The 72,089-nt window shown below is 36.9% G+C and overlaps 2 protein-coding genes and 1 pseudogene across 2 annotated transcripts; all 3 read left to right on the plus strand.

Annotated features, from left to right (window-relative positions):
• Positions 1–8,563: 8,563 nt before the first annotated feature.
• On the plus strand, positions 8,564–9,043 carry LOC148550843 (uncharacterized). The gene has a single exon (XM_088494637.1). The coding sequence runs from the start codon at positions 8,564–8,566 to the stop codon at positions 9,041–9,043; it is 480 nt and encodes a 159-aa protein (XP_088350763.1).
• A 41,184-nt stretch (positions 9,044–50,227) lies between these two features.
• LOC148550844 (uncharacterized) lies at positions 50,228–52,528 on the plus strand (annotated as a pseudogene).
• A 1,518-nt stretch (positions 52,529–54,046) lies between these two features.
• LOC148550845 (uncharacterized) lies at positions 54,047–56,540 on the plus strand. Its single transcript, XM_088492498.1, has 3 exons — positions 54,047–54,205; positions 56,167–56,260; positions 56,363–56,540. The coding sequence occupies exons 1-3, from the start codon at positions 54,047–54,049 to the stop codon at positions 56,482–56,484; spliced, it is 375 nt and encodes a 124-aa protein (XP_088348624.1). The 3' UTR covers positions 56,485–56,540.
• The last annotated feature ends 15,549 nt before the right edge of the window (positions 56,541–72,089 follow it).

Consider the following 72,089-nt stretch of genomic DNA (forward strand, 5'->3'; position numbering starts at 1 on the left):
GTTTCTACACCCGTCTTCAAGTGGATCATGATGATTCCATTTGGGTGGTGAATAGTCAGAATTCTCACGGAGACATCCAAACAATTTCCTAGACCCATTCAGTTGAACTTTACACCAACCTTTGCATTTAAACTTTGAGCTTTCCACCATATTGAATCCTGTATGACAACTCCTACCACTAGCCATCTCCCTCTTACTCTTAAAGCCACAAAGAGCTCTGAGTTGCCCATCTGTCTCAAGCAAAGCATATTCAAGTGAGCTAATTAAGTTTAGAGATGAAAGATTTACCCACTTGAATGAAGGAATGGATGGTGATGGTTTTGAGAGAGAGGTCTCCAACAGCTTTGGCAAGGTGATTTCCAGCTCCATTCCCTTGGACTCTTCTTTGACAACTTCCACCTCTTTGCGAGCTTCTTCAATATCAACCTCTTCCTCTTAGTAGCTTTCTTCCAATTCGATCTCTTCTTCATTGTTCACCAAGGGCTTGGAAGGTTGTGCTTCTTCTTCTTTAATATCCATGTCAAGTTCAATAGGAGAGGATTCAATTGCAGATAAGAATTCATCAATGATTGAATCCATCTCTTGATCAACCTCTTCAAAGTCTTCAACCATGATATGCCTTGGAGGTTGTACACCCTCCTCAACATCAATTTCAAGCTTCTTGGAGGGAGGTTCTATGACTGGAGGTTCCCATGGAGGTTCCGCATCTCCTAAGTCTTCGACCACTTCTTCCTCTTCAATGATTACGGCTTCCTCCAATTGTTCCAATACAAAGTCATGCTCCTTACTGTCCACCGGAGTTTCTAGTGTCTTCTTCATGCTACGTTCTTCATTAGATTTTCCACATGAAGCCATGGGGGTTCCTTGAGTGTCCGAACGTCGGGAAGGTAATCGATTTATTGCTTGATTCAATTGGTGAAGGGTTGCATGAAATTTTTCCATTGTTTCCTTGAGACGATCCTTTGATTCTTGTTGCGCTCAGCTATCATAAGTAGAATCATAGTGCTCTTGGATTGAAGGATATGGAGATGGTGTATATTGAGGTGGTAGTTCATGGGAGTAATTGGGGTGGTTCTATATATGGTTCATATGGCTCATAAGGTGGTTGGTATGGTGGATGAGGGTTAGGGTCATATAGGGGTGTTTGGTGGTAAGGGGCTTGTGAGTTCGGTTGTTCAAAGGAATATTGTGGAGGTGGTTCATAAGCATAGAGTGGGACTTGTTGGTGACTACAAGGAGGTCCACTGTATCTATCATCTTGGTACACACCTCGGAATGGCTCTTGACTATAGTAATTTGGTGGAGGTTGGTTGTCACAAAAGGGTCCACCAGTACTATTGTTTCGGCATGCATTCTGGAATGGTCCTTGTCCATGGTACTTTGGAAGGTGTTGTTGCCTAAAGGGTTAATCAGATCCTGGTGGCTCCTTCCATCTGTGATTGTTTCGACCTTGATGCATGTTCTTGTTATAATTTCCATTCCTTACAGCAACATTGGAACCAAACTCAAAACGAGAGGGGTGAGAATTCATAGTAGCTAATAAAAATTAAAAACAGAAAAGGTTTTAAAAAAAAGAATTAATTTTAAGATTAGAAAAGATAAGATAAGTTAGGTAAGAGAAGATAAGTTTTTAAATTAAAAGGTTTTAAAATTTAAATTTTAAATTTTGAATTTTGAATTTTGAAAAAGTCAACAATATAAGATAAAGATTTGAAAAAGATTTAAATTTTGAAAAGGTTTGATTTTTAAAATTTTTAAATTTAAATTATGAAATTTGAAATTTGATTTTTGAAATAAGATAAGATAAGATTTTGAAAAAGATATGATTTTTGAAAAAGATTTTGAATTTTGAAATTTAAAACTAAGATAAGATAAGATAAAAATTTTAAAATAAAAATCTGATTTTTTTTTAAATAAAAACAAATAAACAAGCAAAAAGCAAATATTTACAATAACTAATAATAAGGCACACGTTTGCAATTCCCCGGCAACGGCGCCATTTTTGATGAACGGAAGATTGATGGTTTAGAATTCACAATAAATTCTCGTTGCAAGTATAGTTTCTAAACCAAGCAATAATCCTTTCATACAAAAACTTGTTTGTCACTAAAGCAAACCCAATAAAAAGTAAAAACCGAAGTATTTAAACCTCGGGTCGTCTTCTCAAGAAATTGCAGGGAGGTATGATTTATTATTAGTTATGTAAAAAGATATATTTTTGGGTTTTTGAAATAAGGAACAAGTAATTTAAATTACGAGAAAAATAAATTAATAATAATAAAAGCTTTTGGCAAGGTATAAGAAATTGAGGTCCTATCCTAGCTATCCTTATCAGGTGTGATGAGAATTGGATCCTGCTCCCACTTTAATTAACCATTGCTAAACAAAGGAAAGTTAAGTGGATAAATTAATTTGATCCTCAAGTCCTAGTCAATTCCTATGGAAAGACTAGAGTTATTGGAGTACAAATTAACCAGCAAGGAATTCGAATCTCAATCAATAGCTGAGTTTGATACTCAAGTGTTATTAATCACTTAACCAAAACCAAAAAGGGAAAATACCTTAAATTAAATTAAAAGCATAAATAAAATAAAGCAAAATCAAATCTGAAATACCTCAAATAATATTAAATAGAATATTCAAATCTTGACATAAAAAGGTTCGTAAGCCAAATTGGAACATTAACAAGTAAAAGCATTGGAATAAATAAAAATAGAAGAGAAATATTAATTAAAGGAAAATATTGAACTTGGTATTGGAGTAATAAAAATAAAAGGAATCCTAATCCTAAAACCTAAGAGAGAGGAGAGAACCACTCTCTCTAAAACTACATCTAAAACCTAAAAATTATGTGAATATCCAAGTCCTCCCTTGAATGAATGGATTCCCCTGCTTTATAGCCTCTAATCTGTGTTTTCTGGGCCGAAAACTGGGCCAGAAACAGCCCAGAAATCGCTCCCAGCGATTTTTGGTTCGTACAGGTTGCTGCAAAGTCACGCGGAAGCGTCGTCCATGCGTTCGCGCGGATTGAGGTTTTGCCAGGTCACGTGTCCGAGTGATCCATGCATTTGCGTCACATGGCATCGAGGCAGCTATGACAAATTATATATCATTGCGAATTCCTGGACGTTAGCTTTCCAATGCAACTGGAACCGCGTCATTTGGATCTCTGTAGCTCGAGTTATGGTCGATTTAGTACCAAGAGGTCAGGCGGGACAGCTTTAGCAGTTCCTTCAGTTTCTTGTATTCCTTCCACTTTTGCATGCTTCCTTTCCATCCTCTAAGCCATTCCTGCCCTGTAATCTCTAAAAACACTTAACACACATATCAAGGCATCGAATGGTAATAAGAGAGAATTAATATTAGCAAATTAAAGGCCAAAGAAACATGTTTTCAATTATAGCACAAAATCAGGAAGGAAAATGTAAAAAATGCATTTTGTATGAATAAGTGAGCAGAGAGTTGATAAAAATCACTCAATTGAGCACAAGATAAACCATAAAATAGTGGTTTATCAATGACAATGACAAAATCTACCACATCTCAACCAGTCAATAAAGACAGGCCGGAGATCTCATTCGTCCCCAAAGACTATAAACCAAATGATCGAAACTTAGATGACCCGGTTGTCATCACAGCACAAGTCGGAGAACCATTGGTAAAGAAGATCCTAATGGACCCAGGAAGCAGCGCCGATGTACTTTTCTACTCAACTTTCCAAAAGATGAAACTCAGCGACAAGAACTTCCAACCATCCTTCGGAGAACTGGTAGGTTTCTCAGGTGAGCGTGTCTCCATTCGAGGTTATATTTGGTTACAAACCACTTTCGGGGAATACCCCAACAGTAAGACAATAGATATACAGTATCTTGTGGTAGATTGCAGAAGTCCATATAACATCATTTTAGGCAGACCATCTTTGAACTTATTCAATGCTATTGTTTCTACTGTGCATTTGTGTGTTAAGTTTCTTTCACAGGACAACAAAGTCGTTACTATCCACGGAGACCAGAAAGAAGCTAGACAGTGCTATAACGCCAGTCTAAAAAATGAACAGCCAAAACAAACCGAGCAGGAATACGTCCAAGCAGTATACAACTCAGATCAATTGCCTGCCTTGGCTGACCTGGACCCCAGAACCAACCATAATGAGCGTCCAATGCCACAGACAATCTAACCAAGATGCAACTAACAAAGAACGACGAATCCAAATACACATACCTCGACAACGCGCTTAAGGAAGAAGAGCGGGACCAACTAACCGAGCTCCTGAGACACAATGCTGACCTGTTTGCATGGACTCCAGCAGACATGCCAGGAATAGATCCTAACGTCATTTGCCATAAGTTGGCCATCAATTCGACAGTCCGACCTACAGCACAAAAGAAACAACATCTCGGCACAGATAAGAGAACAGCCTCCTTAGAAGAGACTCAAAAGCTACTCAACGTTGGCTTCATCAAAGAACTTAGATACTCCACTTGGTTAGCCAACGTGGTAATGGTAAGAAAGAACAACGGTAAGTGGAGGATGTGTGTGGACTATACAGACCTCAACAAGGCCTGTCCAAAGGACGCATACCCCCTCCCATGCATTGATAAGCTTGTTGATAATTCTTCTGGTTTTCAATGTCTAAGTTTTATGGATGTCTATTCTGGCTATAATCAAATCCTTATGCATAAAGCTGATCAAGATAAAACTGCCTTTATTACTGACAATGAAAATTTCTGTTATAAGGTCATGCCATTTGGACTAAAAAATGCAGGTACTACCTACCAACGACTAATGGACAAAATTTTCACAAGTCAAATCGGACGAAACATAGAAGTCTATGTCGATGATATGGTAGCAAAATCAACACACACAACAAACCGAAGTATTTAAACCTCGGGTCGTCTTCTCAAGAAATTGCAGGGAGGTATGATTTATTATTGGTTATGTAAAAAGATATATTTTTGGGTTTTTGAAATAAGGAACAAGTAATTTAAATTACGAGAAAAATAAATTAATAATAATAAAAGCTTTTGGCAAGGTATAAGAAATTGAGGTCCTATCCTAGCTATCCTTATCAGGTGTGATGAGAATTGGATCCTGCTCCCACTTTAATTAACCATTGCTAAACAAAGGAAAGTTAAGTGGATAAATTAATTTGATCCTCAAGTCCTAGTCAATTCCTATGGAAAGACTAGAGTTATTGGAGTACAAATTAACCAGCAAGGAATTCGAATCTCAATCAATAGCTGAGTTTGATACTCAAGTGTTATTAATCACTTAACCAAAACCAAAAAGGGAAAATACCTTAAATTAAATTAAAAGCATAAATAAAATAAAGCAAAATCAAATCTGAAATACCTCAAATAATATTAAATAGAATATTCAAATCTTGACATAAAAAGGTTCGTAAGCCAAATTGGAACATTAACAAGTAAAAGCATTGGAATAAATAAAAATAGAAGAGAAATATTAATTAAAGGAAAATATTGAACTTGGTATTGGAGTAATAAAAATAAAAGGAATCCTAATCCTAAAACCTAAGAGAGAGGAGAGAACCACTCTCTCTAAAACTACATCTAAAACCTAAAAATTATGTGAATATCCAAGTCCTCCCTTGAATGAATGGATTCCCCTGCTTTATAGCCTCTAATCTGTGTTTTCTGGGCCGAAAACTGGGCCAGAAACAGCCCAGAAATCGCTCCCAGCGATTTTTGGTTCGTACAGGTTGCTGCAAAGTCACGCGGAAGCGTCGTCCATGCGTTCGCGCGGATTGAGGTTTTGCCAGGTCACGTGTCCAAGTGATCCATGCATTTGCGTCACATGGCATCGAGGCAGCTATGACAAATTATATATCATTGCGAATTCCTGGACGTTAGCTTTCCAATGCAACTGGAACCGCGTCATTTGGATCTCTGTAGCTCGAGTTATGGTCGATTTAGTACCAAGAGGTCAGGCGGGACAGCTTTAGCAGTTCCTTCAGTTTCTTGTATTCCTTCCACTTTTGCATGCTTCCTTTCCATCCTCTAAGCCATTCCTGCCCTGTAATCTCTAAAAACACTTAACACACATATCAAGGCATCGAATGGTAATAAGAGAGAATTAATATTAGCAAATTAAAGGCCAAAGAAACATGTTTTCAATCATAGCACAAAATCAGGAAGGAAAATGTAAAAAATGCATTTTGTATGAATAAGTGAGCAGAGAGTTGATAAAAATCACTCAATTGAGCACAAGATAAACCATAAAATAGTGGTTTATCAATGACAATGACAAAATCTACCACATCTCAACCAGTCAATAAAGACAGGCCGGAGATCTCATTCATCCCCAAAGACTATAAACCAAATGATCGAAACTTAGATGACCCGGTTGTCATCACAGCACAAGTCGGAGAACCATTGGTAAAGAAGATCCTAATGGACCCAGGAAGCAGCGCCGATGTACTTTTCTACTCAACTTTCCAAAAGATGAAACTCAGCGACAAGAACTTCCAACCATCCTTCGGAGAACTGGTAGGTTTCTCAGGTGAGCGTGTCTCCATTCGAGGTTATATTTGGTTACAAACCACTTTCGGGGAATACCCCAACAGTAAGACAATAGATATACAGTATCTTGTGGTAGATTGCAGAAGTCCATATAACATCATTTTAGGCAGACTATCTTTGAACTTATTCAATGCTATTGTTTCTACTGTGCATTTGTGTGTTAAGTTTCTTTCACAGGACAACAAAGTCGTTACTATCCACGGAGACCAGAAAGAAGCTAGACAGTGCTATAACGCCAGTCTGAAAAATGAACAGCCAAAACAAACCGAGCAGGAATACGTCCAAGCAGTATACAACTCAGATCAACTGCCTGCCTTGGCTGACCTGGACCCCAGAACCAACCATAATGAGCGTCCAATGCCACAGACAATCTAACCAAGATGCAACTAACCAAGAACGACGAATCCAAATACACATACCTCGACAACGCGCTTAAGGAAGAAGAGCGGGACCAACTAACCGAGCTCCTGAGACACAATGCTGACCTGTTTGCATGGACTCCAGCAGACATGCCAGGAATAGATCCTAACGTCATTTGCCATAAGTTGGCCATCAATCCGACAGTCCGACCTACAGCACAAAAGAAACAACATCTCGGCACAGATAAGAGAACAGCCTCCTTAGAAGAGACTCAAAAGCTACTCAACGTTGGCTTCATCAAAGAACTTAGATACTCCACTTGGTTAGCCAACGTGGTAATGGTAAGAAAGAACAACGGTAAGTGGAGGATGTGTGTGGACTATACAGACCTCAACAAGGCCTGTCTAAAGGACGCATACCCCCTCCCATGCATTGATAAGCTTGTTGATAATTCTTTTGGTTTTCAATGTCTAAGTTTTATGGATGTCTATTCTGGCTATAATCAAATCCTTATGCATAAAGCTGATCAAGATAAAACTGCCTTTATTACTGACAATGAAAATTTCTGTTATAAGGTCATGCCATTTGGACTAAAAAATGCAGGTACTACCTACCAACGACTAATGGACAAAATTTTCACAAGTCAAATCGGACGAAACATAGAAGTCTATGTCGATGATATGGTAGCAAAATCAACACACACAACAAACCATGTTAAAGATCTCACAGAGATATTCCAACAACTCCGAAAATACAATATGAAGCTTAACCCTAATAAATGTGCTTTCGGAGTACAAAGTGGCAAGTTCCTCGGCTTCATGCTCACTTGCCAAGGTATAGAGGCAAATCCAGAGAAGTGTCAGACAGTCTTGAATATGTGAAGCCCAAAGACAGTCAAGGAGGTCCAACAACTAACCGGCCGACTTGCAGCCTTAGCCAGATTTCTTCCTCGGATAGCCCACAGATCACACCATTTTTTCAAAAATCTAATGAAACAACAGGAGTTTCACTGGACCGAGGAATGCGAAAAAGCTTTCACCGAACTCAAGGCCATACTTTCAGCTCCCCCAATCCTCCAAACTCCAGAAGTTGGTAAACCACTCTATCTATATTTATCTATTACTGACCATGCTATCAGTTCCGTCTTGGTAACAGGGGCAGAAAAGCAGCAACACCCAGTATACTTTGTCAGCAAATCACTACAAAACGCAGAGACCCATTACCCAAAAATAGAGAAACTGGCTCTAGCCCTGGTCACAACAGTCAGACGCCTACGACACTACTTCCAAAGCCACACCATCGTGGTCCGAACAAAACAACCCTTAAGACAAATACTGACGAAGCCCGAACTAGCAGGAAGGCTAATCAAATGGTCGATCGAGCTGTCAGAATACGACATCCAGTACCAATCCAGAGGAGCTATCAAATCCCAAGCACTAGCCAACTTCATTGCAGAACTCACTACAGAAGAACAAGATTTTGAAAACAACATATAGACACTATATGTTGATGGCGCCTCAAACAGCAAAGGTTCCGGAGCAGGAATACTCCTCGAAGACAAACACGGAGCACAATTCGAGCAATCCCTGAAATTTATTTTTCATGCAAGCAACAACCAAGCAGAGTACGAAGCTCTAATAGCAGGACTCCGACTGGCTCAAACAATGGGAATAGCACATTTAAACGTCAAGTGCGACTTCCTGCTGGTGGTACAACAGGTAACAGGTATTTTTCAGGAGGATGACTGGAGATCGCCCTTCATTACTTACTTACAAACAGGGAACATCCCCAGCAACATCCAAAATCAACGAAAGTTCAAACGAAGAGCGAGCTTCTACACAATGCTCGGAGCCGACTTATACAAAAGAGGATTCACAAGACCCCTGCTAAGATGCCTAAACACAGCAGAGGCCAAATTGACAATAGATGAAGTCCGTGAAGGAGTCTGTGGCACACACATTGGTGGCCGAAGTCTAGCTGCCAAAATCCTCCGAGCTGGTTACTACTGGCCGACGTTACAACAAGACTGCATGAATAAAGTCAAACATTGCGACCACTGCCAACGCCATGCACCAATCATTCATAACCCGGCTGAGCAATTACACAATCTGAGATATGCTGGCCATTCAACAAATGGGGGCTAGATATCCTCGGACCATTTCCACCCGCTCCAGGACAGGTTAAATTTTTAATTGTCGCCATAGATTACTTCACAAAATGGATAGAGGCTACACCATTGGCAAAAATCACCTATGAAAAAATGATTTATTTCGTATGGAAAAACATACTATGCCATTTTGGTATTCCTCAATCCATCATCACCGACAATGGTAGACAATTTATAGATCAAAAGTTTACAAACTTTCTACAAAATTTCAAAATAGTTCAACAATTCTCTTCTGTCGAACATCCACAAACTAATGGCTTAGCTGAAGCCGCCAATAAGATCATTTTGCAGGGACTAAAAAAAAAGCTCGATAACTCAAAAGGAGAATGGGCCGAGCTTATTCCCGAAGTACTATGGAGCTATAACACAACTGAGCAATCAACAACAAAGGAAACACTATTCAGGCTAGTCTACGGAAGTGACTGATAAACCACTATTTTATGGTTTATCTTGTGCTCAATTGAGTGATTTTTATCAACTCTTTACCCACTTATTCATACTATTTGCATGGTTTTACGTTTTCTTTCCTAATTTTGTGCTATGATTGAAAACATGTTTTCTGGGCCTTTAAATTGGTAATATTAATCCTCTCTTATTACCATTAGATGCCTTGATATGTCTGTTAAGTGATTTCAGAGTTTATAGGGCAGGAATGGCTTAGAGGATGGAAAGGAAGCTTGCAAAAATGGAAGGAATACAAGAAGTTGAAGGAACTGCAAAGCTGTCAGCCTGACCTCTTCGCACTCAAACGGCTATAACTTTAGCTACAGAGGTCTCAATGATGCGGTTTTAGTTGCGTTGGAAAGCTAACGTCTGGGGCTTCGATTTGATATATAGTTTGTCATAGTTTCCCTGACGATAAGTGACGCGAACGCGTGATCTACGCAGACGTGTCGCAGTGGCAAAAAAAACCAGCGTGTTTGAATTCGAAACCAGCGAATTCTGGGTTGTTTCTGACCCAGTTCTCGACCTAGAAAACACAGATTAGAGGCTATAAAATGGAAGAATGCATCCATTCACAATAATAAGCTCATAATTCATAATTTTAGGATTAGATGTAGTTTTTAGAGAGAGAGGTCCTCTCCTCTCTCTTAGGATTAGGATTTAGGATTTTTATTATGTTTAAGCTATGATCTCTTCAATCACAGGTTCAATATTCCTTTAATTTAAATTCTCTTTTACTTTTATTTGTTCTAGTGCCTTGACCTGTCTATTTCTCTGTTTAAGTATTTATGTTGCCAAATTGGCTTATAAATCTTTTCATATTAGGATCTTCTTTATTTAATATAATTTGAGGTATTTCAGACTTATGATTGCTCTCTTTAATTTATTAATGCTCTCGATTTATCCAAATTATTTTCATTCAAGTAGAATTTCTTCCTTTTTGGCTTTGGTTAAGTAATTGGTAATATTTGAGTTGTCAAATAAAGCAGTGGTTGAAATTGGGAGTTGCTAATTGAATTAAATTCCAATAACTCTAGTCCTTTCTTAGGAATTGACTAGGACCTGAGAATCAAATTAATTAGTCTACTTGACTTTCTTTTGCTTTAGTAAAGGTTAACTAAGTGGGATTAAAACTCAATTCTCATCACATCTGATAAGGATAACTAAGATAGGACTTCCAGTTCTTATACCTTGCCAAGAGTTTTATTATTTATTTAAATTAATTCCTTACAATTTACTTTCTTGCCATTTACTATTCTTGCTTTTTATCTTATACATTAAAACCCCAAAAAATATATCTTTTGCCATAACCAATAATAAATCATACTCCCCTGCAATTTCTTGAGAAGACGACCTGAGGTTTAATACTTCGGTTATCAATTTTAAAGGGGTTTGTTACTTGTGACAACCAAAACATTTGTAAGAAAGGACTTTTGTTGGTTTAGAAGCTATACCTGCAACGAGGATTTATCTGCGAATTTCTAGACCACGCAAAAGTTCTCTCTTCAAACGTTTATAAGAAAGGACTTTTCGATCTCGATGGGTTAGTTACTCTTCTATCTCAACACCAATGGTTTATTTTCCTTGTTAATTGTTGCATTTGCATATTTGATTGCATGATTATTTGATTTTGTGCATATTTTACCACTTGGTTGAAGTAATATTTTCTTTTTTCAAGAAACCTTTTAGAGCATTTCACTAATTTGAATAAAATTTAATGTTACACTTGTTTGAAGAAATATTATACTGGAACATGGTTTAGAGCTCGAACACACAAAACCTGTGAGATTTTTGAGCCTATTTGAATTGGTTGCATTTTACCAACCAATATTTTATTTTTAGTGTGTGTTTTTCTCTCTAAAATTGTGATGTTTGTCTTGCTTAATTCTATATTTCCATTATTTGATGTATGCATACACGCACATGATTGAGGCCATTATTTGTTTAGCTCACCTATCCAAATTAAGCCTACCCTTTCAATTACCTTTGTTAGCCACTTTGAGCTTTTAAAACCCATTTGTTCTTTATTTTACCACATCACTAGCCTTAAGCGAAAAAACAATTATATATCCCAATTGAATCTTTGGTTAGCTTAAGATAGAATTATGTGTTAATTAAGTATGGGAAAATTGTGGGGACAAAAGATAATAAGGGAATGTGTGATGATGATATAATGGAAATTTGGGTACCTACTCATGTGAAACTATAAGAATTAAAAATCTATGAGCATTGATAAGCTATGTTTATTTTTATATTTATGTTAAAAAAAATCCAAAAAATATTCAATAATTAATTAAGGGGACAAAATTACCCCAATGTTAAGTTAAGAATTCAAAGATCAATGCATGTATGATAAAATTAAAATAAAAGTTGATATATGAGTAAGGAATGCGAAAGAAAAATTTTGGGTAGCTAGGTATGAGATTTAAGTTATATAGAATGTACATATGTGTGGGTTAAAGCTTAGGTTAATTAAAGATTCAATTTATAAAGCTTACTTAACCATATATGTATCCTTACCCTTACCTTGGCCCCATTACAACCTTGAAAAGACCTCATGATGTTTGCATTGGTATATAAAATGTTGTTGATTGGTTAGGTGAAGAACAAAAATTAGAAAGCATGATTAGAGAAGGATAGAGTGATTACCCTATACACTAGAGAGATTAGAGCGTACATACATCATCAGTGAGGGTTCAATGCTTAAATTCTATGTTCCCTGCTTTCATGAGCTACCTTCTTGCATTTTTATCTGTTCTTACTGTATAAGAATTGAATTAGTGGAATTTGATTTGTGATTGTCTTGAAGAGCTTATTTACTTTTAACCAAGTGGACAAAAATCATATAGTTGCATTCACATATATAGGTTGCATTGCATTGCATGAGTTTTACATGTTCCTACTCATTTATTGTATCTCCTTCAACTAAGCATGAGGACATGCTAATATCTAAGTGTGGGGAGGTTGATAAACCATTATTTTATGGTTTACATTGTGTTTAATTGTGTGGTTTTATCAAATCTTTACCCACTTATTCATTAAATAAGCATGCATTTATAATTCCTTCCTAAAAATACTTTATGGTTGAAAACTTGCTTCCTAGAGACTTTTAATTTTGTATTTTAATTCTCCTTTATTCCATTCGATGCCGTGATCTGTGTGTTAAGTGTTTCAGGCTTTATAGGAAATGAATGACTTGGAGATTGGAAAGGAAGCTTGTAAAAATGGAAGGAACACAAGAAATTAAGGAGATGACCAGCGAGAAGTGATGCGGGCGCATGGCTCACGTGGCCGCGCGATATAGAGGAAATTGCAGTGATGCGGACACATGGCCCACGCGACCGCGCGGATTGGAAACTGCACCAGTGACGCGAAGGCGTGGACGACGCGCACGCGTGGAAAGGCAAAACGCTGGATGACGCGAACGCCTGGATGACACGATCGCATGACATGCGCGATCTGCAGAATCTGCAGAATTCACTGGGGGCAATTTTGGGCCCTGTTTTGACCCAATTTTCGGCCCAGGAAAGCAGATTAGAGCCAGGGAACATGCAGAGACAGAACACAACATTCATTCCACATAATTTTAGTTTTAGATCTGATTTTACCTCTACTCTAGGTTTTCTCTCTACACATTCATAGTTCTTAGGATTTTGATTTTATTGCTTTTGGATTGGAACATTGAGAAGAGTTATTACCTCCGCCAGGACTTCATTATTCTAGTTTGTTTTCCTTACTTATCTCTTACTCTTCTATGTCTTCAATTTATTTAGAATCACTATTGAATTATTTTTAGAATTTATTAATACAAGAACTATTTTTACTTTTAATTGATCTTTTGATTATTATTTATCATGTCTTTCTTTACTTCCCTTTTTTATGTTATGGAGTTTACATTCATAATGAGCGAGTAGTTCCATAACTTGATTGTGAGTTGATTGAAAGGAGGACCTTGAGTTGGAATGCTCAAGAGAAAATTGTAATTGGGTTTATTGTTGGATTGTCCTCTAGTCACTGACATTAATCCTTTCCAAGGGAAAGGATTGGATTGGAACTTGTGAATAGAAATAGCTTTCCAACTTGCTTGACTTTCCCCTACCTAGTAAGGGATAACTAAGCAGAATAACTCTCAATTATCAATTTATCTTGAGAGTACTCCAACAAGAATAGGGCTTCCAACTAATCTACTCCCAGTCAAGGTTTTTATTTAAAATTACATAAATTCTCTAATTTAATTTCCTGTTTATCAACTCAACCCATTTTAGAAAACATCTGATTAATAAAGTAGCACATCTTCCTGCAATTCGTTGGGAGACGACTTGGGATTCATACTCCCAGTATTTTAATTTTAATATTGTGACAACCCTTCTAAATTGATAAGTGGATTTTTGGTTGGTTAAGAACTGTACTTGCAATGTATCTCTTATAACAATTTCTTAACTCGCCGATTTCCGCCACGTCAGTGACGCAATGATACCAATCGAGGTATCCCTACAAAACACCAGAACCACACTAACAAATGAAAGCAATAATGCCGAAAGTAGAAGAGCCGAACTCGACCTTGTAGACGAAACTCGTGACAAAGCTGCACTACAACAAACAGCGGCAAGACGAGCTATAGCTCGGAAATACAGCGAGAAGCTCAAACAAAGAACATTCTCAGAAGGATACCTCGTACTAAGAAAAGTCGAAGACATACGAAAGCCACAAGTACATGGCAAGCTAAGCACAAATTGGGAAGGACCATTCAGAATACAGAAAGTCATCGGCAAGGGCGCATACAAAATACAAAGACTCGACGGAGCTATACTACCAAACACTTAGAATATATCCTCTCTCAAAATGTACTACAGTTAGTCTATAAGTTGGACATAATGATGCACTGTTTTTCCTACTACCAGATTTTATCCCTAAGGAGGGTTTTGCTGGAGAGGTTTTAATGAGGCACACCACCCCGCACTCCTTTTTATCAATCATATTGCAAACCAAACACACACAACTTTTTATATTCTATCTCCCATACCATCTGCGCGGCTAAATTCAAACAAACAATACTAAGCTTCTGACACATTCAAAATATCGCAAAACTAATCAAACGTCCAACAAGTTTATCAAATCCAGTTCCAACTTTATCAAACTTCCTCAAACCAAAAAAACCCCCCAAGTACGAGGTATACATAACCAATCGACTGCAAACACTAACAAACGCTGATAATACACAAAACCTATATATCCAAACTATTCAGGGGTACAAAAAACAACCACATGTACCCCAATCAATCACCCAAATAATTCGATTAACAAATACGAACAAATATCAAAAATGCCAAAATATTCAACACATGAACAAAACCAACCATTATATTTTTGTTTGGCCAACGGTACAACAGTTCATAACAACAAACCAAAACGATTATCAATCAAAACAAATTCATTACAGAAACTCAAACATCAGGGTTCTCCCCCTCGCCCTTAATACCATCATCGTCTTCGACCAATTCATCCCCCACTACAACTTTGCAAGGGTCCATTCTCGAAAGATCAGCAGCTGGAGCAAGGAATTTGGCCTGCTCAACAGCCCTCTCAAATCCAGCCGAAAACATCTCCAAACCATGATCCTCTTTTTCGGTCTCAGCCTGCATATTCTCCGCCCCAAGAACTGTTAGCCTCGCCTCCAAAGCTGTGTTTTTCTCCTTCAGTTCCTTCTCAGATTTCTCACAGGTCGTTAATTTCTCTTGGAGGACGTTCACCAAGTCAAGAGCATCACGAAGCTTGCCCGACTTTTCCACATTCTCCTGCATAAGCTGAGTCAGGAAAGCTCTATCAAAGGCATCCCGAGCATGTTTAAGCTCCTGAGTCTGACCTATACATATCAAATGGACTCCAAGAACCTGAAAAACGCAGAAACAATATCAATCAAGCAAGAAATATGAAGGTGAACTAAATTACACTTAAACAAATACCTGCAAAAATTGAGCCACGCCAACATCACCAGCATCATGAACAACTTTCACATCAGAAGGACCCTGGGCACGCTCATCAGCAACAGCAGAATAGGAGAAATGTTCCCCCACACAGACGTTAGGTCTTCACTTCCCCCGAAACCATGCAAAGCCCTCTAATTATCAGCAAACCGTTTCACCTGTTCCAAATCGACATCTTTTTGACCGAGGACATCCTCGGCCCCATCAGCTCCCCTCTCTTTCCTCTCTACCCTTTTCCTTTTGTAGTTAACTTTCTTCACAGGGGAATCCTGGTTCACCTCGGCACCCACCTCAGCAGCAACCTAGCTACTCGAACCTTGTTTCTCAACATTCTTCGACCGAAAGAATGCACACAAGCTCGTCGAAGTCACCTTAGGTGCCTTTTCTACTATAAAAATACAAGACAGTCAAACGACCAGGCAACACCAAAATATCAAAACAGACAGAATAATGAAACAATCATTTACCTATATACTCAGACAACGCATCTTTATCAGACTCAAGATCAAGCATATCCACAACAGAAAACAGAAAAGAAGACAATACATTATTCACTAAAAATTCAACCATCATTTCGTTCTCATACTCCATCACATCCATACCTAGAATCAGCCTAGGCCTTGGAACCCAAAACAAAGGAAATTTCTCTAACAAGCAGTGATCAACATACCAAGGAAAGTCACTCTCAGTCACACCAATTTTTAAAAACATGGACTTAAATCCTTTGAATGAGGAACGATAGAGGCTGAAAATCGCCCGCCCAAGAGCACTAGCAAGGTTTAGCCAACACCCCCTCTTCACTCCCTTACACTGAAACAAAGCAAAAAATACCTCTAACGACGGTTCCATTTCCAAAACACCCATCAAAATCTCAAAAGCCCTAACAAACACCCAGGAGTTTGGATGCAGTTGTGATGGAGCACACTTCAATTGCATCAAAACCCCACACTCAAAATCAGAAAATGGAAACCTAACTCCTAATTCAACAAACACAGCACTATACATGTAAAAGTATTCAAAACCCTCACCCCGGTGACAAACCCGATCGTCAGCATTGCATGGAATAAACCTCAGGCTTATTTCACTACCTTCCCTTACCCAGGACGACGGCGAACCTAACTGAGATACGCTAAGTGGTGCGCAGAAATTGTGATTACACTTTGATTATGTAAAATTCATCGCTCTTTCTTTCCCTGGTAATGGCGCCAAAAACATGATGCCAATACCATGGTTCACAACTTCGCACAACTAACCAGCAAGTGCACTGGGTCGTCCAAGTAATACCTTACGTGAGTAAGGGTCGAATCCCACGGAGATTGTTGGTATGAAGCAAGCTATGGTCACCTTGTAAATCTCAGTCAGGCGGATATAAAATAGTAATGGGGTTTTCGAAAATAATTAATAAAATAGGGATAGAAATACTTATGTAAATCATTGGTGAGAATTTCAGATAAGCGAATAGAGATGCTTTCGTTCCTCTGAACCTTTGCTTTCCTGCTGTCTTCATCCAATCAGTCTTACTCCTTTCCATGGCTGGCTTTATGTAATGCATCACCATTGTCAATGGCTACTTTCGGTCTTCTCTCGGGAAAATGATCCAAATGCCCTGTCACGGCACGGCTAATCGTCTGGAGGCATCATCCTTGTCAATGGTTACATCCTATCCTCTCAGTGAAAGTGGTCAACGCACCCTGTCACGGTACGGCTATTCATCTGTCGGTTCTCGATCATGCTGGAATAGGATTTACTATCCTTTTGCGTCTGTCACTACGCCCAGCAATCGCGAGTTTGAAGCTCGTCACAGTCATTCAATCATTGAATCCTACTCGGAATACCACAGACAAGGTTTAGACTTTTCAGATTCTCTTGAATGCTGCCATCATTCTAGCTTACACCACGAAGATTCCGATTAAGAGATCTAAGAGATACTCATTCAATCTAATGTAGAACGGAAGTGGTTGTCAGGCACGCGTTCATAGGGAATGATGATGATTGTCACGTTCATCACATTCAGGTTGAAGTGCGAATGAATATCTTGGAAGCGAAATAAGATGAATTGAATAGAAAACAGTAGTACTTTGCATTAATCTTTGAGGAACAGCAGAGCTCTACACCTTAATCTATGGAGTGTAGAAACTCTACCGTTAAAAATACATAAGTGAAAGGTCCAGGCATGGCCGAGATGGCCAGCCCCCAAAACGTGATCACAGGATCAAAATACGATCCAGGATTCAAAGATGATTCCAAAGATGTCTAATACAATAGTAAGAAGTCCTATTTATAATAAACTAGCTACTAGGGTTTACAGAAGTAAGTAATTGATGCATAAATCCACTTCCGGGGCCCACTTGGTGTGTGCTTGGGCTGATCTTGAGTGTTGCACGTGTAGAGGTCATTCTTGGAGTTGAACGCCAGCTTTTGTGCCAGTTTGGGCGTTGAACTCCACTTTGCAGCTTGTTTCTGGCGCTGGATGCCAGAATTGGGCAGAGAACTGGCGTTGAACGCCAGTTTGCATCGTCTAAACTTGGGCAAAGTATGAACTATTATACTTTGCTGGAAAGCCCTGGATGTCTGCTTTCCAATGCAATTGGAAGCACGCCATTTCGAGTTCTGTAGCTCCAGAAAATCCATTTGGAGTGCAGGGAGGTCAGAATCCAACAACATCAGCAGTCCTTCTTCAACCTCTGAATCTGATTTTTGCTCAAGTCCCTCAATTTCAGCCAGAAAATACCTGAAATCACAGAAAAACACACAAACTCATAGTAAAGTCCAGAAATGTGAATTTAACATAAAAACTAATGAAAACATCCCTAAAAGTAACTAGATCCTACTAAAAACATACTAAAAACAATGCCAAAAAGCGTATAAATTATCCGCTCATCACAACACCAAACTTAAATTGTTGCTTGTCCCCAAGCAACTGAAAATCAAATAGGATAAAAAGAAGAGAATATACTATAAATTCCAAACTATCAATAAAACAGAGCTTCAATCATATGAGCGGGACTTGTAGCTTTTTGCCTCTTGAATAGTTTTGGCATCTCACTTTATCCATTGAAGTTCAGAATGATTGGCATCTATAGGAACTCAGAGTTTAGATAGTGTTATTGACTCTCCTAGTTCAGTATGATGATTTTTGAACATAGCTATTTTATGAGTCTTGGCCGTGGCCCTAAGCACTTTGTTTTTCCAGTATTACCACCGGATACATAAATGCCATAGACACATAATTGGGTGAACCTTTTCAGGTTGTGACTCAGCTTTGCTAAAGTCCCCAATTAGAGGTGTCCAGGGTTCTTAAGCACACTCTTCTTTTGCTTTGGACCTTGACTTTAACCGCTCAGTCTCAAGTTTTCACTTGACACCTACACGCCACAAGCACATGGTTAGGGACAGCTTGGTTTAGCCGCTTAGGCCAGGATTTTATTCCTTTAGGTCCTCCTATCCACTGATGCTCAAAGCCTTGGGATCCTCTTTATTTACCCTTGCCTTTTGGTTTTAAGCGTTATTGGCTTTTTGCTCTTGCCTCTTGGTTTTAAGAGCTTTTGGCTTTTTCTGCTTGCTTTTTCTTTTTTTTTTCGCCTTTTTTTTCTCTTTTTTTTTCTGCAAGCTTTGTTCTTTGCTGCTTTTTCTTGCTTCAAGAATCATTTTTATGATTTTTCAGATTATCAAATAACATGTCTCCTTATCATCATTCTTTTAAGAGCCAACATATTTAACATTCTTAAACAACAACTTCAAAAGACATATGCACTGTTCAAGCATACATTCAGAAAACAAGAAGCATTGTCACCACATCAATATAATTAAACTAAGTTCAGGGATAAATTCAAAACTCATGTACTTCTTGTTCTTTTGAATTAAAACATTTTTCATTTAAGAGAGGTGATGGATTCATAGGACATTCATAACTTTAAGACAAAGATACTAACTACTAATGATCATGTAATGAAGACACAAACATAGATAAGCACATAACATAGAAAACGAAAAACAGAAGAAATAAGAACAAGGAATGAATCCACCTTAGTGATGGTGGCGTTTCCTTCTTGAGGAACCAATGATGTCTTTGAGCTCTTCTATGTCTCTTCCTTGTCTTTGTTGCTCCTCCCTCATTGCTTTTTGATCTTCTCTTATTTCATGAAGGATGATGGAGTGCTCTTGATGTTCCACCCTTAGTTGTCCCATATTGGAACTCAATTCTCCTAGGGAGGTGTTGATTTGCTCCCAATAGTTTTGTGGAGGAAAATGCATTTGAGGCATCTCCGGGATCTCATGGTGATGAGCTTCATACGCCTCTTGAGCTCCATGAATGGGCTCTCTTGCTTGCTCTATCTTTTTCTTAGTGATGGGCTTGTCCTCTTTAATGAGGATATCTCTCTCTATGTCAATCCCAGCCAAATTGCATAGGTGGCAAATGAGGTGAGGAAAGGCTAACCTTGCCATAGTGGAGGACTTGTCAGCCACCTTGTAGAGTTCTTGAGGTATAATCTCATGAACTTCCACCTCTTTTCCAATCATGATGCTATGGATCATGATGGCCCGGTCTATAGTAACTTTAGACCGGTTGCTAGTGGGAATGATTGAGCATTGAATGAACTCCAACCATCCTCTAGCTATAGGCTTAAGGTCCAGTTTTCTCAGTTGAACCGGTTTGCCTTTTGAGTCAATTTTCCATTGAGCTCCTTCTACACATATGTCCATAAGGACTTGGTCCAACCTTTGATCAAAGTTGACTCTCCTTGTGTAGGGGTGTGCGTTCTCTTCCATGTTTGGCAAGTTGAACGCCAATCTCACATTTTCCGGACTAAAATCTAAGTATTTCCCCCGAACCATTGTAACATAGTTCTTTGGATCCGGGTTCTTACTTTGATCATGGTTCTTGGTGATCCATGCATTGGCATAGAACTCTTGAACCATTAGGATGCCGACTTGTTGGATGGGATTTGTTAGAACTTCCCAACCTCTTCTTTGAATTTCATGTCGGATCTCTGGATACTCATTTCTTTTGAGTTTGAAAGGGACCTCAGGGATCACCTTCTTCTTGGCCACAACATCATAAAAGTGGTCTTGATGGGCTTTGGAGATGAACCTTTCCATCTCCCATGACTCGGAGGTGGAAGCTTTTGTCTTCCCTTTTCCTTTTCTAGAGGATTCTCTGGTCTTAGGTGCCATCAATGGTAATGGAAAAACAAAAAGCTTATGCTTTTACCACACCAAACTTAGAATTTTGTTCGCCCTCGAGTAAGAGAAGAAAGAATAGATGAAGAAGAAGAAGAAATGGAGGAGAGGGAGAAGGGGTTGTGTTTCGGCCAAGAAGAGAAGAGAAGGTTATGTTGGGTGAAAATGAGGAAGAATGGAGGGCTTTATATAGGGGAGGGAGGGGGGTGAAGGTTCGGCCATTTAGGGTGGGTTTGGGTGGAAAATTGGTTTTGAATTTTGAAGGTAGGTGGAGTTTATGAGGTAGGTTTATGGGGAAGAGTGGATGGATGTGAGTGGTGAAGAGGTGATGGGGAAGAGAGATTGAGGTGATTGGTGAAGGGTTTTGGGGAAGAGTGTTTATGGGATTGTGTGAAAGAGGGGTGAGAAGAAGTGAGTGGAGGTAGGTGGGGATCCTGTGGGGTCCACAGATCCTGAGGTGATCCTGTGGGGTCCACAGATCCTGAGATGTTCAAGGATTTACAACCTTGCACCAAATTAGGCATGTAAAATGCCCTTGCACACAACTCTGGGCGTTCAGCGCCAGGTTGGTGCCCATTTTGGGCGTTCAACGCCTATTTGTTGCCCATTTCTGGCATTGAACGCTAGAACCATGCTTGTTCTGGGCGTTCAGCGCCAGCTCCTCTCCAGGGTGCAATTTTTCTTCTGCTGTTTTTGATGCCGTTTTTAATTTTTATATTTATTTTGTGACTCCACATGATCATGAACATATAAAGACATATAACTAAGAAAAATATAGTTAGATAAAAAATTGGGTTGCCTCCCAACAAGCGCTTCTTTAATGTCAATAGCTTGACAGTGGGCTCTCATGGAGCCTCACAGATGTGCAGAGCTTTGTTGAGACCTCCCAACACCAAACTTAGAGTTTGGATATGGGGGTTTGACACCAAACTTAGAGTTTGGTTGTGGCCTCCCAACACCAAACTTAGAGTTTGACTGTGGGGGCTTTGGTTGACTCTGCTTTGAGAGAAGCTTTTTCTGCTTCCTCTCCATGGATGCAGAGAGAGATCCTTGAGTTGTAAACACAAGGTTGTCCTTATTTAATTGAAGGATCAATTCTCCTCTGTCCACATCAATTACAGCTCTTGCTGTGGCTAGGAAAGGTCTTCCTAGGATGATGGATTCATCCTCTCCCTTTCCAGTATCCAGGACTATGAAATCAGCAGGGATGTAAAGGCCTTCAACCTTTACTAACACGTCTTCTACTTGTCCATAAGCCTGTTTTCTAGAATTGTCTGCCATCTCTAATAAGATTTTAGCAGCTTGCACCCCATAGATTCCCAGTTTCTCTATTACAGAGAGGGGCATGAGGTTTATCCCTGAACCAAGGTCACACAGAGCCTTAAAGATCATGGTGCCTATGGTACAAGGTATTATGAACTTTCCAGGATCCTGTCTCTTCTGAGGCAATGTCAGTTGATCCAGATCACTTAGTTCATTGGTGAACAAGGGAGGTTCATCTTCCCAAGTTTCAATACCAAATAATTTGGCATTCAGCTTCATGATTGCACCAAGAAACTTGGCAGTTTGCTCTTCAGTAATATCCTCATTCTCTTCAGAAGAGGAATACTCATCAGAGCTCATGAAGGGCATAAGGAGGTTCAATGGAATCTCTATGGTCTCTAGATGAGCCTCAGAGTCCTTTGGTTCCTCAGAGGAAAGCTCCTTATTGATCACTGGACGTTCCAGGAGGTCTTCCTCCTTGGGATTCACATCCTCTCCTTCCCTTACAGGTTCGGCCATGGTGCTTATGTCAATGGCCTTGCACTCTCCTTTTAGGTTCTCTTCTGTATTGCTTGGGAGAGTACTATGAGGGATTTCAGTGATCCTTTTACTCAGCTGGCCCACTTGTGCTTCCAAATTTCTAATGGAAGACCTTGTTTCATTCATGAAACTTACAGTGGCCTTGGACAGATCAGAGACTAAGTTTGCCAAATTAGAAGTATTTTGTTCAGAATTCTCTGTCTGTTGCTGAGTGGATGATGGAAAAGGCTTGCTATTGCTAAACCTGTTTCTTCCACCATTATTAAAGCCTTGTTGAGGCCTTTGATCCTTCCATGAGAGATTTGGATGATTTCTCCATGATGGATTATAGGTGTTTCCATAAGGTTCACCCATGTAATTTACCTCTGCTATTGCAGGGTTTTCAGGATCATAAGCTTCTTCTTCAGAAGATGCCTCTTGAGTACTGTTGGATGCAGCTTGCATTCCATTCAGACTCTGAGAAATCATATTGACTTGCTGAGTCAATATTTTGTTCTGAGCCAATATGGCATTCAGAGTATCAACTTCAAGAACTCCCTTCTTCATAGGCGTCCCATTACTCACAGGATTCCTCTCAGAAGTGTACATAAACTGGTTCTTAGCAACCATGTCAATGAGTTCTTGAGCTTCTGCAGGCGTTTTCTTTAGGTGAATGGATCTACCTGTAGAAGTATCCAATGACATCTTTGATATCTCAGATAAACCATCATAGAAGATATCCAGGATGGTCCATTCTGAAAGCATGTCAGAAGGACACTTTTTGGTCAGCTACTTGTATCTTTCCCAAGCTTCATAGAGAGATTCACCTTCTTTCTGTCTGAAGGTTTGAACATCCACTCTAAGCTTGCTCAGCTTTTGAGGAGGAAAGAACTTGGCTAAGAAAGCCGTGACCAGCTTATCCCAAGAGTTCATGCTGTCTCTGGGTTGAGAGTCCAACCAGATTCTAGCTCTGTCTCTTACAGCAAATGGGAAAAGCATGAGCCTGTAGACTTCAGGATCTACTCCATTAGTCTTAACAGTATCACAGATCTGCAAGAATTCAGTTAAGAACTGAAAAGGATCTTCAGATGGAAGTCCATGAAACTTACAGTTCTGCTGCATCAGAGAAACTAGCTGAGGTTTCAGCTCAAAGTTGTTTGCTCCAATGGCAGGAATGGAGATGTTTCTTCCATGTAAATTGGAATTAGGTGCAGTAAAGTCACCAAGTATTCTCCTTGCATTATTATTATTTTCGGCTGCCATCTCCTCTTCCTGTTCGAAAATTTCTGAAAGGTTCTCTCTAGATTGTTGTAATTTAGCTTCTCTTAATTTCCTCTTCAGAGTCCTTTCAGGTTCTGGATCTGCTTCAACAAGAATATTCTTGCCCTTGCTCCTGCTCATATGAAAAAGAGAGAACAGAAAAATAATAATAATAGGGGTCCTTTTTACCACAGTATAGAGGTCCCAGTGTGAGTTAGAAGAAAAGAAGAAGAAGAATTTCGAACACAGATGGAAGCGGGGGTTCGAATTTGGGTGAGATGAAGTGTTAGTAGATGAATAAATAAATAGAGGGAGATGAGAGAGAAGGGGAATTTTCGAAAATAATTTTTGAAAAAGTGTTAGTGATTTTCGAAAATAGTTTTTGAAAAATGTTAGTAATTTTTTTCGAAAATTTTAAAATCAAAAGTTAAAATAATTAGTTAATTAAAAAGAAATTTTTGAAAAAGGGGGAAGATATTTTTGAAAATTAGAGAGAGAGAGAGTTAGTTAGGTAGTTTTGAAAAAGATAAGAAACAAACAAAAAGTTAGTTAGTTAGTTGAAACAAATTTTGAAAATCAATTTTGAAAAGATAAGAAGATAGGAAGTTAGAAAAGATATTTTGGAAATCAAATTTTTGAAAAAGATAAGATAAGAAGATATTTTTTGAAAAGATATGATTGAAATTAGTTTTGAAAAAGATTTGATTTTTAAAATCACAATTAATGACTTGATTCACAAGAAATCACAAGATATGATTCTAGAACTCAAAGTTTGAACCTTTCTTAACAAGTAAGTAACAAACTTGAAATTTTTGAATCAAAACATTAATTGTTATTGTTATTTTCGAAAATATGATGTAAAATTAAGAAAAATATTTTTGAAAAATATTTTTGAAATTTTCGAAAATAACTAAGAAAAATGAAAAAGATTTGATTTTTGAAAAATATTTTGAAAAAGATAAGATTTTTAAATTGAAAATTTGATTTGACTCACAAAAACAACTAGATTTTAAAAAATTTTGAAAAAGTCAAATCTAATTTTCGAAATTATGAGAGAAAAGAGGGAAAGATATTTTTTTGATTTTTTGAATTTGTAATGATGAGAGAGAAAAATTAAAACATCATTTTCATGTTTTTCTCTTTTATTTTTGAATCAAAACAAGGAATGCATGCAAGAACACTATGAATGTCAAGATGAACACCAAGAACACTATGAAGATCATGGTGAACATCAAGAACATTTTTGAAAAATTTTTTAATGCAAAGAAAACATGCAAGACACCAAACTTAGAAATCTTTAATGCTTAGGCACTAAGAATTCAAGAATGCATATGAAAAACAAGATACAACACAAAACAAAAAATCATCAAGATCAAACAAGAAGACTTACCAAGAACAACTTGAAGATCATGAAGAACACTATGAATGCATGAAATTTCGAAAAATGCAAGATGAGTATGCAATTGACACCAAACTTATGACATGACACATGACTCAAACAAGAAACACAAAAAAAATTATTTTTTGATTTTTATGATTTTATGATTTTTTTGTATTTTCTTTTAATATTTTCGAAAATTATTTTGAAAAAGAAAAATAAGGATTCCAAAATTTTTAATATGAATTCCAGGAATCTTATGCTCTTTAAACTAAAGCTCCAATCAAGGGGTCAGGCATGGCTTAATAGCCAGCCAAGCTTTAGCATGTAACAGGTAGATCATGAACAGTAGTAGGTGGATTAGCACCAACTAGCTTGCTCTTGATAACAAATTGGAAGCCTCAGTCCAAATGAATTTAGACATGGCTTTACAGCCAACAAGGCTTCACATGCGTCATGAAACACTAGAATTCATTCTTAAAAATTCTGAAGAAAAATATATTTTCGAAAACATTTGTATTTTAAATTTTTTTTTCGAAAACAAAGGAAAAATTTTTGAAAACAAAACAAAAAGAAAATTACCTAATCTGAGCAACAGGATGAACCGTCCGTTGTCCAAACTCGAACAATCCCCGGCAACGGCGCCAAAAACTTGGTGCGCAGAAATTGTGATTACACTTTGATTATATAAAATTCATCGCTCTTTCTTTCCCTGGTAATGGCGCCAAAAACATGATGCCAATACCATGGTTCACAACTTCGCACAACTAACCAGTAAGTGCACTGGGTCGTCCAAGTAATACCTTATGTGAGTAAGGGTCGAATCCCACGGAGATTGTTGGTATGAAGCAAGCTATGGTCACCTTGTAAATCTCAGTCAGGCGGATATAAAATAGTAATGGGGTTTTCGAAAATAATTAATAAAATAGGGATAGAAATACTTATGTAAATCAATGGTGAGAATTTCAGATAAGCGAATAGAGATGCTTTCGTTCCTCTAAACCTTTGCTTTCCTGCTGTCTTCATCCAATCAGTCTTACTCCTTTCCATGGCTGGCTTTATGTAATGCATCACCATTGTCAATGGCTACTTTCGGTCTTCTCTCGGGAAAATGATCCAAATGCCCTGTCACGGCACGGCTAATCGTCTGGAGGCATCACCCTTGTCAATGGTTACATCCTATCCTCTCAGTGAAAGTGGTCAACGCACCCTGTCACGGTACGGCTATTCATCTGTCGGTTCTCGATCATGCTGGAATAGGATTTACTATCCTTTTGCGTCTGTCACTACGCCCAGCAATCGCGAGTTTGAAGCTCGTCACAGTCATTCAATCATTGAATCCTACTCGGAATACCACAGACAAGGTTTAGACTTTCCGGATTCTCTTGAATGCCGCCATCATTCTAGCTTACACCACGAAGATTCCGATTAAGAGATCTAAGAGATACTCATTCAATCTAATGTAGAACGGAAGTGGTTGTCAGGCACGCGTTCATAGGGAATGATGATGATTGTCACGTTCATCACATTCAGGTTGAAGTGCGAATGAATATCTTGGAAGCAAAATAAGATGAATTGAATAGAAAACAGTAGTACTTTGTATTAATCTTTGAGGAACAGCAGAGCTCTACACCTTAATCTATGGAGTGTAGAAACTCTACCGTTAAAAATACATAAGTGAAAGGTCCAGGCATGGCCGAGATGGCCAGCCCCCAAAACGTGATCACAGGATCAAAATACGATCCAGGATTCAAAGATGATTCCAAAGATGTCTAATACAATAGTAAGAAGTCCTATTTATAATAAACTAGCTACTAGGGTTTACAGAAGTAAGTAATTGATGCATAAATCCACTTTCGGAGCCCACTTGGTGTGTGCTTGGGCTGAGCTTGAGTGTTGCACGTGTAGAGGTCATTCTTGGAGTTGAACTCCAGCTTTTGTGCCAGTTTGGGCGTTGAACTCCATTTTGCAGCTTGTTTCTGGCGCTGGACGCCAGAATTGGGCAGAGAACTGGCGTTGAACGCCAGTTTGCGTCATCTAAACTTGGGCAAAGTATAGACTATTATATATTGATGGAAAGCCCTAGATGTCTACCTTCCAATGCAATTGGAAGCACGCCATTGCGAGTTCTGTAGCTCCAGAAAATCTATTTTGAGTGCAGCGAGGTCAGAATCCAACAGCATCAGCAGTCCTTCTTCAACCTCTGAATCTGATTTTTGCTCAAGTCCCTCAATTTCAGCCAGAAAATACCTGAAATCACAGAAAAACACACAAACTTATAGTAAAGTCCAGAAATGTGAATTTAACATAAAAACTAATGAAAACATCCCTAAAAGTAACTAGATCCTACTAAAAACATACTAAAAACAATGCCAAAAAGCGTATAAATTATCCAGTCATCACTAAGCTCATCATCAAAACTTGAAGGCCAACCCTTCACCGAGTCAGCAACCCACACAAAAACTTCTTTTACAATCTTATCAGTAGTTCCAATCAACTCTTTTTTCCTCTTACCCTTAACCCTTTTATCAGTCATTACACCTTTCCCTTTATCCATCAGAAAATTAGAAGCAGAGGTAGAAGAAAAGAAACGAAAACCAAAAGCAAACCAGTTACTAACCTTTTTTGCTCATTCTGGAAAAGATGCAGGAATGAAGAAGATCAAAAGTGGTAAGCCAAGAGTCCAGAAACTTTACTAGCCCACTAAACCACACGTCCAAGTAAAAAAAAATCAAATCCCCTAATCAAATTAAAATCGTTGATCACGATTACCAACCCCATCATCAACGGCTCTGATCGCCAACCTTCCCCATTCCCAACACACAATTATAAAGCACGTCTCCCGACATTCTCTCTCCTAGAATAATTAATTTACTGCCTAAAAATTCAACATTGCCAAGTTTTTCAAAACAAACCTCACGCGAGCAAACAAGTCGACCTTGGGGGCTACCACTATACTCGGTTCCGAGCTATACGTAAGCTCGACCTGTTATAACTCGGCCTTGAAAAACAGGTCAAACTTGGGGGCTATGATCCGTTACCCAAACCTTGGCCCACAACAACAATCTCGGAACCTAGTATAGCTGGCAGAGATAGTTTCTCTAGGATAACCACCCCACTCAGGATATCACTATCCCGATAAACCCGGGCAACAGCCAACATAAACCCCGTCAAACCTGCAGCAAAGATACGGATAACAAATCTGATCCAGGTAACAAACCACTCAAACAACTCACTATAAGTGCTAAGAGTCACTAAAGGTACGTGATGAGCGGATAATTTATACGCTTTTTGGCATTATTTTTAGTATGTTTTTAGTATATTTTGGTTAGTTTTTATTATGTTTTCATTAGTTTTTATTCAAAAATTATATTTTTGGACTTTACTATGAGTTTGTATATTTTTTTGTGATTTCAGGTATTTTCTGGCTAAAATTGAGGGACCTGAGCAAAAATCTGATTCAGAGGCTGAAAAAGGACTGCAGATACTATTGGATTCTGACCTCCCTGCACTCGAAGTGGATTTTCTGGAGCTACAAAAGCCCAATTAGTGCACTCTCAATTGCGTTGGAAAGTAGACATCCTGCGCTTTTCAGCAATATATAATAGTTCATACTTTGCTCAAGATTTGATAGCCCAAATCGGTGTTCCAAGTCAGCATAGAAATTCTGGCGTCAAAACGCCAGAACTGGCATGAAAGCTGGAGTTAAATGCCCAAACTGGCACAAAAACTGGCGTTTAACTCCAAGAAAGGTCTCTACACGTGAAAGCTTCAATGCTCAGCCCAAGCACACACCAAGTGGGCCCCGGAAGTGGATTTCTACACTAACTATTCTAGCTTACTCATTTTCTGTAACCCTAGGTCACTAGTTTACTATAAAAACAACTTTTAGTGATTCATCTTGTACCTCATGACACTTTACACGTTTCATATTGTATTTTTGATAGCATGAGTCTCTAAACCCCATGGTTGGGGGTGAGGAGCTCTGCTGTGTCTCGATAAATTAATGCAATTACTACTGTTTTCCATTCTATCACGCTTGTTTCTATTCTAAGATATTCACTCGCACTTCAACCTGATGAATGTGATGATCCGTGAAACTCATCATTATTCTCACCTATGAACGCGTGCCTGACAACCACCTCCGTTCCAATTGTAATAGCTTGAGTGCATATCTCTTGGGTTTCTAATCTAAGATTAGAACCTTCGTGGTATAGGCTAGAATTATTGTCAGCCATTCCTGAGATCCGGAGAGTCTAAACCTTGTCTGTGGTATTCTGAGTAGGATCTAGGAAGGGATGACTGTGACGAGCTTCAAACTCACGAATGCTGGGCGTAGTGACAAACGCAAAAGGATCAATGGATCATATTCCAACATAAGTGAGAACCGACAGATGATTAGCCGTGCGGTGACAGCGCATTTGGACCATTTTCACTGAGAGGACGGATGGTAGCCATTGACAACGGTGATCTACCAACATACAGCTTGCCGTGGAAGGAGCCTTGCGTGCATGAAGAAGAAGACAGTAGGAAAGCAAAGATTCAGATGATAGAGCATCTCCAAAACCTCAACATGTTCTCCATTACTGCAAAACAAGTATTTATTTCATGTTCTTTTACTTTTTACAATTAAATCTCAAAATTATTGATATCCTGACTAAGAGTTACAAGATAACCATAGCTTGCTTCAAGCCGACAATCTCCGTGGGATCGACTCTTACTCACGTAAGGTATTACTTGGACGACCCAGTGCACTTGCTGGTTAGTTGTGCGAAATTGCAAAAGTGTGATTGTGATTTCGTGCACCAGTACGCAATTCATTCTGATATACGTACTGAACCTTCTCTCACTCGTACTTACTTGAGCGTTGGAGTCCCTTTGCAGGTATCCAACGCCGCCTCCCCACAAGAAGACGACGTTCCACACTCTCCACTCCAAGGAAAGCCAGTTCAAGTGCCAACCAACGAGCTATACCCCGGAGTTCATTTTCACACAGGAACAACTATAATTTTAGTATTGTTAATATTGTTATTCACTAATGTTATTTTTATTAGAAAAAATTTCACTTCTCTCTCCTAAGAGATGCTAAAATGACACTCTCCTCCTTTCTATTTGTAAAATGTACACTCTCTTTTTTTTATAACTTTTAAAAAACCTTCTCCTTAATCCATTTTAAATTTTTTGTGTTAACTAACACTAACTTTACCCATTTTTCAAGAAAAAATAAATTATTTTTTATAAAAATACCTTTAGCAAAAATTTTATTTTTTTATTAAATTTTATTTACTAAAATATCATTTAATAAATTATTTTTTACTGATTAAATTGTATATTTATCAAAATATTCATTTAAAAATTTTTTAATAATTAAATTATTTTTTTTCTAAGATACCTTTCAATAATTTTTTAATTATTAAATATAATTTTGCTAAAGTTTTCGTTAACAATTATTTTTGTACTTTACTATTAATTTTTTTATTTCAATGTATATTGTTTTAACGTTAAATTAAAAAAATCTTACCATGGTTAATATGTATAATAATTATTATTAATAAATAATTTGTTTTTAGAGAAATATTAATAACTTGCTGGTTAGTTGTGCAGAATTGCAAAAGTGTGATTGTGATTTCGTGCACCAAGTTTTTGGCGCCGTTGCTGGGAATTGTTTGAGTTTGGACGACTGACGGTTTATCTTGTTGCTTAGATTAGGAATAATTTATTTTTGTTGGTTTAGAGTCTTTTATTTGAGTTTAGTTTCATATTTTAAGTTTGGTGTCAATTGCATGCTTTTATTTTCTTTTAATTTTTCGAATTTGCATGTTCTTAGTTCTTTCTTGATCTTTAAAAATTCCAAGTTTGGTGTCTTCTTTGTGTTTTCCTTTAAATTTTCAAAAATTTGTGTTTGATTTTCTAAATATTTTAAGTTTGGTATGTTTTTGTGCTTTTATTTACTTAAAAATTTTTTAAAAAATTTGTTCTTGGTATTCATCTTGATCTTCAAAGTGTTCTTGGTGTTCATCTTGACATTCAAAGTTTTCTTGTTTGTTCTCTTTGTTTTGATCTAAAATTTCTAAGTTTAGTGTCATTTTGTTGTTTTTCTCTTTTCTCATTAAAATTCAAAAATAAAAAAATATCTTTTCCTTATTTTACTCATAAATTTCGTAATTTTGCATTAAATTAGTCAAAAGATTTTCAAAATCATATCTTTTTTTAGTCAAGTCAAAATTCTAATTTCAAAAAAATTGATCTTTTCAAATTTTTTTCAAAAATCAAATCTTTTTAATTTCTTCAATCTTATCTTTTCAATCATATTTTTTTAATAAATTGCAATCATATCTTCTCAATCATATCTTTTTCAAAATAATTTTCAATTATATCTTTTTGATTGCTAATTTCAAAATCTTTTTCAAAAAAATCACCTAACTACTTTTCTCTTTCATATTTCGAAATTAACTCAGCATTCTTATTCTAAAATTTTTTTAATTAATTAATTAATTTAGTTATCAATTTACTTTTATTCCATTTTCTTCTAATTTTCGAAACTTTTATTTTGTCTTCAATTTATTTTGTTTTATTTTTTCGGTTACTTTTAATCAAATAAAAAATAATAATAACATAAAAATAACATATCAATTCCCTTTTCTCCATCATGGACATAAGTGGAAATGAACAGTCCAGAAGGACTCTGGGGTCATATGCTAACCCTATTATAGCTGCATATGGGATTAGCATCTGTATACCTCCTATCAAAGCAAGCAGTTTTGAGCTAAATCCTCAGCTCATTATCATGGTGCAGCAAAATTGCCAGTATTCCGGTCTTCCACAGGAAGAACCTACTGAGTTTCTGGCACAGTTCCTACAAATTGCTGACACAGTACGTGATAAAGAAGTGGATCAGGATATCTACAGATTATTACTATTTCCATTTGCTGTAAAAGATCAAGCTAAAAGGTGGTTAAATAACCAACCCACAGCAAGCATAAAAACATGGAGACAGCTATCAGACAAATTCCTGAATCAATTTTACCTTCCAAAAAGGATGACACAGCTGAGGCTGGACATCCAAGGCTTTAAACAAGAGGATCATGAATCCCTTTATAATGCCTGGGAGAGGTACAGAGGGATGCTAAGGAAATGCCCCTCTGAAATGTTTTCAGAGTGGGTACAGTTAGACATCTTCTACTATGGGCTTACAGAAAGAGCTCAAATGTCTCTAGACTACTCAGCTGGTGGATCCATACACATGAGAAAGACGATTGAAGAAGCTCAAGAACTCATTGACAAGGTTGCTAGAAATCAACATCTGTACTCAAGCAGTAAGTTCTTTATAAAAGAAGAGGCTAGGACAGTAACTGCTGATCCTAATCCTCAAGAACAGATTGTTGAACTTAATCAGCAATTACTCCTTATGACAAAACAATTAGCAGAATTTAAAGAGATGCTCCAAGACACTAAAAATGCTAACAAGAATATGGAAGCACAATTGAATCAGACAAGATAGTAGCTATCTAAACAGATAACAGAAGAATGCCAAGCTATCCAACTAAGGAGCGGGAAGACATTGAATAACTCAGCTTAAAGTAGCAAAAAGTCAAGAAAAGAATAACTGACAGAGGATTACCAAATCCCTGCCCAAAATCCCTCTGAGGACAGCAAGAGCCCAGAGAGGAATAATTCTGGCATTCAAATGCCAGAAAAGGGTGAAAGATTGGCGTCAAACGCCCAGTGGATGCCCACTTCTGGCATTCAAATGCCAGAAAAGGGAGAAAAGTTGGCGTTGAACGCCCATTCCTTGCCCAGTTCTGTCGTTCAAATGCTAGAAAAGGGTGGAAAGCTGGCGTTAAACGCCCATCCAGCACCCAATCCTGGCGTTCAAATGCCAATGAGGGATCAGACACCTGCAAGTGCTGATAGTAACCCATCTAAGAAGGCTTCTCCAACCACCTCTGTAGGAAATAAACCTGCAGCAACTAAGGTTGAAGAATATAAAGCCAAGATGCCTTATCCTCAGAAACTCCACCAAGCGGAGCAGGATAAACAATTTGCCTGCTTTGCAGACTATCTCAGGACTCTTGAGATAAAGATCCCATTTGCAGAGGCACTTGAGCAAATACCCTCTTATGCTAAGTTCATGAAAGAGATCTTAAGTCATAAGAAGGATTGGAGAGAAACTGAAAAGGTATTTTTCACTGAAGAATGCAGTGCAGTCATTCTAAAAAGCTTACCAAAGAAGCTTCAAGATCCAGGAAGCTTTATGATACCATGCACATTAGAGGGTGCTTATACCAAGACAGCTCTATGTGACCTTGGAGCAAGTATCAACCTAATACCTGCATCCACTATTAGAAAGCTTGGCTTAACTGAAGAAGTCAAACCAACCAGGATATGTCTTCAACTTGCTGATGGCTCCATTAAATATCCATCAGGCATAATTGAGGACATGATTGTCAAGGTTGGGCCATTTGCCTTTCCCACTGACTTTGTAGTGCTGGAAATGGAGGAGCACAAGAGTGCAACTCTCATTCTAGGAAGACCTTTCCTAGCAACTGGACGAACTCTTATTGATGTACAAAAAAGGGAAGTGACCCTGAGAGATCAATGAGGATGAGTTCAAGTTAAATGCTGTCAAAGCTATGCAGCATCCAGACACATCAAATGACTGCATGGGCACTGATATTATTGACTCTTTGGTGGAAGAGATCAATATGACTAAAAGTCTCGAATCAGAGCTAGAAGACATCTTTAAAGATGTTCAGCCTGATCTGGAGGAATCAGAGGAAATAAAAGAACCTCTGAAAATTCCTTAGAAAGAGGATAAGCCTCCTAAACCCGAGCTCAAACCACTACCACCATCCCTGAAATATGCATTTTTGGGAGAAGGTAACACTTTTCCAGTGATCATAAGCTCTACTTTAAATCCACAGGAAGAGAAAGCACTAATTCAAGTGCTAAGGACACACAAGACAGCTCTTGGGTGGTCCATAAGTGATCTTAAAGGCATTAGCCCAGCAAGATGCATGCACAAGATCCTATTGGAGGATAATGCTAAGCCAGTGGTTCAACCACAGAGGCGGCTAAATCCAGCCATTAAGGAGGTGGTGCAGAAAGAGGTCACTAAGTTACTAGAGGCTGTGATTATTTATCCTATTTCTAATAGCCCCTGGGTAAGCCCTGTCCAAGTTGTACCCAAAAAGGAAGGCATGACAGTGGTTCACAACGAAAAAAATGAACTGGTTCCCACAAGAACAATTACAGGGTGGCGTATGTGTATTGACTACAGAAGGCTCAATACAGCCACCAGAAAGGATCATTTTCCTTTACCATTCATAGACCAGATGCTAGAGAGACTAGCAGGTCATGATTATTACTGCTTTTGGATGGATATTCAGGTTACAACCAAATTGTAGTAGATCCTCAAGACCAAGAGAAAACAGCATTCACATGTCCATCTGGAGTATTTGCCTACAGAAGGATGCCTTTTGGTCTGTGCAATGCACCTGCAACCTTTCAGAGGTGCATGCTTTCTATCTTCTCTGATATGGTAGAGAAATTTTTGGAAGTCTTCATGGATGACTTTTCAGTATTCGGAGACTCATTCAGCTCCTGTCTTGACCATTTAGCACTTGTTCTAAAAAGGTGCCAAGAGACTAACCTGGTTTTAAACTGGGAAAAATGTCACTTTATGGTAACTAAAGGAATTGTCCTTGGGCATAAAATTTCAAACAAAGGAATAGAGGTGGATCAAGCTAAGGTAGAGGTAATTGAAAAATTACCACCACCTGCCAATGTAAAGGCAATCAGAAGTTTTTTGGGACATGCAGGATTCTACAGGAGGTTTATAAAGAATTTTTCAAAAATTGCAAAACCTCTGAGCAATCTGCTAGTTGCTGACACACCATTTGTGTTTGACACAGAGTGTCTGCAGGCATTTGAGACCCTGAAAGCTAAGCTGGTCATAATACCAGTCATCTCTGCACCTAACTGGACATTACCATTTGAACTAATGTGTGATGCTAGTGACCATGCTATTGGTGCAGTATTGGGACAGAGGCATAACAAGCTTCTGCACGTCATTTACTATGCTAGCCGTATTTTAAATGATGCACAGAAAAATTACACAACCACAGAAAAAGAGTTACTTGCAGTGGTTTATGCCATTGACAAGTTTAGATCCTATTTAGTAGGTTCAAAAGTGATTGTGTATACTGACCATGCTGCTCTTAAATACCTACTCACAAAGTAGGATTCAAAACCCAGGCTCATAAGATGGGTGTTGCTTCTGCAAGAGTTTGATATAGAAATAAGAGACAGAAAAGGGACAGAGAACCAGGTAGCTGATCACCTGTCCCGGATAGAACCAGTAGCAGGGGCGTCCCTCCCTCCTACTAAGATATCTGAGACCTTTCCTAATGAGCAATTCTTCGCCATTCAGGAAGCACCATGGTTTGTAGATATTGCGAATTATAAAGCTGTGAGGTTCATACCCAAAGAGTATAGCAGGGTGCAGACGAAAAAACTAATTTCAGATGCAAAGTACTACTTATAGGATGAACCATATCTCTTTAAGAGATGTGCAGACGGAATAATCCACAGATGCGTATGACGTTAGGATTTTTGGCAGTAAAGAATGTCATAAAAATAGTTGCGTTGTAGATATAGTCTCTAAACCGACAGAAATTCCTTCTTACAAACGTTTTGGTTGTCACAAGTAACAAACCCCTAAATAAATTGATAACCGAAGTATTCAAACCTCGGGTCGTCTTCTCAAGGAATTGCAGGGAAGTATGTTCTTATTATTGGTTATGGAGATTGTAAATTGGGGTTTTGAGAAAGAGGAATAATTATGAAAGATAAATTAATAATAAAAATAAACTCTTGGCAAGGTATGAGAAATTGGAAGTCCAGTCTAGTTATCCTTATCAATGATGATGAAAATTGAATCTTAATTCCACTTAGTCAACCTTTACTAAAGTAAAAGAAAGTCAAGGGATTAATTAGTTTGACCTTCCAATCCTATTTATTTCCTAAGAAAAAGTTAGGATTATTGAAGTTCAGTTCAATTAGCAAAGATAACAATTATCAATTATGTTGTTGAATTAGATAACTCCTGAGTTACTGATTTCTTAACCAAAACCAAAAAGGAGAATATCTAAATTAAATTAAAAGCATTCATGTAAATAAAGCAATCAAACTACGTCTAAACATAAATTCAAGTCATAACATTGAAAGGTTCATAAGCCAATTGGGCAACATATCTAATACAAGCATTGAAGCATCTGAAAGTAAAAAGAGAAATATAAAGTAAAAAGAATGTTGAACCTGGGATTTAGAGGCACTCCTAAAACTAAGAGAAATCCTAAATCCTAATCCTAAGAGAGAGGAGAGAACCTCTCTCTCTCTAAAAACTATATCTACTCCTAAAATTGTGAATGTGAAAGCCTGTTTATGAATGGATATATTCCCCCACTTTATAGCCTCTAATCTGTGTTTTCTGGGCCACAAACTGGGTCAGAAACAGCCCAGAATCGCTGGAGAAGAATTCAAACACGCTGATTTCTGTCACTGCGACGTGGCCGCATGGATCACGCGATCGCGTCGCCTAGCGTCAGAGGAACTATAGCATATTATATATCAAATCGAAGCGCCGGATGTTAGCTTTCTAACACAACTAAAACCGCGTCATTTGGACCTATGTAGCTAAAGTTATAGCTGTTTGAGTGCGAAGAGGTCAGGTTGGACAGCTTAGCAATTTCTCCAACTTCTTGTATTCCTTCCAATTTTGCATGCTTCCTTTCCATCCTCCAAGCCATTCCTGCCTTATAATATCTGAAAACACTTAACACACATATCAAGACATCTAATGGTAATAAGAGAGGATTAATAATAAGCAAATATAAGATCAAAGAAGCATGTTTTCAATCAAAATACATAATTAGGAAGGAAATATAAAACCATGCAAATAGTATGAATAAGTGGGTAAAGAGTTAATAAAAACCACTCAATTGTGTACAAGATAAACCATAAAATAGTGGTTTATCAGCGTATCCAGAGAAGAGGCACAGAAGATCCTATGGCACTGCCATGGATCACAGTATGGAGGACATTTCGGAGGTGAGCGAATAGCCACTAAGGTCCTCCAATATGGCTTCTACTGGCCTACTCTCTATAGAGATGCCCGAGAGTTTGTGCGTAACTGTGACAGTTGCCAAAGAGCTGGCAACTTGCCTCATGGTTTTGCTATGCCTCAACAAGGGATCTTAGAGATTGAGTTGTTTGATGTATGGGGTATTGACTTCATGGGTCCCTTCCCACCATCATACTCAAACACTTACATTCTGGTGGCAGTAGACTATGTATCTAAATGGGTAGAAGCAATTGCCACACCCACTAATGATACTAAGACCGTACTGAAATTCCTCCAGAAACATATCTTCAGCAGATTTGGCATCCCCAGAGTACTAATCAGTGACGGTGGCACTCATTTTTGCAATAAACAGCTATACTCTGCTATGGTCCGATATGGAATTAGCCACAAAGTAGCAACTCCATATCACCCACAGACAAATAGGCAGGCTGAAGTCTCTAATAGAAAACTAAAAAGAATTCTGGAATGGACTGTAATTGCCCGTAGAAAGGATTGGGCAAAAAGCTTGGATGATGCTCTGTGGGCATACAGAACAGCATTCAAGACTCCTATAGGAACCTCTCCATACCAGCTTGTGTATGGCAAAGCCTGTCATCTGCCCGTGGAACTAGAACATAAGGCCTACTGAGCAACCAGATTCCTAAACCTGGACACTAAGTTAGCTAGAGAGAAAAGATTACTCCAGCTGAATGAGCTAGAGGAATTCAGACTCAATGCTTTTGAAAATACGAAAATTTATAAGGAGAAAGCAAAAAGGTGGCATGACAAGAAACTGTCATCTAGAGTCTTTGAACCCAGACAGAAGGATCTGCTATTTAACTCTAGGCTCAGACTATTCCCCGGGAAATTGAAATCCCGGTGGAGGGGACCATATGTGATCACAAGTGTATCACCGTATGGATATGTTGAGCTTCAGGATATTAACTCTGATAAAAATTTCATTGTTAATGGACAGAGAATCAAACATTATCTTGAAAGCAATTTTGAGCAAGAATGCTCAAAACTGAGGCTTGAATAAAGCTAAGTCAAGGTCCAGCTAAAGACAATAAAGAAGCGCTTGCTGGGAGGCAACCCAGCCATTAGCAAGTTATTTGTTTTAATTAATACTTGTAGAAGTTTGATATAAATTTTCTTCAAGATTAATCATCAAAATTGAAGGAATTCACAGAGTTATAGAAGGATTCAGCGCAAAAAGCAGAGAAAAGGAGCTCATTGGCAAGAAAACGCCAGTAAGGAGCATTTTGGGCGTTAAACGCCAGAATTGCAGCATCTTGAGTGTTCAGAAAAACGCCCAGTAACAAAGGATTTTTGGCGTTTGACGCCAGCCAGGGTACCTGGTTGGGCGTTAAACGCCCACAATGGCCAACTTATGGGCGTTAAATGCCAGAATGGATACCATTCTGGGCGTTTAACGCCAGAAAGACAGGGAGGAGAGGATTTTGTTTTCCACTTCAAAATTTTTCAAACTTTCATGTTTTGACTCATAATTTTCTGCATAAACATGTTTCAAACTTTCATCATTCACCCTCAATTTTCAAAAATTAACCAATTTTCTAAATCTCTTTTCAAATTTCTTTCAAATCCTTCCCAAATCTTCTTCAAAAACTCAAGTATCTTTTCAATTTCTTTCCAAATCTTTTCCAACTCATCATATCATCTCTTAATTCTTAGATGCATAAACAAATTTTTAGATTTAACCTCTTTATATCTTTTCCATTTAAAAATCTCATCTTTTTCATATCATGACTCTATTTTCTTCCACCAATAATATCTTTATGTCATATCTTTTTCAAATTTTCGAAATCCCTCCCCTCCACTTATAAATACACATTCGGCCATCCCCATCTCTCCACCATTCGAATTTGCCTCTCCTCCTCTCTCTCCTCTTTCCTTTTTTTTTTGCTTGAGGGCAAGCAAACCTCTAAGTTTGGTGTGTTTTTCCATGATCACCGAGCTAAGACTCATCAAGATCATGGCTCCTAAGGGAAAACAAACCAATTCAAGAGGCAAGAAAGAGAATACTCCAAAGAGTCTTTGGAATCAAGAGAGGTTCTTCACTAAAGAACATGCAGACCATTACCATAAAATAATGGGTCTAAGATCAGTGATCCCAGAAGTTAAATTCGATCTGAAAGAAGACGAATATCTGGAGATCCAAGAGAAAATTCAAAACAGAGGATGGGAAATTCTAGCTAATCCTAAAACAAGGGTTGGAAGAAACATGGTTTAGGAATTCTATTCAAATATGTGGCTGACAGATAAGCAGAGAATAACTGGAACTGCCTTTCATACCTACCGAACCATGGTCAGAGGGAGGATTATTTACTTCCATCTGGATAAAATAAGAGAGCTCTTCAAACTGCCTCAACTACAAGATGATCCAGAATCCTTTAATAGGAGAATGGTGAGAGAGGATAAGGGGTTAGACCAAGTTCTAGAGGAAATATGCCTCCCTGGAACTAAGTGGATAACCAATTCAAAAGGTGTCCCAAACCAACTCAAGAGAGGAAATCTCAAACCAGTCGCAAGAGGCTGGTTGGACTTCATTGGGCGTTCCATACTGCCCACTAGCAACCGTTCTGAGGTCACTGTCAAAAGAGCAGTGATGATTCATTGTATTATGCTGGGAAACGAAGTGGAAATTCATCATCTGATTTTTTGTGAGATTTACACAATTGCAAATAAGAACTCTACTGAAGCCAAACTGACATACCCAAGCTTAATTTTTCTGCTATGTAAAGATGCTGGAGTGAGGATGGGAGTAGATGAATTCATCCCAATCGAACACCCAATCACCAAGAAGTCAATGGAAGGACAACAAGTGCAAGACAACTCCATCAAAAGGAGGGCGCAGGAGTTCCTCCCAGAAATCCCTGAAATTGACTACTGGACCCGCCTAGAAGCATCTGTCCCAAGCTGCAAGAAGCTATGGATCAACTTAAGGAAGAACAGCAGAATCAAAACTGCATGCTCTGCAAGCTGCTTAAGGAACAGGAGAAGCAGGGGCGTGAGCTACAGGAGCTGAAGCGCCAGAAGCTCTCCCTTGAAGGACCAAACACCCCACATATTGAAGGAGCATCCACTGCTCAAAATCAAGGTTGTTGAGTTCTAACTCTGTGATAACCTTTATTATTAGGAATCTATTTTAAGAGTCATTTATTTTTCTGTTTTTAATTTTCTGTCTTCTATTATTATTGGTTTGCTCTTATATTTATTTTTGAGTCTTATTTTCATTCCATGATTAATAAAATTTAAAGTTTATGTCTTAAAGCTATGAATATCCTATGAATCCATCACCTTTCTTAAAAGAAAAATGTTTTAATCACAAAAGAACAAGAAGTACATGATTTCGAATTCATCCTTGAAATTAGTTTAATTATTTTGATGTGGTGACAATACTTTTTATTTTCTGAATGAATGCTTAAACAGTGCATATGTCTTTTGAATTTGTTGTTTATGAATGTTAAATTTGTTGGCTCTTGAAAGAATGATGAAAAAGAGAAATGTTATTAATAATCTGAAAAATCATAAAAAAATTGATTCTTGAAGCAATAAAAAGCAGTGAAAAAAAAGAAGAAAAAACATATTTGGCGAAAAGAAAAAGAAAGAAAAAGAAAAAGCCAATAACCCTTTAAACCAAAAGGCAAGGGTAATAAAAAGGCTCCAAGGCTTTGAGCATCAGTGGATAGGAGGGCCCACAGGAATAAAATCCTGGCCTAAGCGGCTAAACCAAGCTGTCCCTAACCATGTGCTTGTGGCGTGAAGGTATCAAGTAAAAACTTGAGACTGAGCGGTTAAAGTCATGGTCCAAAGGCAAAAGAGTATGCTTAAGAGCTCTGGACACCTCTAATTGGGGACTTTAGCAAAGCTGAGTCACAATCTGAAAAGGTTCACCCAGTTATGTGTCTGTGGCATTTATGTATCCGGTGGTAATACTGGAAAATAAAATGCTTAGGGTCACGGCCAAGACTCACAAAGTAACTGTGTTCAAGAATCAATAATACTGAACTAGGAGAATCAATAACACTATCTAAATTCTAAGTTCCTAGAGATGCCAATCATGCTAAACTTCAAGGGATAAAGTGAGATGCCAAAACTGTTCAGAGGCAAAAAGCTACTAGTCTCGCTCATCTAATTGGAGCTAAGTTTCATTGATAATTTGGAATTTATAGTATATTCTCTTCTTTTTATCCTATTTGATTTTCAGTTGCTTGGGGACAAGCAACAATTTAAGTTTGGTGTTGTGATGAGTGGATAATTTATACGCTTTTTGGCATTGTTTTTAGTATGTTTTTAGTATATTTTGGAGAGTTTTTATTATGTTTTCATTAGTTTTTATTCAAAAATCATATTTCTGGACTTTACTATGAGTTTTTGTGTTTTTCTTTGATTTTAGGTATTTTCTGGCTGAAATTGAGGGACCTGAGCAAAAATCTGATTCAGAGGCTGAAAAAGGACTGCAGATACTATTGGATTCTGACCTCCCTGCACTTGAAGTAGATTTTCTGGAGCTACAGAAGCCCAATTGGCACGCTCTCAATTGAGTTGGAAAGTAGACATCCTGGGCTTTCCAGCAATATATAATAGTTCATATTTGCTCGAGATTTGATAGCCCAAACCGGCGTTCCAAGTCAGCATAGAAATTTTGGCATCCAAACGCCAGAACTGGCATGAAAGCTGGAGTTAAACGCCTAAACTGGCACAAAAGCTGGAATTTAACTCCAAGAAAGGTCTCTACACATGAAAGCTTCAATGCTCAGTCCAAGCACACACCAAATGGGCCCCGAAAATGGATTTCTACACTAACTATTCTAGCTTACTCATTTTCTGTAACCCTAGGTCACTAGTTTACTATAAAAACTACTTTTAGTGATTCATCTTGTACCTCATGACACTTTACACGTTTCATATTGTATTTCTGATAGCATGAGTCTCTAAACCCCATAGTTGGGGGTGAGGAGCTCTGCTGTGTCTCAATAAATTAATGCAATTACTACTGTTTTCCATTCTATCACGCTTGTTTCTATTCTAAGATATTCACTCGCACTTCAACTTGATGAATGTGATGATCCGTGACACTCATCATTATTCTCACCTATGAATGCGTGCCTGATAACCACCTCCGTTTCAATTGTAATAGCTTGAGTGCATATCTCTTGGGTTTCTAATCTAAGATTAGAACCTTCGTGGTATAGGCTAGAATTATTGTCAGCCATTCCTGAGATCCGGAGAGTCTAAACCTTGTCTGTGGTATTCTGAGTAGGATCTGGGAAGGGATGACTGTGACGAGCTTCAAACTCACGAATGCTGGGCGTAGTGACAAACGCAAAAGGATCAATGGATCCTATTCCAACATGAGTGAGAACCGACAGATGATCAGCCGTGCGGTGACAGCGCATTTGGACCATTTTCACTGAGAGGACGGATGGTAGCCATTGACAACGGTGATCCACTAATATACAGCTTGCCATGGAAGGAGCCTTGCGTGCATGAAGAAGAAGACAGTAGGAAAGCAAAGATTCAGAAGATAGAGCATCTCCAAAACCTCAACCTGTTCTCCATTACTGCAAAACAAGTATTTATTTCATGTTCTTTTACTTTTTACAATTAAATCTCAGAATTATTGATATCCTGACTAAGAGTTACAAGATAACCATAGCTTGCTTCAAGCCGACAATCTCCGTGGGATCGACTCTTACTCACGTAAGGTATTACTTGGACGACCCAGTGCACTTGCTGGTTAGTTGTGCGAAATTGCAAAAGTGTGATTGTGATTTCGTGCACCAGTACGCAATTCATTCTAATATACATACTAAACCTTCTCTCACTCGTACTTACTTGAGCGTTGGAGTCCCTTTGCAGGTATCCAACGCCGCCTCCCCACAAGAAGACGATGTTCCACACTCTCCACTCTAAGGAAAGCCAGTTCAAGTGCCAACCGAACGAGCTATACCCCGGAGTTCATTTTCACACAGGAACAACTATAATTTTAGTATTGTTATTATTGTTATTCACTAATGTTATTTTTATTAGAGAAAATTTCACTTCTCTCTCCTAAGAGATGCTAAAATGACACTCTCCTCCTTTCTATTTGTAAAATGTACACTCTCTTTTTTTTTTTATAACTTTTAAAAAACCTTATCCTTAATCCATTTTAAATTTTTTGTGTTAACTAACACTAACTTTACCCATTTTTCAAGAAAAAATAAATTATTTTTTATAAAAATACCTTTAGCAAAAATTTTATTTTTTTATTAAATTTTATTTACTAAAATATCATTTAATAAATTATTTTTTACTGATTAAATTGTATATTTATCAAAATATTCATTTAAAAATTTTTTAATAATTAAATTATTTTTTTTCTAAGATACCTTTCAATAATTTTTTAATTATTAAATATAATTTTGCTAAAGTTTTCGTTAACAATTATTTTTGTACTTTACTATTAATTTTTTTATTTCAATGTATATTGTTTTAACGTTAAATTAAAAAAATCTTACCACGGTTAATATGTATAATAATTAATATTAATAAATAATTTGTTTTCAGAGAAGTATTGAAATTATTAACAACTTTATCAAAACTTAAAAACAAGTCGAGATTGATAAATCCAAAATTTAAAAATTAACATCTCATTTCTCCACATCTTTACAAAGCAGGTTCCTTAATAATTAAAAAATTATTAAAGGGTATCTTAGAAAAAAATAATTTAATCTTTAAAAATTTTTTTAAAAAATATTTTGAAAAAAATACAATATAACCAATAGAAAGATAATTTGTTAAAGCATATTTTGGTAAATAAACTTTTATCACAAAAAATAAAATTTTTGTTAAAGGATATTTTTGTAAAAATAATTTTTTTTTTGAAAAATGGGTAAAGCTAATGGTAGTTAACACAAAAAATTTTAAATGGATTAAAAATGAGGTTTTTTAAAAGTTATAAGGGAGGAGAGTGTATATTTTACAAATAGAGGAGAATTGAGTGTCATTTTAGTATCTCTCAGGAGGGAGAGTAAAATTTTCTCTTTTTATTATTATTATAATTATTATTTACTGTTGTTGTTGTTATTATTATTATTATTATTATTATTATTATTATTATTATTATTGATGACTATGTTAATGATGGTTTTGAATTTCCTGCCAGTTTGGATTCTTAGTCCAACCGAGACTTTGGTGGATGTTTTCCATCAGAGCCTCCTCTTCCAAATATTGAAGTTAGACGATAGAGACTTGAATCATATTTAAGACGCGCTGGATTTATTATGTTTCTTTGATAAAGTACTTTGAATAGGACAATCCGTTAATTAGCACGCTTGTTGAAAGATAGTACCTTGAGACACACACATTTCACCTCCCATGAAATACTACTACAAGGGACGCGGCTCTTACCTGCGAAAAATTAGCAGCCTTCTTCCAATGCCCTGCAAATCCAGTGAGATGCTCCAGTTCTTGCTGCGGTTTGAGGGTCCGCTTCCAATAGATCCTAATTGATGGCCGTTTTCGTCCTAACCGCATCCAATAACAGGGTGGGGGTGCAATTCTTGTTGCGTTCTGGGAGTCCGCTTCCAATAGATCCGAATTGGAAGCCATTTTGGTCCCAACCGCACCCAATAATAGGGTGGGTGCGGGTGTTTCATTAAAGTACCCCAATCAAGCTATTTCGGCGCCAAGAAACCTTCCCCCTTTTGGCGCGAACCCTAGCAGAGAAAAGGCACCAATCCCTGGTCTCCTTCCACCAACATCCGTGACTCATCCCTCGTTTCATTAAAGGGTCGTCCAAGTCTTCCCCCTCCTCTGTGCACCTCCGTGACATCGTCGGCGGTCGCCCCAACCATCCATCCCGGTGTCGTCGTCGGAAGCCTTTCCCGTTGCCCTTGTCCTGTTCTGCGCCGATCGCCCCCTATCCCCTCTCTCAGGTTCGTTCTTGTCCCCTCCCCCAATTTAATTTGAGTGGTTGTTGTTAAATTAATTTTGCTGCAATTTCATCCCTGTGCCATGTGAACTTTTGCTGTCAAAAGCATGTGAGGAACGATCCTCTCCCTCATATGTTCCTATTTTCTCCCCCAATTTAACATGCATATTTGATTTTTTCCCAATTTCTAAAGCACTGAGTATCGATATATTTGTGTTTAGTGCCATTTCATATTGGAATCTAGTTTTGCACTTTCGATTTGGCTTAAACTAATTTACTTCATGCATGACTGTGTGGATTACTAAATTAAGTAGAATCCCATTTTATTAAGCAAGAATATTGTGTGTTTTATCAAACTATCTATGAACTGTATGTTCTCTTAGTCCTGGCTTGTTTTCCATCAATTCAAGTCTGACAAGTCTTTATTCATACTCCTGTCTGTTTTGAATACTAAATGGAGCTTTATTTTCATGAGCAGTCTTTGTTTCCGACTATACACTTAGGAACAGAAAATAGTATATGTTTTGTAGGGACAAAAAGTGCAGAATAATCAGCATCACAGTCCTTTATAATCCTCTTAAATATGCTGCAATGATATTTAATCAGATATAGTTTCATTTGAAAGAAACTACATTTCAACTATACTAAGAAAATCTTAGATAAGTCTTCATATAAGTCCTAATCATACTTATCAAAACTCAGATAATAAGGTTGCAAGGAAAAAGGTGACATGACTCATAGATCCGATTCCTATCTTAGAAACCTATCATTATCAAAAGTAAGCTTAAATGTGAAGCCGGTTCAGAGTACTACTACTGAAAGTGAAATGAATGAAACAACATAGACACCTCAAGACCTTGGGGTCCAAGCTTGACTATAGGAACTTCTGCCATTTTTGTGTTTCTGTGTTCCAAGTTTGCTCCTCTATTCAAAGTATGAACCTACTACCTACCTACCACAATGCTACAGTGACTTCTTATATTTAAATGCTACATTGCTAGTAGTAAACTGAATTAAATAAATGCTAATACTAACACTAATACTTAATCTCAGCACAATAAGTTATAATCACTAACCTCTTTGTGATGGTTGTAAAGTCTCTCAATCTCCAAAATAAATAATATGTTAGAGGTACACTTAGAGCCGCATATACCTTTGGTTCATAGTTACTTGCTAAAGCGTTGCATTGATTAGGCATTTTTATTGAAAGGAAGTTTTATACAATGTAAAGTTCTATATATTAGTTCCAGCCGGCTAGAAAGTCTAGTTTAGTATTGAATTTGTTTGACTCAACAGTATTCACATGTTATAAAATCCGTCTGAAGTGTGAAGTAAAGCATTTTGTTGATCTCACTGTAGTTGGAGACTTCTGTTTTGTGGCTCACTTCCCCAAAAAGTGGGAACCAGCTTGATAGCTACCATAAGGCTTCATCACTTACATTTGCTATCCAAGTAATACTCTTGTTTTTATTTTTTTGAACTTATTTTTATTTCTTAGATTGCTAATTCAGTTCTATTTTTGTATTTAATCCTTGTGAATTCTGATTTAATTTGTCCCCAATTTAATTTTGGTGGCTGTTGGCTAAAGTTTTCTTTCCCAAATATAACATTTAGATTCAATTTGTCCTCAATTTCTGACCCACACGCTTGATATGTTTGTGTTTACTGCTTCGGCTCATTTAGCACATGCTGCTTAACAGTTTTCCCTGATGATAGCAACTAATGCACAAGTTATTGTGACTTCTCTTTCACTTCACCTTTATTTTCTTAATATGGAATATAGTTCTCTTTAAAGTTATACTCATATATCAATTATCTATTTTGGCATGTGTTACCAAGATTCAATGTCAAGGATCAAAATGTGATGTCTAGGATTTTATATCAAGCAGGCCAAGAATAAAGGGAAAAAAATAAAAAACAAACGAAGAAAGTTTGGTGGCAATTTATCTTCACTGCTTTGCTTTTCAATGGTGGGGTGTAAAATATTAATATAGACCTCGAAAGTAAATAAATAAATAATATATTACTATAATTTCCTTGAAAAAAAAATAAAACACTTAATTTTTATTTTTCCTTCTAATCTTGTAACTAAATATTATATATATATTTAAAAATATTATGTGTATATTAAATTAATCATTCAAATTAATCGTTATATATTTATATATAGTATATATATTTTTTAATTAATTTTTAATGTATCTTTTGTATTGAAAAATTACCATTCTATATCACTTTTATGTCCTATTTTTTTTAGTTTTTTTATTTTATTTTTGATAACCGTTTGCTAGCTAGCTTCGTTCTTTCCTTAGAGTAGCAAAACACTTATTAATTATCCAACATTAGAAACAACGGTACTAGAAACGAATTGGTGATGAAGAATAGTTTCATGTGCAACTTACTTTGTTGATGAAAAACAGTGACTTCTTATATTTAAATGCTACATTGCTAGTAGTAAATTGAATTAAATAAACGCTAATACTAACACTAATACTTAATCTCAGCACAATAAGTTATAATCACTAATCTCTTTATGATGGTTGTAAAGTCTCTCAATCTCCAAAATAAATAATATGTTAGAAGTACACTTAGACATGACATATACCTTTGGTTCATAGTTACTTGCTAAAGCATTGCATTGATTAGGCATTTTTATTGAAAGGAAGTTTTATACAATGTAAAGTTCTATATATTAGTTCCAGCCGGCTAGAAAGTCTACTTTAGTATTGAATTTGTTTGACTCAACAGTATTCAAATGTTATAAAATCCGTCTGAAGCATGAAGTAAAGCATTTTGTTAATCTCACTGCAGTTGGAGACTTCTGATTTGTGGCTCACTGCGCAAAAAAGTGGGAACCAGCTTGATAGCTACCATAAGGCTTCATCACTTACATTTGCTATCCAAGTAACACTCTTGTTTTTATTTTTTTTTGAACTTATTTTTATTTCTTAGATTGCTAATTCAGTTCTACTTTTACATTTAATCCTTGTGAATTCTGATTTAAATTGTCCCCAATTTAATTTTGGTGGCTGTTGGCCAAAGTTTTTTTCCCCAATATAACATTCAGATTCAATTTGTCCCCAATTTCTGACTCCCACTCTTGATATGTTTGTGTTTACTGCTTCGGCTCATTTAGCACATGCTGCGTAACAGTTTCCCCTGACGATAGCAATTGATGCTTAAGTTATTGTGACTTCTCTTTCGCTTCTCGTTTATTTTCTTAATATGGAATACAGTTCTAATTAAAGTTATAATCATATATCAATTATCTATTTTGGCATGTGCTATCAGGATTCAATATCAAGGATCAAAATGTGATGTCTAAGATTTTATACCAAGTATGCCAAAAATAAAGTGGAAAAAAAAAACAAACAAAGATAGTTTGGTGGCAATTTATCTTCACTGCTTTTCTTTTCAATTGTGGGGTGTAAAATATTAATATGGACCTGGAAAGCAAATAATTAAATAATATATTACTATAATTTCCTTGAAAAAAATAAAACACTTAATTTTTATTTTTTCTTCTAATCTTGTAAATAAATATTATATATATTTAAAAATATTATGCGTATATTAAAATTAATCATTCAAATTAATCGTTATATATTTATATATAGTATATATATTGTTTAATTAATTTTTAATGTATCTTTTGTATTGAAAAATTACCATTCTATATCACTTTTATGTCCTATTTTTTTTTCTAGTTTTTTTTTTATCTTTTATAACCGTTTGCTAGCTAGCTTTGTTCTTTCCTTAGAGTAGCAAAAAAATTATTAATTATCGAACATTAAAAACAATAGTACTAGAAACGAATTGGTGATGAAGAATAGTTTCATGTGCAGCTTACTTTGTTGATGAAGAACAGTGACTTCTTATATTTAAATGCTACATTGCTAGTAGTAAACTGAATTAAATAAACGCTAATACTAACACTAATACTTAATCTCAGCACAATAAGTTATAACCACTAACCTCTTTGTGATAGTTGTAAAGTCTCTCAATCTCCGAAATAAATAATATGTTAGAAGTACACTTAGACATGACATACACCTTTGGTTCATGGTTGCTAAAGCGTTGCATTGATTAGGCATTTTATTGAAAGGAAGTTTAATACAATGTAAAGTTCTATATATTAGTTCCAGCCAGCTAGAAAGTCAACTTTAGTGTTGAATTTGTTTGACTCAACAGTATTCACATGTTATAAAATCCGTCTGAAGCGTGAAGTAAAGCATTTTGTTGATCTCATTGCAATTGGAGACTTCTGATTTGTGGCTCACTGCGCAAAAAAATGGGAACCAACTTGATAGCTACCATAAGGCGTCATCACTTACATTTGCTATCCAAGTAATACTCTTGTTTTTATTTTTTTGAACTTATTTTTATTTCTTAGATTGCTAATTCAGTTCTATTTTTGCATTTAATCCTTGTGAATTCTGATTTAATTTGTCCCCAATTTAATTTTGGTGGCTGTTGGCTAAAGTTTTCTTCCCCAATATAACATTCAGATTCAATTTGTCCCCAATTTCTGACCCCCACTCTTGATATGTTTGTGTTTACTGCTTCGGCTCATTTAGCACATGATGTGTTTGTGTTTACTAATTAAACCATGTATCATCAAATTTTTGATGTGGAAGAAGAAGAGTAAGAAGAACCCACCTATACGCATATGACTATAGATATATACGGGATGTGTTGTTCAGCTTCTCCTTTATATTGGTCATATGTCTACTATAGGTTTTGATACTTTCATTTTGGGTGTTTCCAAGCATAAATCTATCCTCCATGTTATTACTTATACCATTTTGATTTACCTATTTCCATTTATATATTATTTAGTTCGCCAACTCATACATTATATTGTAATACTATTTTAATTTCTCATTTTATTATTTCTCAGATTAATATAATATTCATCTTTTTTTTAAGGAAGGAATTTTATTTTCCATTTCAAATATTTGGCATTGGACCCAGAGTTTCTTTCTTCTAGTATTTTTTTTGAGAGTGCAGAAATTTTCAATGAGTAAGCAACTTTCTCAAACAATTCTGTTAGCTGTGTATTTTCTTGTATGCTGTTAAATGGGATTTTTATCATTCGGTTTAATAGTTATTCTCCCATTCTATATCAAGTGTCAATTAGTTACTTTTTTCTCGTGGTCTGACTTTGTTTTATGATTTATCGTCGTTCTATTTTTTTATTTAAACTAGATATTGATAAGAGTTGGATTTCAAAGTCACGAGTTGGTGCAGAATATAGGAACGGTTTAACCAGATTCTTAGATTTTGCATTTCCCAACGCATCATCCGATGGGATGATACGTTGTCCATGTCCGAAGTGTGGCTTTCGCCTCTTACAAAATAGAGAGGATGCGTTTGATCATTTGGTGATAAACCCTTTCCCGTCTAGTTACACATTTTGGATCCATCACGGTGAGAGACACGGGGTCGAGCGCTCTTGTGACGGACAAGAAGATCAATCTGAACAAAATTTCAATGCCCCGATGCTTGATATGGTCCACGAGGCATTCAACTTCTCAGGACTTCCCGGCCTCGAAGAAGACTCAGAGAATGAACATGACGGCGGCGCTATGGATGAGTTGCCTTACTTATACAATGAACCTAGTCGAGAGACCCACAACTTTCACGACCTACTCGAAGATGGAGAGAAGGAGTTATACCCAGGATGTTCAAAGTTCTCTAAGTTGTCTTTCTTGGTGAGGCTCTATCACATAAAGTCCATGTGCGGAGTGAGCAATAAGGCCTTCGGAATGGTATTGGAGTTGCTCGCAGATGCCTTTGAGCATGCCTGGATTCCATCCACTGTGCACGATGCCAAGAAAGTCATAAGAAAACTCGATCTCGCATACAAGAAGATAGATACATGTCCAAACGACTGCATGCTATACTAGGGCAACGACCAAGAGCTGACCAAATGCAAGCAGTGTGGGACATCGAGATGGAAGCATAAGACTAAGAAGAACTCTAGGGTGAGGATCAAGATAGTTGTTAAGAAGAACGGCAAACCACAAGCGGCGAAGATTCTTCATTACTTCCCCCTTATTCCACGATTACAGAGGTTATATATGTCTAGTAAGACAACTGTTGACATGCTGTGGCATAAGAGAGGTCCTAACTCTGATGGTATGTATAGTCATTTAAGGGACGCCGAGGCATAGAAGTCATTTGACATACGATATCCGACTTCTCTCATGATTCGCGCAGCGTTCGCCTAGCATTAGCTAGCGATGGCTTTAACCCCTTTGGGAACATGAGCTCGAAGTACTCAATTTAGCCCATGGTACTTATCCCGTATAATATGCCGCCCTGGATTTGCATGAAACCCACTTCGTTTATCCTCTCTATTATTATTGCTGGTCCTAAAATGCCTGGAAATGACATAGATGTGTACCTAGAGCCGTTGATCACTGAGTTGAAGCATTTATGGGCTGGTGTTGAAACTTATGATGCAGTCGAGAAAAAAAACCTTCAAGACATATGCTGTGTTGATGTGGACAATCAGTGATTTTTCAGGCTTGGGCTACTTATCTGGGTGGAACACATACGGTGGGAGAGCCTGTCCTGCGTGCAATTTGGATGCTGAAACTAACCGGCTCACACACAGCCAGAAATGGTGTTTCATGGGTCATCGTCACTTTCTAAATCATGACCACAAATACAGAAAAGACCAGTACTCCTTTGATGGAAAGATAGAGGAGAGAGGTCCACCTATCAAAGTCTCTGGTGGTGACATTGTTCGGCAGTTAGAAGGTGTGCATGTCCAACTTGGCAAGGTGCAATCGGTTACGGGAAAAAGGACACGCGGACAACAAACTGCCGTGCAAGACGAGACTCCTTGGAAGAAGAGGAGTATATTCTTTGAACTGCCATATTGGGAGTACAATGGATTGCGTTACAACCTTGATGTCATGCACATAGAGAAGAATGTGTGTGATAACATAGTATTCACCATAATGAACGAGAAAGGTAAGTCTAAAGACCACATTAAAGCTCGAAGAGACCTCCAGTCGATGGGAATCAAGCATGATTTGTGGCCACGGAAAGATGGAAAGTACCCATCTTCCATCTTTACTATGACCAATCAATAGAAGGAGCTCTTTCTAAGGACTATCAAGAACGTGGTCTTTCCAGATGGATACTCTAGCAACATTTGCCGCTGTGTGGACTTACGACAGCGCAAGTTGTCGGGCCTGAAAAGCCATGACTGTCACATTCTAATGGAATATCTACTTCCAATCGCATTAAGGAATGCATTGCCTGCCCCAGTGTCTTCTGTCCTGGCAGATTTGTCATCCTTTTTTCGCCGATTATGCAGCAAATCCATAGACCCTCAACAACTTCCTCTCCTTTAGAGTCACGTGGTTCATACTCTGTGTCGCATGGAGATGATTTTCCATCATTCTTTCTTCACAGTCATGGTTCACTTGACAGTGCATCTGGTCAAGGAAGTGCGTCTCGGTGGCCCAGTGCATTATCGGTGGATGTACCCAGTTGAACGGTAATTATCAAACAAAATTTTTAGTTTGCTTTTAATCAATGCTTATGACATGTGTTATATTCCCAAAGGTACCTATGCCATCTCAACTAGTACATGCATAACAGATCACAATCAGAGGGCTCAATTGTAGAGGGATATTTATCTGAGGAGATTCTCGTATTCTGTTCAAGGTACCTAGATAATGTCGAGAGTAGGATTAATCGACCAATGCGTGTTAACGATCGACCACGTGAACTTATGCCTGATGAGAGTGCAACCATGTTCCCCGAGGTTGGAAAGGATGTCGGGGATGCTTTTTTTTACACCCTCACACCTATTGAAAAATTCCAAGCTCACTGTCACGTATTGGTTAATTTCCTCGCTGTGGAAAAATTTATAGAGTAAGTGCATTTGAAAGTATCGACTTCGTATAATCTACTATAGTTGGAGAACCTGACATGAAATTGTTGTGACTTTTCCAGTGAGTATAAGGTGATCACAAAGAGAAGGTTACGAAGTAGGACAAGGTCCCAGTCTCACATAGATAGTGTTGTGCACAGAGAATTTTCCTATTGGTTCAAGCATCAGGTGATTCCTGGTGGCGTCTCGTATTACGGAAAACTCTTGGACATCATTGAGTTAAATTACAGTGGTCAGTTCATAGTCATCTTGTTTAGATGTATCTGGACAAACACCACCTCTGGCAGAGGCATAAAACAAGACTCTTTGGGACACACAGTGATTAACTTCTCTCATCCAATTCATACCGGTGTTCGAGAAGATGATGAACCGTACATTCTTGCATCCGAGGCTCGCCTAGTATACTATGTGGAGGATGATGCTGATAAAGAATGGAGTGTGGTAGTCCATGTGAACCTAAGGGACATGTTTGAAATGGGTGAAAACATAGAACAGTGTCAGTTCAAACTTTCTCCCCAACTAATTCTGACTGGGTTAGCTGAGTTTGACGTCGAAGGTTTGTCATTGAGACGGGACGACGATTTAGAAGAACTAACCACTGATGCCATCGATAACTGCGAAGAGGCTGCCTATATATAGATGTGTTCATATACTAATTTAGGACATTTGCACTATTTTTCCGTGTATAGCACTATTGAGGGTATAAAATTGCATAATTATTAATTAGGAACTAGCATATAATTGATTTTTAGAACATGGAAACACTTGATGTATATTGCTCTTTATCTACAATTAATTTACCTGGAGAATGTTATTTTTTTTAACATATTGTGTCCTCAATTTATTTAATTTAGTAGGATGTTACTAGATTGTAATTGACTTTATATATTGGCTGACATGATCGGAGTTGCCAGGGAAATTGGAAGAGAGGGACCTCTTTCTTTGTGCCTCTAGCATCTTGTTTTGCAAGGTGATGGTTGAGGCATCCCTGTTCTCTTCGCTGGAGCATGCAACATCATTCGCAAGAGACCTGTGGTTCAACACGTTGCCAATTCAGTCATGGCTGGATACATTCTCAGCACACAGGCACATATTTGATGCTATTACTGTTGCGCATGGGGATATTAGGACGGTATGTTGTCATATTTCTGCTCGTATAAAGGCTGTTTGGCTTTATTTCAACCTGCCATAGTCAATCCAGATGTTTTATTGTCTTTAATTAAAAGTAACTTTCGAAGGGCCTAACATATTTGAAACCCTGGACATTGTAGGGATTGCTTCAATTCGCAACAAAGTACTGCAAGAAATTCGGCTTTGGGTTCGTCACTAGCACGAACCTGTTTCTTTCGCAACAAATACTGGAGGAAGTGCAGGTAAAGTTTGGATTTATTGTAATTTGTTTAGCCATCTAGTTGGGTACAATTGTTTAATTCAATGGTGATATGGCCGGTTGCTTTTCTTTATTTTTTGAAATGAGGTACTGAATGGGAAAGTCAATAAATATATGCATGTTCCTCGATTAGTTTGTTCTTTTTTTTTTTTACTTTTTACTTAGTAAGGAGATTGTTTGGAAAAAGAGAGTTGAAAACCAAGAACTGGATGTGGATGTAATTTAGGACTGGGCATCAAGTTTGCATCAAGCTTTAGAAAAGATACATATTTCATTTTATAATTTAATTGCTGATGTAGAAGTTATAGTAGTAAATTTACTTCGATAGATAATTATTGAGGTGCAAACACGGTAATTTGCTCTTTCCTTTTTTTTATCCAGTTTTAAGAATGATCTGGTGTCTCTAAGATACTCCCTGTAACCTTTCTTCTGTTTAGTACTTTGTGTGCTTGAATGATTTTGATATCTTGCTTAGAATTTATTTTGAAGATTATTTTATCAATCTGATTCAGGATGGCTTCATACTTTATTCCTCCTTATTGTATCTTGTATTCTTTTTCTTTTCTTCTTTCTTATATTCCCCTTCCATATTCCAGGTGTTGTCCTAAACACGCTAATTTGTAGGTAGAATAGAACACCTATGCCTGATTTATATTTCTGTTTGATCTGGCTGGTTCTGAAAATGATTGTGTCTGATTGGTAAGTGTAAAACAAAAAAGGAAAACAAGAAAACACAGTACAGTAGAATGCGCTTTTGAGCTCTTTAGTCAAATACGATTCAAATCTAAGGTTCTCATGAGTTTGAAGCATAGAAGACAATTTCTTCTAGTTGTTTTGGTAAAGAACTTACTATGGTAGGAGCTATGCTTTTCACTCTTCAGAACTGAATTATATTGAGATTGAGATAAGAAGACCCTTTCTCTCTCTCTCACACACAATGGAGTATAATGCAATGATGAGAATGAGAATGAGAATTAACCTATATGAATAATGAATTTTAATTAATTAAATAACTAATTGTAATAAGAAGTATATTTTATTTTTACTTCACGCAAAGGTCTATGTCAATGTCTGATCTCTGATGTCTCCAATTTGGAAGAAAAAAAAATGAAACCAGAATGACCTAATTACTTTTACTTGAGTGCAATGCAAGAAGAATTGATATGTTTCACAAAAATGGCCACTCACTTTGAAACCCCTTTTTCTATAAAAACTTTGCTGAAAAGTAGATCAAGCTTCATCCTTGTGTCACCTTATTCAATGTAGAATATAAGAAATTATAAATGAAGCATGTTTGGGTATATGTTGTGTAATTGTGTTGTGTGTGTATGTGTGAGTCATTGACTTTTTAGAATATTAGTAACTATTTTGTCTGAATTTTTCTATTAGTTCTAATTTTATTCAAAATAAATACTGTTAAAACCAGTTTAAATTACTGCTCTTATTTTGATTAATGTGAGCTGCTTACTAGTAGGACTAGTATACTTTTTAATTTTATATTAGAGAGATGGTTGTGTTTTTACGTAGTTATTAAAAGTTAGTGTGTTTTACACTATCACTCAGCTGTGAAGGTTATATTCGAAGAAATCGAAGAGTCTATTTTAGCTGAAGTATCTAGAAAGTGCCTCTGGTTAGTGTTGTTGATGACTTCTAGCTACCAATTACTGCACCTTTTCAGCTGGAACCTCTTTGAATTTGTGCAGGCACGCTATCATAATAGGCTGCATGTTGAACTTGAAATTACGTCTCGGGAGGAATTCACTCTTATAGAAAGAGGGCTTAGGAAACTTTGGGAACGTAAGCCAAACCAACAGTTTATAACATGGAGATATTTTGTGATTTGGTTTTTGTAAAATTTGTAAATTCTATTAACTTGGTTGCTTATGGTGTATCCGTCAGGTTTGGCTCGGGAAAAGACTCAAGAAGATCTGGAAGAGACAGGCGAGATAGTTCAAGATTCAATGCTCGAAGAAGACGTTGTGCCAGATAGTTCTGATGAGGTTGTCTCTAAAGGACACTAACCTTCCATCATAACCTTTGACCTCAATAAAACTCCAGAGGAGAATGATATCTGTTGACTCAATGCTTTATTATTAGTCTGACTTATCTTATGAAATGTTGGGACTAACTTCAACAAGGTGACTGTTTTTGAAGTTTCCTTTGGATGTTCAATTTGATGAAGTAGCTATGAATTTGGAGGAGATTAAACCATTCAACATTGTCGAACCATTAAGAAGCCTTCTTCGTCCTTGTTATGGTCCTCCACGCTGTCTCTGCGGCAATTCAGTGTCTTGGAGCCACTTCTCGCTCTTCCCAAAGTGCGGTGGTTCCACTCTCACCCTCAATCCAGTCATCCACCTGTGGGTAAGCACCACTTTGACACCCTGTGCTCAATTGCTTGTTTAGTGTTTGAGAAAGAGGCCAATAATGAGTTTAAAGTTGACATGCAAGTTTCTGCTAATGTGGTTAGCTGAGTTAATTTGTTAATGGGGAGTGGCTTTTGTTGATAAGGAGCATGAGTCCATTAATGGTGGATTCTGAGTTGGATATTAAGTCTCAGTTTGACTGCATTTTTTTTCTCGCTGTTATATTTGAATATGGTTGCTGATAATGGTTGCCTGCGTTTTTTATTCTCAGTTTGAATGCGTTTAGTAGTTTCTCAGTCAATACTAATAACGCTAAACCAGTTTATCATGATTCTCAAGTCTCCCACTCCCCCTTTACCATATAGGATCCTTTAACTTATTTTTCATGCTAAAAAATATCTAATGCTTGGTGATGATGACACGAACAATTAGAACTTAGAAAAGGTAAAAATTTTCAATCTTTCAGAAATTAGTAACCTTCAAATACAGGCGAGGTGATTTAAACTAATAAGAATGGGCATGGAGTATTATATACAAGAATTAGGATTCTAATTATCAAATAATATTTGCTATGTATCAAAGACTTTGCACTTTTGTTATGTATCCATGACTATATATTTTGGGTCAAATGAATTGTCTTAGTTCAAACTTAGAAGGTATATCAAATAACAAAACATGTACTCAACTCATGCTACTGCCAAGTCTCAACTCATGTACTCATGTACTCTCCTAATCTATATATGAGCTTGGAATGAATTTATGAATTGTGAATTGCACATGCTATATATTATTCTTATTATAGTTTAAATGTATGTGTTTTGTTTAATAGAGTCTCTCCACTCATGTACTCATGTACTCTCCTAATCTATATACGAGCTTGGAATGAATTTATGAATTATGAATTGCACATTTCTTATATTATTCTTATTATAGTTTATATGTATGTGTTTTGTTTAATAGAGTATCTCCACTCATGTACTCATGTACTCTCCTGATCTATATATGAGCTTGGAATGAATTTATGAATTGGGAATTGCACATGCTATATATTATTCTTATTATACTTTATATGTATGTGTTTTGTTTAATAGAGTCTCTCCACTCATGTACTCATGTACTCTCCTGATCTATATATAAGCTTGTAATGAATTTATGAATTGTGAATTGCACATGCTATATATTATTCTTATTATACTTTATATGTATGTGTTTTGTTTAATAGAGTCTCTCCACTCATGTACGCATGTACTCTCCTAATCTATATATGAGCTTGGAATGAATTTATGGATTGTGAATTGCACATGCTATATATTATTCTTATTATACTTTATATGTATGTGTTTTGTTTAATAGAGTCTCTCTACTCGTGTACTCATGTACTCTCCTAATCTATATATGAGCTTGGAATGAATTTATGAATTGTGAATTGCACATGCTATATATTATTCTTATTATACTTTATATGTATGTGTTTTGTTTAATAGAGTCTCTCCACTCATGTACTCATGTACTCTCCTAATCTATATATGAGCTTGGAATGAATTTATGAATTGTGAATTGCACATGCTATATATTATTCTTATTATACTTTATATGTATGTTAATTATTATCACTTTGTTTTGATCCGAATGCAGTTAGAAAAGATGCCCAGGGTAAGTCGTTTCACGAAGAAAGCCCGTGTAGACACAGCATGTCAGCAGCCTCAAGTAGGATTTGATGTGGCCTCAACTTCACACAGAGCGGACTGCCCAATTCCGCCGCCCAGTGGTAGTGGTGCCCCCCGCATCCTCGTCTTTACGCTCCTTTCGTCCACCCTGTAGTGAACCACTGCCTGCTCCACAGGCTTGCACCCATGATGTTCAAAACTCGGAGACGGACGCCGAAGACTTAGACCCAGAGGCAGATGAGGTAGATTCTTTTGAGCAATATGTTGTTAACCTTTTTGCTACATCGAATGCTCAGAAGCACAAAGGACGCAAGACCACAGAATTTTGGGATGTTAAAACAATTGGTATAAGAGAATTTATTTAATTCTATTTTTCATTCAGCTATTTTCCTATGATGTCATCGCAGCTTGGCTCCAATGGTAACTAACGAAGAATAAATATGTTTTATAGAATCCGATGGCACAATCAAACAGGTCAAACTGAGTGTGAAGGAAGCTATGAAGCCACCTAACGGAAGAAGGATCGTACTTAGGTTTCACAGTGCACTGCAACTAGTTGGGCATGAAGCAGGTCTACTGAGCGGTGTTATGGGACTGCTAGGATCTGACTACACCAAATTTCCAATCTGCAAGAAGGACTGGAGAAAGGTTCGCACCAGGGACAAGGTCTATAATGAATGTGTAAAGGTAAAATGTTATTTTTATTTTTTTGTACCATTCCAAACTCATAATTTGAACACTACTGACAACTTAATTTTAATATTGCAGAAAATGTTCCATTTTGAAGAAGATAGTAGATAAATTATCAAGCGTATAATATTCAAAATGCTAGGAAGGGCTTGGAAGGAAACGAAGAACAGATTATACCTTCACTGCTATGACCCTGAACTTTTACTTGAAGAAAATATTGAAAATCGCCCAGATGGAATTACTGCGGACCATTGGAGATGGTTTCTCGATTATCGCAATAGCGAATAGACACAGGTAATATAGTTTTGTTTCATAACAGAAAAAGTCCATTTATGTCACGTTGAGTTAGTCAGAACTAGTATCTAGTAACTCTTAATTTGATGGCATGACAGGAGAAGTGCAAGAAAATGCTAAGAATCGATCAAAGCAGCTTTACACCCACACCGGCAGATCGAAAAGCTTGGCAAGGCTCAGAGAAGAAGAGGTAATCTAATTTTGGGAACGTTTTTGAACTATATCTTCCTCTACTTATTCACTTTGTCATCATTATTGGTACTGTCGGAACGACAAGGGAGGAGAGTTAGTATAGGAGAGTTGTATCTCTTAACGCACAAAAGAGCTAATGGCTCCTATGTCCATGATGCAGCTCGGGCTATTGGAGTAAGTAATGTGTTGAGAATCGGGAAGTAGTTTCTCCTATGTTTTAGTTTTTAAAATTTTATTGGAAGTCTGTGCAGTTATCGACTAGCTAATAAATGCTTATAATTGCTTATCTATGTGTGTAGGAAAGAATTGAGGCTATTGAGCAACGTGATGAATCCTCTAGACTATTGTCTCAAAATGATTTGCTTGCTCAAGCTCTCGCAAAGGAGCACCCGGGTAGGGTGCGTGGCATGGGATTGGGGCCGACTTCTAGTCAAGTCTTCGGTATGAATTTCCATCAGCCGAGCAATGGTTTTGAAAGGGAGGAAATCCAAAGGGTGTTGCTTGAACTACAAGCAGAGTTGGCAGCAGAGAAATTGAAAAGGAAGGCAGTGGAGGATGAAGTAGCAGCCGAGAAGACCAAAAGACAGGAAGTGGAGGATGAAGTAGCAGCCGAGAACACAAAAAGACAAGCAATGGAGGATGAAGTTGCAGCTGGAAAGGTCAGGATGCAGGCAATGGAGAGTACTTCGATATGTCTACTTCAAGGGCAAGGTAGAAAGCTGCCATCAGACGTCGCCCCATAGATGAGTATGTTGGAGGGATAGAATAGAAAGTATAGCTTAGGATTATGGAACCTTTTCTTCTTTCAGATATACACTTTTATGTTGTTGATTATGCAACTCTTAGTAAGGAGTACCCTTTATTGATATTCGAATAATTATGTTAATTAAATTAATGGTTTTGCTATTATTGTTTACCTTGCAATTTATTTTTTGGGATATAAAATAATTTAATTTACTAATATTAATTAAGATAAAAAAAACAAAAAAAATGTACATTAAAATAAAAAACAGCATGAATTGCCAGTGTACAATACAGTATTTTTGCGGCTATTTAACCGGAAAATAGTGGCGGTTGCGAACTAGCCGTTAGAAATTTGAAAATTCAGGTTAGGAGATAGCCAGTTACATTTCAAAAAACATTGGCCGTTAAACAGCAGCGTTTTCAAACCGCCGGTCATTTCGTGCGGATCACTGTTGTCCAGATCGCAGCGGTTTTAAACCGCCGCTAAATATTGTGACGCTATTTCTCAGTTTTGCGGCGGTTGTGCCAGCGATTCCTGAGAACCGCTACAAAATCATATAACCACCCCCTAATAGGCGACGCTTAACAAACCGTTGGAATTCCGTTTCGCGGCGGCTTAAAACCGCCGTAAATCACTCCAAGAACCGCCGCTATTTCCCGTTTCCTTTGTAGTGTACGTGTACGATAATATTGGAAAACGTGACAATGCAGTTAGGTTTATCTATTGATGAGAAACCTATGAACGGTACTTTGAGATCATGAAACAAGTTTTATCATAGAGATATATAGCAGTAGTGGAAGGAACTTCTTGGAGACATGCCGGCTGAGCATATTGGGACCAACAAGTTCAACATAAAACTGAAATGGCTAAGAACTCGACTTCAAGAGATGTCACTCGATGGTCCTAACAAATCTCTGATGCAGTATGCCCGTTGTTACATCATGTATTTGCTAGATGGTATTTTACTACCCGACAAGGCTAACAATACAGTGCACGTACGATTTCTTTCACTTTTAGACAATTTTGGCGCCATCAGCGGTTATAGCTAGGTAGTTCCATTCTTTATTGGTTATATCAAGTCATGTGTTTAACAATCGATCAAAGTGTTTAGGGTATGGGTAATTGTCATACCCTATTAATGTCTTGGATATATTATACATGTAAGACACCGAATTTTCGAAATTTGAATAATAAATTGTTTATGATTTATTATATTTGTTCAAGATATTATTTTCAGAAATTCTTTTATTAGAAACTTTTATAATAATTGAGTATTTTCTTATTTAGAATTTAAAGTTTTAGTAATTGAAAAATAATGAGAATTTTATATGGTTTAATATGAATATTAAGATTTTGAATTTTTGTTTTATGAATAAAGGAAAAATTAATTTGATTATCTCTAATTTTTTAATTTGAGTATTTATTTAAAAATAAATTTATAAATTGATAATTAAACAGTATTCTTAAGGATAATTTTATTGGGCTAAATTTGGATTTCAATTACTATATTACTCGTAATTTTATTAAAATTCTTACACTACCTTAACCCTAATTTTTCCTAACTAAACCCTAACCCTAGCACACACTAACCCACTCACTCTCTCCTCACTCAGCGTCGCACCCCTACCCACCCCCTTTTCACTAAACATACAACACACTCACATACACACGCGAAGAGAGAGAGAGAGAGAGAGAGAGAGAGAGAGAGAGAGAGAGAGAGAGAGAGAGAGAGAGAGAGGCGTTTCCAGCGACGAGGGATGCCGCCGTCACCGATGAACCGTCGAGCCTCCTCTCACCATACACCATCGAGTTTCCTGCCACCGCCATCACTGGAGAGAGCCAGAGGAGATAGAGACATGATGCAGCAGATGAGGGAGGAGCTGTTTGCCGTCATCGTGCCTCCGTCACCGATGATCCACCATTGTGCCTTGACTCTGTCGCCATCGATGCTCCTGTCATTGTCGATTGGAAGTCACCGTTGTTGACGTAATGAACAAAACACGAGAAAGGTTCGAGGTTGAGCTCGTTCCTACCGCTGCCGAGCTGTTGCCGTCTCCCACAGCCGCTGCCTGAAATCCCGTCACCATGCTTGGAAATCAGAAACGGTGTTGTGGTCGCCAGAATTACCACGGGATTTACTGCTGCTCTGTTTCCACATTCCCTCTTAGTTACAGTAAGTATATTTTGTTTTAAAACACTATAGCCGTCATTCTGTTATATATTACTGAGGATTTTACAACGTTAATGTCTTGGGGTTGAGTTTCGGTATCTGCATGTTATGTTTAATGGTTGTTGCTGCTGTGGGGATTGTCGGAATTGATGCACTGCTGCGAAATAAGAATAGAAACGGAGTTTGTCGAGTAGTTGAATCGTAATCGAGGTAAGGGCTCTTTCTTAACATTTTTATTTCTAGGAATTGTTATAAATCGATATCGATGCAAAAAATATATTTTTATGATTATGTGAGTCTTATGGATTACATTGAGCTATTTTGGATAAATGAAACTGGTTAACTAAGTTTGGATTCTTAAGCAATAAGAATTAAATGAGACGTTGGGATGCTTGTGATTGACTTGATTTTCTGATTGTTGGGATTCTTGATTTGTTTGGTTGGTTTGTATTGAGAATTGTTGAAAGTTTTGGATGATCTGATTTGTATGTATATTGGAAAATTGTTTAATATTGAAATGGTTGAAAAGGGGTGAGAGATGTTAGTTTGGTTGGAACCCTTGAAGGGTGGCAAAGTCCGAGTTTTGGAAGAAGTGCTGTCGAAATTTTTATAAATATTTAAGTGAAATTGAATAATAAGAATTAACTTATTGTGGTTTGGTGAATTATGAAAATAATTATGTTTTGGGATGCTTTAAGCGAAAAACAAAGCAATAAAAATGGGTATTTAAGAATAAATGACTTTTGAGTCTTTGAGGAAAAGTTTTGAGTTTGGAAAAGAAGTTGAAGTTAGTTTCGATAAGTTTTTAGTGAATTTAAAAGCGATTGAATTTGGTTGAAGAATACCATTTTGAGATGTTTTAGACAAATTAAAGTATTTGAATTTGATTTAGCGAAACGAAATGATTTTCTAGTCTTTTGGGAATGTTTTAAACTTATAATGAAATCAAAATCGGTTTTGAAAACTTGGTTAACTCAAAAATGAGTTTATTTTATTGATTCTAACTATTGAGTTATGATTTAAGGATTTTAATGAATTTAAAGTAATGAGATTGATTATTCAAGGTTAAACAAAAAAGAGATTTATTTGATTTTGAATAACCATAGAAAGGATTATATTTTTGAAGCTTCCTAGAGATTTCAAAGTAATTGCTTAAGAACAAAAATGATTATGTTTTCAATTAAGATTTTAATTGGCAAAATAAAGTGATTTTTGAGTCTTTTGGTGAATAGAATTTGGGGGTAAATATAATAGATTGAATTGAGTAATTTTCCAATAAGAATTTTGTTAAATGAAATATTTTGATGTTATGTTGGGGATATATGTGAAATTGATTTTTTCGGTGATATGAGACATTACTTAGTGTTACGATGGACAAGTTTGAGGTTGAGAATTGTCTCTCTTATCCCATCGGAGAATTGGATAGAAGGTTGAGGATTCCCTTCAGTCCAATTCCCAACTGTGGTGATGACGGTGGCTTGGTCCCGCTTACAGATCGATGAATTTGACTATGATGATTTTATTGATGATGAATTATAATTTACTGAATTGGTTGAAATTATGAATCATGATTGAATATGATTACGTAATTGATTGAATGATATATAATGAGGTGTAATCATGAGTTGAGGTATTATGAGCCATAAGTTGAGGTTGAGGATTCCCTCATCTTGTGTTGCGATAGACAAGTTAGGTTGAGGATTCCCTTTCTTGTTGCATCGGAAAATCGGATAGAAGGTTGAGGATTCTCTTTGATCTAATTTCCAACCGTGATGAGGACAGTGATTTTATCCCACTCACGCTTTAAGGGATAATTATCCTTGTGATATATGTGAACATAATGAATTATAATTATAATAAGGGTTGATTGAAATATCATTATATATAATTGCGGTTTTGACTTTGATCTTGGTTATGCTTGATTTTGATTATGTTTTGAAATGAGATTTTGATTGATGTTGTGGGAATGGTGGTTTTGTCCTGCCCAAGGTGAGGACGGTGGCTCTGTCCTACTCACGAATAGGTAAGTTGAGATTGAAGATTCTCTCGCTTGCTGTGATAAACTAGTTGAAAAGATTCTCCCTCTTGTTGCGATGGACAAGTGGGGTTGAGGATTCCCTCTCTTGTTACATCGGAAAATTAATAGAAGGTTGAGGATTCCCTTCGATTCAATTCCTGATTATGGTGCGAACGAGTTAGGTTAAGAATTTCCTATTGTTGCATCATAGTCTCTCTCTGATTGTGAAGTGTGGCGGGTACTATATCTCGATAGTGTGGCGGGCACTGTATCTAAGAGTATAGCGGATACTATATCCCAGATAGCGCTACCTCCAGTGAAATGGTGGAAGGTTGAAGATTCCCTTCTAGAAGGTTGAGAATTCCCTTGTTGTTGTTCCTCCTGGGGATGCACGATAGAGCGACAATGTTCAGGTTAGCTACCAGATGTGTCGAGTCTGGCATTTTAACCGACACGTGAGCTCATGGCCAGTAGGACAGGCATACATCATACTATATTTGTTTGAAATTTCTTGGATCTGCATAATTAGTTTGGTTTGCCTAATTGATATTCTATTAACTGCTAATTATACTATTTGTTATAATTGTTCTCTATGTGTGACTCTTTGATTGTTTGTTGATTGCTTGTGATTGTGACTTGTTGATTCTAAATTATAGTGGTTGTGTTGAGGTATTATGGGCCGAAGGACGTGGTTGATTGACTTTATGATGGTTGAATGCTGAATGCATTGTGGTCCATGTTTGATTTGAGTTACATTTCTTAATGTGTTGTGGTGATTGTTTAGGCCGGAGGCCGTGATTGTTTGGCCGGAGGCCTTGATTAACTAAGATATATGCTGTGGAAAGTTTGGTGAAAATTGGTATGTATATTGACTTGTGGTGGTGTGATTGATGATTTTGGTTTTCAATGGATAATTACATGGCTTTGAAATAGAGATTGAGGTTTGATGAATTAATGAGTAAAGAATTGGATGGAATTAAGAATGAAATAAATTAAATTAGAGAAAGGATTCATAAGACAAGTGATGATCACTGCTATTAAATGAATTTTTATTATATACATATATCCTTCTATGACAATTTTAAAACTCCTCTGGTGAAACCATGTGGTTAGGTTCTCACCCCCTACAGTTGTATCTTTCTAGGAAACAGACGAGGAAGCTGATGAAGATTTTGCCAAAAAATCGGTTGTATATTAATTATTTTATTTCCTTAGATATTTTTCCTTGACTTTGTTATCGATATTTACATTTTGTAAAGAAGGATAGGAGTTGTGATTTTATGATATGGTTTTGTATATATGTACATATATTTGAATTTATGTATATATGTACACACATGTTTTTATTTCATTACACGAAGATTTTTCACATATAAAGAAGGAGAACACAAATCCCTAAAAATCTAACTCAATTCTATTCATGGATTCAAAACTTGATTAAGCAACTCTCTCAAGGAAACTTGGAGGAACATTTCATGAAAACATGACAGTCATGACTTTTCATGCCATAGCCATCAGGAAGCCTTAACTCTTGCAAGTACCAACACATGTTTTGTCTTTGTTATATGGTTAATACGTACACCCTATTGGTTTAACCTATTTACCATCTCCCATTGACACAAGATTTAGTTTTTGCCTTCTACACAGTTCTGCCAAGTCTAGCCTAGATTTGTGGTTATCTTTGGTTCTATCTTTATCTATCACTGTGTGAATGACATTGTCGAACATGTTCTTCTTGATATGCATCACATCAAGACAATGACAGACGAGAAGATCCTTCCAATAGGGTAACTCTCAAAATATACTCCTCTTAGTTCAGTTATGTTATTACCATATCCAAAAAATTGTAACTGGCGGCCCGTGTCAACTATTCTGGGATAACCACTAACCATTGACTACATCTATTCATCACTCAATCTGATAGGAGGCTCCTCATGTTCCTTTGTTTTCTTCCTAAATGCAGTCCGATTGTATCTATAATTTCCTCTGTGTCACTCAATTGGACAACATCCCATAAGCAGAAATATCGTTGACTGTCTATATTAGGGTGGCTTTAGGTGTGAAGATATACCTCTATTTTGGATTTTGGATTATCGGGCTTGGGAATAACACAAGTTAGGAAGAGATAAGGATATTTCAATCACATCTTCCACAGAAGATTGTAAGGGATAACAATGATAGGCCAACACAAATAAGAGAGGCAAAGGTGGATGTTTAGGGCAAACCCATCAGAACAAAGACCAAGTCTTATATATCTAGGTTTGGCTACAAAACTTAGGTGATTTTTATTATTAACATGAAGCCAAGCTTCCTCATGTAAAGGGTGGATCATGGCATCGTTTGTTCTTTAATTTTTATTTTTGAATAAATTATATTAATTTACTGACGGCTAATAAATTATATTATGTCATCAGTAAAGGCAAACATTGATAATAATAAATTACATTAATGCATACACTTTTATTAGCGGTAAACCTTGCCTTATCACGGGTCATCGGTAATCAGCTTGTCTCTAATGGTGTTATTTCACATTTGTCGGGCATTAGGTTTTATTTGTTTGACATTACTTTTTTTATACATTTGTTATTTTACATTTTCATTTATTATTTTAATAAAAACTAATATTTATTTTCTATTAATAATTCTGATATAAATATTAATAGCTAAATTATTGAATCTATTAGCAGGTTATAATAAGGATAGTGAATATATGTATTTTCAAAAAAACACTACAAGAAAACCACCTTTTTTGCTATGCTTTTAAAGCATGGCCAAAAGTTGAAAAATGCATAGCGATAGCTTTTTGCCACGTTTTTTGAGCTACCAGCACACTTTTCATAGGGTCATATCTGCAAGCGTGCCGGTTGCTCTATCGCCACGCTTTTGTCAATCTAATGGCATGCTTTATTTTTTCGCCGTGCTTTTATCTATTGTCACGCTTAAAAGCGTGGCCTATGTGAAAGATATGACAATGCTTTTAAAACGTGCCAATAGTAGAAGATATGACCACACTTTTGAAGCATGTCAATAAGAGAAGATATAAAGCATAGCTATTAAACACTACTGTACAATATGGCCATGCTTTTTAAGCGTGGTTATAAGTTAGCTCAGAAAACCTTTTTTTTTTCTCTTTTTTCATTAATCTTCCTAATAAAATCTTGCAAAATTCATATATAATTTTAAATCATAGACAAAAAAAATTATGCATATAATTTTAAATCAACCAATCCAACATATATAAACTTGTAAAAAAAAAAAGACTTTGATCACAACACAACATTCTAACAAAGTACCAAAAATCAACGTCATAACTACCCATGAATTCTTAATACATGAATTACAATTCCAACAACTATCACATATCTACTTTTTTTTTACATACTTCATCACAAAATATCAAGCTTCATGATTAGTGTGATCATCCACTGTGAGCTCCGTTGTTTTTACCAATGTCTTGCACAATTTTAAATATTGTTGTGTTAGTGCATCTTATAAGCTAAGGCTAATTAAGAATACAAATCCAATTTCAAATCCAAATTAATTAAGAAGAAAATGGCAGAATGAAGAAAAGAGGAATTGAAAGAAAGGAGAAACAGACAAAAGTGCAATTAGAATATGAAACCTAAGATTCATTACATGTTTCTCCTCCTTTATTGCCCTACTTAATTCTACACCCCTTAGCATCAATTTTAGCTCCTCTTCAGCTACATATGACTTGCTGGTAAAGTAAACAATGTAACAAACATATCCACCATGAAAGTCAAATGGCATACATTCTTAATTTTTTTTCATCATAGTGATATGATTGACGCTCCTACCAAATGAAGAAGGCAATATATTTACATGGGAAGAAAAAATAAGGAATAAGTACTGTTTTAGCCTCTAAGATTTAGGGTCAAAATCAAAATCGTCCCTAACCTTACTTTTTTATTTGAAATCATCCCCAACATTTCGTTTAGTATTAAAATCGTTCTTTTGACCGTTTTACCCTTATTTCGCTAAACCTGTTCTCTCACCTCTCTGACTCCAAATCCTATCTTCATTTCCATCGTCATTTACTCTTCTTCTTACTCTCACACACACAGAGTTTCTTCTTCTTCTTCTTCTTCTTCTCACTAGACACACTTTCTTTATCTCCACTGCATATCTTTACGTCGGTGACCTCCACCCTGACGAAGACCTCCAAGAGTAGCAGCGGTGGTATGGGAAGGGATGTCAATTGTTGTGATTCTTAGGGATTTCGGTCTGATGGTTGATTCGTTGGATTAATTGTTGTCAACCACACAACGACAGTTTCTAGATCTCCTTTGCATGCTTGCTTACAAGATGGAGGAGATAGGAATGAGTGAGGAGGAGGAAGATAGTGGTGAAGAAAATGGTTTTGGGGATAGGAAAGAGGAGGATGTTCAGTTTAAAGGGGAGGATTGAATGACGACACGTTTTTCTCGATTAAGGGGAAGACTAGGCATATATTGTGGTTGGAGTTGTGTGAATTGCTCACTAGGCATACTTATGAGGTCTCAAGGTTAAATGTGGATGTCATAATTAGGGGTGGGATTAGGAAGTTCACTGATGAGTTTGGTAGCTTGTGGACTTTATTGGCCAAGTATTATATTAGGAGGGGTTTGCACGTTAGGCGAGGGATGTGTTCGAGGAAGGGATGTCAACCGTTGTTGTTGGAGCTCACCTTCAAAGCTGTTGGAAGCCGTTACCATCGCCATTGGATTGATGAATTTTTTTATTCTTTTTTTTTTAATTTAAATCTATTGCTAGTGATGTTGTTGAATTTGAAGAATTTGATGTTATTGAATTAAAAAATTTATGAAGTGGTGATGGTGGTGACCATAGAAAGGAAGGTAGTGGTCGTGCAGATTGTAGGGTGAACGCTGGTGTAGCGGTGGTATTTTTGTCTTTAAAACATTATTGTCTTCAAAAGGATAATTTTAATACTAAATGAAACATTGTGGATAATTTTAAATAAAAAATAAGGTTAGGGACGATTTTAATTTTGACCCTAAACCTTAGGGACCAAAACAGTACTTATCCCAAAAAATAACATATTGGATATTTAGTTATGATAATTAGATAAATTAAAATAGACATGTTAATATTGGGAAGATACAAGTTTGTACAAAAAAAATATACAAAGTACACAAATGAAGGTTGTTCAAAGAAAAATTATACTTTTTTTAATGTCTCTACTCAGTTTACTTTATCATGTATCCTATATACCCCTTTCTTCATTTCTAATTAGAAGAGCAAAATTCAAAGCCATATATATGGCATTTTATTGGTCTAAACCACAATCATGCACATGATGCATAAACTGAAAGAACTATCCAACCAAAAAATATTTTCAGGTTCACGTCCAAACAACCCACAAAATATACCTTTTGCACCACCAACTTCACTAGCAACTGAGTGTATTTCCTCCATTTCAACTTCAAACATTTTCGATCAGTTCTTGCTTGATGACCATTTGCAATGTTGAACTTCTCTGAACGAGTCATCTCAGCATTATCATCTACCATATGTCAATGACCATTAACTACCTTATTTAGCTGATCAATTTTATTGCTCTCTGAATTAATACTTCTATATGAATCTCCATAATGTCTTCTAGCACTTGAAACCTGCATGTGTGCTAAAGAAAGTTTACTATTCAAGAAAATTACATGGAACTCAATGGTAATAAAAACAATAGTAAAAACATGGAACATGGAAACCATGTTACAAAGATTTTAGTCACTTTGGCATGACCGACATACTACTTAATATGTAGCACACCATGCAAGAGAAGTGGCCACACAAAAATAATTTGATAAGCACACGTGTCAGAATGAATTTACATTTACATACAAAAAGTTCTTCAGTTTACCATAAGAATGAATAAGTTTTTCTCTGCTTTGTGATGACTTGTATCTCAGCCTATACTCATTTGTAATATCTCTGAAATTCTTGAATATTTGACTTCCATGGAAGGTTACAACACTCTCTGGATGAAACTGAAGGTCAAAAGTGTTGACATTTTCTGCAATGCACTACGTTTATGTCACTTGGCCATAAACATGTTCTATAAAGGTTAAAATAAACAATTTTAACTTAATCTTGCATGTAAAATTATAGCAAACACTTCAAGTCTTCAACCAAACCGATCCAAAACCTAAACTAAAGTAGCTAGGCTAGGGTGATTGTGATGCTTCTTCTCAGGCTACTAATTTACATGAAGAACTAGTGCTCAAACCCCATATAAATGCCACAAGGATAGTTCCAACAGCAAATTGAACAACGGTCATAGTCACCAGAAAATGATACATCTTCAAGACCTGTAAATAACCATATATTTATAATTTTTTTTCCAAAAACCAACAGGCCAAATTCAAATCCAAATTGTCAGAAAAATGAGAAATGACAATAACCTTCAGAACCTCAACAACAGAGAAAAACAATTCAAATTCCAGCACAACACTACAATCACAATTTGACAATTTCACATAGATATATAAACTATAATTCAACATTGAATTGCTAGAACATAGTCAGAGCCTTCACAACAAAATCAAACATTTGCACAAACTATGGTTATCAGTCCAGCTCACACACGAGGCAATCATTTATCTAAAACTACATTATAAGATAGATAAACAAACCTAATAAAACAAACTTACCTATAGAAGTAGAGGCAGAAGCTGAGTCAGGGACGCGAAGAAGCTTTAAAGTTTGGAGCTTCAGCACAGTCACATGCAGAGGATGACGAGACACGCGAAGGAGGCAGAGACCAGTGGTGCGCAAATTAGGATTTTGCACAACTTAACCAGCAAGTGCACCGGGTCATCCAAGTAATACCTCAGGTGAGTGAGGGTCGATCCCACGAGGATTGTCGGACTGAGCAAACAATGGTTGTTTAGCTGAACTTAGTTAGGCGAATCAGAAAAGGGTTTGGTGAGTTAAAATCACATAAAATAATAAATAAGCAATTAAAGGAAGTAAATAAGAATTGGTGTAAAAACAGTATGAGAAAATAGTTAAGGCTTCGGAGATGTTTATCTTTCCGGATTAAAGTTTCTCACCAACTATTTTTACAATGAATTATTCATTCTCTGGCAAACTATAAATGTCTAAACCCTAATCTCTTAGTGATTTAGCCTCCTCTAACCTTCATTAACTGCCACTCTCGTGGTCACTTAATTCCGATTAGAGGGTTAAGTTTAGAAAAATAGTTTAACACCACAAAAACCCTAATTACCCAAGACTAACAGGATTATATGTCACATATCCCAATCAGTTCATGTAATTAGCAGTCCAGGAGAAATTTGTTTTCAAGCTGTAGTTCAAGCGAGATAACTCTCTCGAGAATAACAAGAACTCATGTAAAAAAGGCTCATACTCTCGTTCCACCCAGTTCATAAGATTATGAACAAAAACAATCCTTAGAATTGAATCAAAATATTAATTAAAATAGAAGAATAATAGTTCTAATCTATA

Source organism: Arachis ipaensis, chromosome B7, assembly GCF_059453495.1.
Source record: "Arachis ipaensis isolate K30076 ecotype BB chromosome B7, ASM5945349v1, whole genome shotgun sequence".
Lineage (NCBI taxonomy): Eukaryota > Viridiplantae > Streptophyta > Magnoliopsida > Fabales > Fabaceae > Arachis > Arachis ipaensis.

What these genes read in the sequence shown, in the direction of transcription:
- LOC148550845 (XM_088492498.1), top strand. Translation starts at nt 54,047, where the DNA reads ATGGTTGAGGCATCCCTGTTCTCTTCGCTGGAGCATGCAACATCATTC. An exon ending in CGCATGGGGATATTAGGACG is followed by an intron (nt 54,206 to 56,166) that starts GTATGTTGTCAT and finishes GAATTTGTGCAG; the next exon opens with GCACGCTATCATAATAGGCT. An exon ending in GCTTAGGAAACTTTGGGAAC is followed by an intron (nt 56,261 to 56,362) that starts GTAAGCCAAACC and finishes TGTATCCGTCAG; the next exon opens with GTTTGGCTCGGGAAAAGACT.
- LOC148550843 (XM_088494637.1), top strand. Translation starts at nt 8,564, where the DNA reads ATGGGAATAGCACATTTAAACGTCAAGTGCGACTTCCTGCTGGTGGTA.